This window comes from Embiotoca jacksoni, unplaced genomic scaffold, assembly GCF_022577435.1.
Source record: "Embiotoca jacksoni isolate LCO1_2020_lvr unplaced genomic scaffold, fEmbJac1.0.p SCAF_6, whole genome shotgun sequence".
Lineage (NCBI taxonomy): Eukaryota > Metazoa > Chordata > Actinopteri > Embiotocidae > Embiotoca > Embiotoca jacksoni.
Window position 1 is genome coordinate 10,113,761 of NW_027185414.1, and position 72,089 is coordinate 10,185,849.

The window sequence follows — 72,089 nt, forward strand, 5'->3', positions numbered from 1 at the left end:
CGCTGGTGACATGGCTAATAACACAACCACAAAATTAGCATGAACAGAGAGGGCTTTCCCATATCTGCATTTGAAATTAGTCATTGTTGGTGCATTTAGCTGGTGCAAAAGCTACAAATTCTTCGTAGTATTTCATCGTACGATAAACGGTCCGGTATTGGCTGTACGAAACTTTCCAAATTCAAGAAGTTTAGTTTACTCATGAGACTTAGCCTGTCGTACACTTCTCTTCGCCATTCAATATGGTATAAAACAACTAAAGGATGATGTAGAAAATGACTGATTGAACACTCGTAGTTTGAGCTACAGAGAACTCTAGTGTCAACCTTTCACTGGACTGGTCCCTGGAGCCTATAATACCAAAAACAAAGTTTTCCTGTGTTTTGATACATGTATTTGATGATCTCTACTCAACCTGTGTTCACCATGTTTCAATATGTCTGATCCATTACCCGGATAATGTCTGGTTGTGAGTGTTGTCCATTCTGTAGCTGAATTTTCATGTCCTACAATTGCTCTTTTGTGGGCTTAAACTGCATGGGCTGGCCTTCGCTTAGTGTCCGCATCAGTTTGGTTTCCTGTTGCCAGTTCATGGGTTGTGCTTTCTTGCTCTGATCCAGGGATCTAGCCATCACAGATTGGCTTTTGTCAAAGTTGCTTAGATCTTCATGTTTGCTCACTTTTCCTGATTCCAACATGTCAACTTCAACAGCTGAGTGTTTACTTGCTGCTAATACATCCCACTTCTTGACAAATGCAATTCTAACAGAGTAGTCAGAGTTATTCACTCCACTCATCATGGGTTTTAAGGTTATGACTGATCAGTGTATGAAGTTAATCTTAAACGGGGAACGTGGGCAGTGAGGGTGAGGGCACATATGAGCCAGAAAAGGGGCAACCTTTACACAGCACCTGATGGCCTAAGACAGGGCACTAAGATCCTGGAGAGGTGAGGACTGGCATCTATGCGATTATGTGTGGATGTGTGTGTGTCCTGATAGGCTGGACCACATTTACACTGACAGACTTTCTCACTGTGACCCAGATGGCTAAGGTAAATAAAGGTCCAGGGGTCAAGGGCTATTTCTAGTGCTTGGTTTGGACTGGGGACGCTGTGCACATACTGCCAAGAGCTGTGATGGTCAAGCCAAAGAGCCAGGGTCTGGAAATAGAAAAAAAAACTGGGCCATGTTAATGATGAGGCTTCAGGCTGTGTAGAGAAGATGAAACAAGGCTTAGTGTGATGATTACGAGCAGGGCTAGGTAATGTGGCAGAGGCTGGGTGAGAGGGCTATGGCTAGGGTTTGAAAATAATTAGAAGCATGGCTGGATAACATAGCAAGATGATGTGGCTGGGGGGAGGCCGGCTCGGCACGGTATGAAGATGATGAGTACCAGGGTTGAGCTGTCCACTCCACTGGCCCTGTGAGCTGTGACAAGAAGCTCTGCTGGCTGCTGCTGTAGCTGGGGGTGATGCCAATGATAGGACTAATGCACTAATTACCACAGAGTGAGAGGAGAGAGAGAGAGAGCGAGAGAGAGAGACAGTAAACAGAGGTAGAGACATACAGACAGATGGAAGTTGAGATAGAGAGACAGAAGGGGGGGAAATCTGAGGTCTGATGAACTCTGAGTGACAGCAGTATGACAGGACAGGGCTGAAGACAGGCACCACTTTCTTTATCATTTTCTTAAACAACATCTAACAGCAGCCTTATAGTAAACGGAGGAAACGTTTAGGATTCCATCAGAAATGCAGTTAGATGATAAGGAATAGCTATATGTGCACACACACACACACACACACACACACACACACACACACACACACACACACACACACACAGACACACACTTATTTACGTACCTGCATCTAATTTAGCACAGCACTCTTCTATTGTGATGCACTTTTTGACCACTAGTGGTCATATAAAGGAATATTTTGATAAGCAGATGGCAATACTATTTTTATTGTATGCACCAACAACAACAACATGCACAACACGAGCGTGATGTGATGACATAAAACATTATGTAAATATCGGCACACAAATTTCGATCATCTCAAAATGTAATTATCCCTTTATAATGTCCAATGATTGCATACCTGATTTGTTGTTGCAAATTAGGTTAAATGACGGATACTTTTTGGACTTGTATGACGCACCCAAGGGATCACAATGCAAATTGTTTTTGTTCCCTTGCAATACGTTTGCTGTCTCTTGCGCCGAGTAATTATTTTGCATTTGCATTGATGTGTTGGTCCAGTTCAGTAATAATACACTATCATTTCATGAAAATGCTTTGGATCTACTTCAGAAAAAAGACATAATGTGATATTTTAAGTGATTCATTTTTTTTTTTTTTGCTCATTATTGCTTTCCAAAGGCCCAACTTTGACACGATATAACTATGTCTTCTACATGTCTGTACAGGTTGAGGCTGTGGCTGTGGATATAGTTACTGCTTGGACTATAGCTGCATTTGTCATCGAATCTATGACCTTCTATGGTCATGGATATTGTACTTGTGCTGTACTGTGGCTATTCTTTACTGCTAATAACATTAGCCAAAAACGCATCATTAAGACATGAAGGATTAGACTCAGAAGTGCTTCAAGTATGACAGATGTTCTAGCAATACACTAAAAAGGTTCAGGAACGCAGAAGCTTCAAGACAAGCATTATTATGTCAATCCACCGACACACAACCACAAAATGATTATTTACCACACATGCAGATCTCCAACCTTGCTACAAATACTGTATTTTACAAACACTGCCTGATACAAAGTTTGTAAAATGTAACGAGCAAATCTGATCTTAGTCCGCCAGTCTCTGTTGTCAGCTGGAGGAGACCCCATTCACCCGCCCACTCACTCCCCATACTTATTTATCTCCACTTCCTGAGGCCGTGTTAGTTCATTCCCCTGTCGCTGCTCTCTCCGTCTTCCCTTGCTCCTCTCTCTCTTGTTTCACTCCTCGTTTCCGGGCAATTGGGTCTGGGTGCTGGTGGTGGGGAGTAAGGGGCTTGGGTGGAGCTGCTGGGAACTTTGTGTGTGTGTGTGTGTATGTGTGTGTGTGTGTGTGTGTGTGTGTGTGTGTGTGTGTGTGTGTGTGTGTGTGTGTGGTGTGTGTGTGTGTGTGTGTGTGTGTGTGTGTGTGTGTGTGTGTGTGTGTGTGTGTGTGGTGTGTGTGTGTGTGTGCTGGGAAGTGAGCTAATAAAGGACGGTGATCCATGAAAGGCCTTGAGCAAAGACACAGTCAATTACCTAATGCCTGGACCAGACTGCAGGGCCCACGCACACACGTTCTCTCACTGACACACACACACACACACACACACACACACACACACACACACACACACACACACACACACACACACACACACACACACACACGCACCTCATTTACGTATACATGGAGAGGGGCCAGTGGAGGGCATAGCTGGAAATTGTGTGTGTATGTGTGTGGGTGGGTGTACATATGCGTGTGATGGAGAGCGGCGATTTATTAAATTGCTGTCACTTTTGACAAATTTGTGCAACACAAGTTGAAAAGGTTTAGACTGCACTGCTTCTTTGTTTTTCATCTTTTCTTTTCTTTCAGGGGAGAATTATACTGTAGCTTTCAAATCGAACCCAGACAACGCTGTAAACTCAGGACTGCTATCAGTCTATACAGGCTGAAAGCTGGTGTCTGAGCTGAGTTTAATGTCTGACGCTGACTGACTTTGTTATGATGAAGTGAAATGACTCTAAATCTACGGCACACACTAAAGCCAAGTTTCTTCCCTTTCAACCAAGCACTTTGCTCTTTTCAGTTTTATGTTGGTAAGTGAGAATACCTTGAAATAAATAGATTATATACAGGTTTTTACATCTTCATTATCCAATGTAACACACCAGGCTTGTGTGGTTTATACCGTGAAGGATTCTGTGTGTGACGGCAGGGCAGAAAAGAAAGCATTCATCAGCTCTGTATGTCTGCAAAGTGTTTGATATCTTAATGCAGAGTAGTTATAGAAGATAACATATGCTTAAATGTTGTTTTTACTTGCATGTTTATGTCTTATTTCAATCTTTCATTTATGCTTTTGCATGGATGTCCAGAAAAATAGGTTTACTACTATGACTACTTTATTAATAATAATATTATTATTATTATTATTATTATTATTATTATTATTATTATTATCATTAATAATAATAAACACAACACAACAATTATTATTGGTATTATTATTATCATTAATAATAATAATAATACCAATAATAATTGTTGTGTTTGTCGATTTCATCCTACCTCCTCTCAAAGTCAGTGTTTGATCTATTATCTGAAGGCTGGTTAAGTGAATGAATTGCTGCTGTGGCTCAGATGGTGGAGCACACTTCCTGTTCCCCTGGTTATCATACAGCAACAACAGCAAAAAAAAAAAATGTTACACAGGTTGCAATAACAATATAACATATGAAACCGTAATTGTATGGGCATGTATCTGTAACAGTAAGAAGAGGAAAAATGGAAAAATGAAAGATCTTTGTATGTTGTCTATTTAGTCATTTAACTGCAGTGGGACAAAAGCCTGAAGAAAGACAGAGTGACAAGAAACTGTGTGGTCTTTAATAATGTAGTCAGGGAAATTATTGTGTGAGACAGATCAAATACAGGGTTAATAGCAGTACTTCACACTCACACGCATACGGCTGAGTAGATTAGCCTGAGTGGTAATGAGTTTACAGTCAAGTGTTTTAGCAAAGATACTCTCTCACACACACACATGCACTTTTCTTAATTAAAACGCATACAGGGTTTGAACTAAAGCAGGAAGAGACTTGAACACTGTTTACAACAAATCCAGTTTGAATCCATCTTTAAGAAATCCCCTGGCGTACACCTATGAGTTTTAAGAAGTCATAATAAGGATATGTACATTTAGTTAATGTTGCTTGAATTTGCTCTTGACTGTCTTGATTTCAAACAATATACATGTGTCCAGTTTCGTATGTCTTGTCAGGACACATGCTAGGGTGTATGAAAAAAAGAAAAATCATATGAGAGGAAAAATATTTAAAGAAACACATTTATGTTTATGTATCTGTGATTGTATATGAGAAGCCAAATTTTTAGCCAAATTTTTAGCCAAATTTTATGTGTGTTTTTTTGTGTGTCACAGTGGGGAGTCTCACTGTTGCTGTAGCTGATTTGTAGCCTCCTCCAGGTGTGTGTACGAAGTCTGCAGACACAACATCAAGTCAGGGCAATGCACGCGCTGCTCCCACACTTCTCCTGGCTCTCTGAGCAGACCCTGCAAGAACCACCAACACACAGGGACATTTATTACAGAATAAAATGAAAAGAAATAAACAAATTGTTGAAGCATTAAGTAAAATACATAATGCTTCAAACATAAAGACATTCAACACAAGACTATGCGAAAATGAAGTAAAATGTAACCCGCTACAACAGTATGTTAACTGTTTTTAAAGACATTGACGTTCTATAGAATAAAGGCATACATTACATCAGACAGGCAGTATCTCTAAGTGGTTAAATTCACTGTTTTTTAAATCTTTTCTCGTAATTTGTTTATTGAATATATGCAAACATGAAGGAACACTGTAATTATCTTTAATTCTTTCTTCCAGTGCTTAAAACGCAAATAGTTCAATTATATTGCTGCTTTTTGCTCTGACCTAATTCATCTAAGTGCAGTCCAACTTAACACAGATTTTTTTAGGACCAAATCTCACAAACAAGTCAGTTAAACTTGAAACAGCTGTCTGTCATTTCAGTCTTTGTACATCTTCTTGACATTGTTGCTCCTTCCCTTGAGTGATTGGTTTCTTATGTCAACTGATATATCAGATTTGCAAAGACAAGAAAAGTCATTTTTAGTAACAAGATTTTATGCCTCTCGCTGTCTAACCTCACTTCGCCCTTACACCCCTTAAGACTTCATGACGCTTGTCACACTATCACTATTTACAGTACAACTAAGGACACTGAATACATGTGAAACATATTCAATAGAATAGTTACGGTCTTAACAAGTCAATTCAAAAGTAACCTCACTGAAAATAACTCATAATTTGTTTTAATTGTTTTTTAAATAAATGAAAGTAAGTTGAGGCCATTTTTTGTTTTTTTTGTTTTTTTTTTGCCATTTTTGAAAGGCAGACAATCCTACATGCAAAGATATTCTTCAGTTACAACTACTAAACATATATTTAAACCTATATGTGAAGTGAAAAAGGATCCCCCAGCAGATCCTCAAAAAAATGCATTCTTGTGAACAACTTGTGAACGTGCATATGCTCATTTCTGAGAATTATGTGTAAACTTTGCGCACTGCAGATTATCTTAAATGTTTTTTCTTTGTTTAAGGTGACCTTCAGTTGTTGTTTGGTGTTAAAAAAGGAGGGAGCATGAGGGGGAGCGATAGAGGGAGGGACAGGGACCCTGTCCTTGCTCCTATCGCCACGGGATCAGTGGCCTGGCCTGACCACTTCCACAGCCAGCACCTCAACCTTATCCATCACCACCAGATAGTTATCACACCAGGGATGGAGGGGGTGTGGGGTGTAGGGGTGAGTGCAAAAGAAAGAAAGGGGGACTTCCTGCACTAATGACACACCCAAGCACACACAAAAAGAGAGACGTACAGGGAGGACAGAGAAAGACAGACATGTATAAACAGAGACTTTCCTGACACCATCAATAGACTCACCCCCACTACAGCCAGCTGGAGATGTGTGTGTGTCAAGTGTATGTATGTGTGTCAAGTACAGCTAATAAAATAAGGCACATCCACGCCTCATTTCTGCTCACTTATGTTTTACATTACTAGAAACTAATAATAGGGAAAGCACTTTGCTATAAAGAGCTACAGAGCGTAAATAACACAAATAGTGAAATGGCTCCTCATCAAATCATCAACACACACATGCACACATACGAACATAGAAACATGCACAACCTATAAATTCACTAATGCGCCAATGATCATGATATAATGTGCTAAAACAAACTCTCATTCGAAAACAACCGCTCAGTTAGCTGCACTTCGGCTGTTGCACTGCTTAAGGCATCATTCAAAAATACTTTCAATATTAACATGGACTAATATTCAGAATTCACTAATATTAACCAGTTTTAAAGAGAACTCATGGGATGTCCATATTTGAATGATCTAAGACCACAGTCTAACGTGCATGGCCCAAATGCATGTAGGTATGTCCAAATTCACTTTTGCTAGTTTAAGGGCAGATAATCTGAGCTCAGATTTAGGCACATGGTGAAAGGGGTTCTGTCACAAGATAAAAAATAAACCAATCAGAGTAATTTCCTTTAAAAGCCAGGTGCACTTGAACCTTGGCAGATTGCTATTACAACAGTGGATTTGCCAAGTTGTAGAAAAGAACAGCTCTGTGCAGCAGAAACAGACCTGCTCATGTGCAAATTGATGTAAACAGTCTTCTATTTTTTTTCCTAAATTTTTTGCATGTTTGTGCACTGCCCATTTTGTGTAACAAGCAGAGTGTATGCATGTTGTGTACACGTCTATGTATAGTAGTAACTTAATAATGCAGCCTTAAATTGACAGCAAAATACTACACAGTTAACTTAAGACAAGGTTTTTTTTGGTTAATCACACAATCACTTCCAGCTGCCCCCAGATAGCAATGAACTCACATTTCGCTTGATCACATCAAGCTTATGGATGCTTGTTATTTAACCAATGTGAGTGTTGGATGAGAAAATGACAACTGTTTGGGTCTGAAAGTAGCTAAAACACTTGCGTTACGCTTGGCGCTGCTTTGTGCTGGGTGTACGTTAGGGCTTTATAACCTCAAATGCTATCAAACGTTGGTTAATGCAGCTTCATGTTTTTAAAGATACAAAAGGCTCTTAAGCAAATTCAAATGAGATATTATGTTCCAATGATCCAAAAATATAGGAAAAATACGATAAACTTTCTGAAACAGAAATTCAAGTAAAATATGTCAATTCCTCATTTTAGGGATAGTACAATTAAATCCATATGTGCCTGTCATGGCACAGATCATGCTGGTGTAGAACATTAATTGGAGCTGTGCTTGGGACCTACTTTTGATATGCACTTAAACTGTCATACACAAACATCTGATCGTAACACTCTGCCACACAGTCACACATAGCTCTCACTGAAATACGGTACAGGCATTAAACGACTCTGCGGAGTGGCCCCCAAGAGAGCTGTCTGCCCTGCTTTAATGATATCATTCTTCTTTAAAAAGAGTTTTAAAGGATCTCTGCTTTCATCAAGAACCATCCCCCATGGGGCAAGAAGGAGATGTTGGGGGGCTCTCGTAATTAGTATGACACTTTGTTAAACTAATACTCTGTTTCACCTCCTGCGCATGCTCTAATCCCCTGTTTGCCTCAGAGTCAGCATCTCTTGTATATATGCTCTTGCATACTGTTGTGCTGTGTTTCTCTGTCTCCAACTGTTTATACCTGTCATAGTCCTAGTTTTGACCATCATCACCTGCTGTTTTTTGCTGGCAATGGGAGGCAGTTTGGGCTTAGAGTAGCAGGTTCTGCTGGTTTTGATCCATGGGGATCCAAAAGTCCCTGGGAAACTGGGGTCTGTTGGGCCAGGGATGCCCATGAGACAAGCTCTACCCCTGGAGGCCAGCCTGGGGGGGACCTGGTACTTGACCTGCCTGAGCAGTAGCTCCATCTCATGGGGGGCCGGCCTGAATGGAGAGTTGAAGACCCCTGGGCACTAAGGAAAGAAAGGGCAAGAGAGGGAGAGGTTAACCCTGTATTATATATATATAACAATATATAAAGTGAAACAGACAATTGTTGCTAGCAATCTGCAAGATTAAAAGCATACATGTATTTTGGACAGGCATTTGTGGGCGTACCTCTTGCTCAATGCTCATTATTGTTGTTTTTTTACATAACAGTGTACTGAAACTGAAAATATAATGAAAAACAGTGTTGAGTGGATGACATGATGACAAAGGTCCCCAGCCATATTCATACCAAGGATATTGCAGTTACTGTATGTTTCATGGATTTTGAGGCACAAGCCTGTCCATAAATTACTAAAAAGTAATTTTGTTTATCAGGGGGACCATCAAATTGTAGAACCTCCTGGGACAGCTTGAAATGAAACTAACAACTGTTAGTCATTTAAAGTATTACCGGCGATATTCTGAGGTAATTTAAAACATCAGTTGTGTTAACATTTTTACACAGTTTTCCCACCAAAGTTTAGTCTATCATTGTCCTTCATATTATCCCATTAAAGCTGGGGTAGGCAGTACTTTCTCTTTTTGGCATCACTGGATAAAAAAATCCACAATAACCTTTCAGCAAATTGTAATTCAAGTGGCCTGAGCGAAGCATAGACTGTATATAAAAGTGGAGGTAGCTTCTGGGTCTGTAAGATAAAGCTGATGTGGAAGTGTCTTAAACTGCAAAGCCACAGAGGACTGCTAGGGTTTGACTCCAAGAAGGCTCTGGCTCCATAGACTCATATTCAACTTCTTTCATGAAATACAAAGTCAATGTAGTTTTTTTCCATGAGTCATTTTGGTGTCATTTGGATTCACTCCTTCTTATTAGTTTTCTGGCAGTCCACCTGAAAATAATTGTGTCATTATTTAGAAATTATGCCTCAAAAGCAGTGTTTTTGGGGCATGTCTTTTTGATTGATAAGCCTTCGGTGCAATCAGGTTTTCGCTTTTGATGGGAGGGGCAAAGTTTCCTCGGGTTCCCAATCAGATCAAGTCATCCCCCCAGCTTGTCCAAACATGGTCATTTCTGGCTCCAAACCACTATAAACTAGCATGATAGCAACGGCCAAAATCCGAACTCGGAACTTAATAGCAGTTCACAAACCAATGGTTGACGTCACTGTTGGTTGCTGTTTGGTGCGAACTCTGGATTTCTGGACCTCCTCTCGACTCTACCCTATGAGAGTTTAGGCCAATCACAGGTAATTTCAGAGAGAGGACATTCCTATTGGCTGCAAGTGCCCATCCCCAGATATTAGGCCTGATTCAGTGACAAACCATTTTTGAGAAAAAGACAATATTTCATGAACTGGCAACAATTAAGAGACATTGACCCCTCTGATTCAACTTCTTTTCTTCCAGTGTGCACGGAGGGCAACCACTACAAGTTCGGTCAGCAGAGCAGGACGCCGGGAGTGCACACCAGGGAAAGTCTGCGGGTGCAGACAAGAGACCCAGTCAACAGCAAAAGTTTGGTGGGTTTTTTTCCTTTTCCAAAAAACTGCATATGCCAACTTTAAGTCAGACCTTGAAATGATAATAAAACTCACTATTCAGGATCCCCTCTGACAACAGGTGTTATTTTCATTGACATGAATGGATGGATGGATGGATGGATGGATGGATGGATGGATGGATGGATGGATGGATGGATGGATTGATTGATTGATTGATTGATGGATGGATGAATAAATGGATGAATAGATGGATGGATGGATGGATGGATGTAAACAAATGTACACACATAAAATAAAAAACTTTGCCTCACTGGTCCTTAAGTGGGGTAGAGATTTGCCACAGCTTCAGTAATAATTATTCAAATCACAGTGATCCTTTTGCCTGTGTGTTAATTACCAGACCAAAGCTTTGAGTTGGAGGACTCTGTATCTACTCTATATGCTAATAACAGGCTTGCTATTTAGGCCACTCTAAAAGAGTGGGACAACAGAGAGAGGAGAGAGAAAGGACATAAGTGGGAAATTGCTTCAACTATATCAACCGAAACCTCACTCTTTCTAAAATAACAAATTACAAACTAGTTAATTAGTAAATGTTTCATTATTAGACCATGAGTACTTTTTATCTAAATGTCAAGTGTTGTACAATGACAACAGAGAAATGAATTCAACTCTACTGACCCTGATTTCTTGTAGGCACAACTGGATAACAGCAATGTTTTTACTGATGGGTCCCCATCTCAACAAAGAATTAATGAATTATTTTTGTTGTTCTCAAGAACTGCCTGACACTCTAACTATGAGGAACACTTTGCATTAGGGATGAGTGTACACAGCTATTTTAAACAGGGAGAGACAGGAGGATGGCAACGTAGACACCACACAAATACATACCCAAACGTAAATCTTACCACTCGAAAAGACATACAAGCACACCCACGCACGCACGCACGCACGCACGCACGCACGCACACACACACACACACACACACACACACACACACACACACACACACACACACACACAAGTACCAACCTAGCTACGGGAAGAGCAATGATGTTGACCCCAGGAACATAGCATCTCTGTCTCTGTCAGAGGGACTTGGGGCCTTTTGGTAAGCTGTGTATGTGTGTGTGTGTGTGTGTGTGTGTGTGTGTGTGTGTGTGTGTGTGTGTGGGCTGGGGTCCGAGAAGTGAGGAAGGATGAACTGTGTGGGAGAGCCATCTATTCACTGCTGACAAGGTCAGAGCTACGAAGGGAAAGAGTCCCCTGCCATATGCAGAGAAAGAGAGAGAGAGAGAGAGAGAGAGAGAGAGAGAGAGAGAGAGAGAGATGGACAGAGGACAGGAAGAGCACATAAACTTTCCTTCTTGCATATTCATAAAATATTTTATGTATTTAGTCGAGAAAGACAGCTAAAATGATGCACTAATAGGGATACAGCCCTACAATACAAAGTACTCTGAGGGCCATGCCTGATGCAATCTTCACTGTACTGTAGTTTTCAACACCTCCATGATGAAATGTTTAAAAGTTGTGTATGTGATTATGTGTCTGAAGTGAACATGGGATACCTGCTGGAAGTGGGTAGTAAGCCAGATGATGACGATGCTGGTCGCACAGGCATGAAGGAGAGAGAGAGGAAGAACCAGATACAGAGAGAAAGGGATAGAGAGAGCGAGAGGAGTGGTGGTGCTGAATCAACAGTGACCAGTGTGCTTTGTCTTCATTATGATCCCAGTGGGGAGTCACTGGGATGCGTAGATGCCACACGCACACATACGCACACCTGTGCCAGGGGAAGCACTAAAATACTCCACTCAGCACATCAGAAGAGCCATGAGGACACATACTTACTCATGTGCGCGCGCGTGCGCGCACACACACACACACACACACACACACACACACACACACACACACACACACACACACACACACAACTAAACTCCACACAGCCCACTTGTGTTGACAAAAGGAAAGAACGAGGACTTTTTTCTCTCTGTAGACAGTTTCTGGAGGAACTCCCACTCAGTAATGTTTATCTCATTGCTCGTGTGAGTCCCTACATATTTACCCGTGCATGTGCATGCGTCTTTTCTCTAGAGCATACTGTACATTTCAGATTGACACAATGACACCTGATAATAATAATTTTGCAGTCTGTGCAGATGGGTTTGGTTAAAACAACATTGTCTGACGTGGCTTATCATCCATGCTTGCAACCTTTGTTAATGTCATTATTGCACTTTGGAATTATGAAGGGAACATGGGATTCTAGTGACAGCACTCTAATATCTACTGTATATTAATTTGAGAACTTCAGACCTAACCATTTTCATATAGCTCAGGTTATCAAGGAATCAAAATTTTAAATTGATCTCCAGTCAAATATTGGCCTCATCTGTTATTTCATTTAATATATGTGCATTAGGGAGTGTGTTTGTGTTTCTGTAGACAAACCTGCTTCGTACTGAGGAGGTGATGTAACCGGTGAGCTTGGTAGACTTTGGCTGTCTGCTCTCTTACCATCTCCAGACAGTCTCTCTCTCTCTTCTTTAGTTCCTCGAGCTCGTCCAGCTCTCTCCTACAGGGCACACAAAACATACACAAACATTTCTGCAATTCAAATTCTCACTTCCACTTAATTAATTTACACGATGTGTACCTGACAGGGATCAAAGTTTAATATTAATACATGTATAATAACAATACACTTATGCTCACACACCAAGGTACAGTAAGTCTGCTGAATGGTAATGATTGACCGGATACAACCCATACATTTTATTAAATATAATTCTACATCCTTTGCTTTAAATAGACTGTTTTGATAATACTCTTTTTCAGACCAAATTGATGTGTTATGTGACACATAATCTGGAGATTCAGCTGACCTCATATTTTAACACTATTTATATATGTATATATATATATATATATATATATATATATATATATATATATACATATATAAAAGACTTGAGCACAATGTCAACCTCCTGCAAGTACATCTGTGCATGTATTTGTGTGTATTTCTAACACAGTCGTCTGTTGTAAAGCTCACAATTCCCTTAAGTGTCCTTCAGATGAATAAAAAAACTGCCTAATCACACTGGGACAGCCGGGGAGAGACGGAGGAGTTGTTCGAGAAAAACAAGAGAATGAGTCTGAAAGGAAGGAAAATAGCAAAGTGAGAGCATGAGAGGCTCTAAGTGGGAGGATGATGGATATATTTCATCACCGCAGCCAGGACAGGTCTGTCTGTGACATCTGTTAAGCGAAGCTGGCTAAATGGGATGCATTAAAACCCCATACACAGCAATTTCATTCCGCAATCACACAGCCTTATTGTTGCAAGGGGGTGATAACTTAAAAGGGGAATTGGAAACAATTACTAAAACACACATGGCATGATAATGTGAAAACACGCACACAAAGCTACGAGGAAAACCAATCTAATTCCACAAGCGCAATACCAATAAGAGTTTAGCCATAGCTCATCAACAATCCTGCGTCTTTTTTTTCTTTCCTTATCCCTCCTTTTTTTCTTTAATTCTTCTCTACTGTTTCTTACCCTACCCAACTTCTGTTTTCAATTACAAGCCTCCACAGACGAATCAAGATATTCAAAGTGTGTCTGTAATGTGAGGTTAACACATTCGGCGGCTACTGACATTTAAAAAGAAATCCCAATGCGTTCCCATTGCCTTTGCATTTTCATTCCCTCCTCAGCACCAGATTAAATTACAAAATAAATGAAATATGCAGAGCACTGTGCAGGCGTGCATGTGGTAAATAGAAGAGAAAGTCTAAATGTGTTTACGTAATATTAAGCACAGTAATTTAATAGTGTGTAGATGTGTGTGTAAATAATAAGGTTGCTTGGCCTCTATTTGTCCACCTGGCTAACAGGGATATTACTTATTAATGTATAGTATAAAGTTTAGGTTTATTGTGGGACAGTCTGGTTCACAAACCAATTGGTTCTGGTGTGCATATCTGTGCATCTGTGTTAGCGCATGCATTAATAGCACTTTCAAAAATGACTGCCAATGTTTTTGGGGGTCAGGACCCGTTTTCATATGTCTGTATGTGTTTGAGCTGAGAGAGAGTGTAAGTGAGACTGTATTGGTGTGTGTATGTGTATCAGAAATATGTATGCGTGTATCAGTGTTCATACTACATGTTCATACACTTTGCTTGCATACGTGTCCATATGTGTGTATGTGCGTATGTGTGTGTGTGTGTATGTGTGTGTATGTGTGTAGGTCAGGCTGAATGGGTGACCTTTGCTTCCCAGCCCCCAGCCCCAGTGTTATTAATTGCTGTGTAGTGGACAAAAGCCAAACAGATTTGTAACGGCTGAAGGCACCTCGATCTGTGTCGACCCAACCAGCCGCCACAACATACAACCCTCATTAGCCCTGTTCGGCAAGCGGCACATGCCCTCTGTGCGTGTGCGCGTGTCTGCATCTGTGTGTGTTTGACTGAGTGAAAGTGAAAAGAAAGAAACATTTGCTTTAATTCCAACTTGTAACTTCTCTCAGTTATGTTTGTTATATTAATAAAAAATGATGCCTTAGAAGGAATCTTCTGAGTTGATCAACCATGACAAAAATGCAACAACACAAATGTGGAATATCTGTTTAGAGTACAAACAGTGAGCCACATTTAAGGCGATTACTTTTTCATTCACAATTTTACACACCCAGAATACAGACATTTTATTGATTGCCTTTATTGGGTAAAATCCAGATAAATTCATTATCATATCTTTAATGGGTGAAAAGATGGGGAAGCAGAATGTCTATGTTTACAGTTATTGAAAACATAACTTTAAAAATGCACATTTTTGCTACCAAGCGCACTCATTGAACTCATTGTACCAATGGTATTTTTTCCACACACAGAAAACAAATCTGAAACAAAATATGTTAATATAATAGGGCATTACTGCCCGTACTAACAGCATACATGATGCTTTAAATGGTGGGTACACATTTAGTGGTTGTGATTTCAATAGCAATGTTGTAGTGAAGAGGATCCTGTGGCATTAGAGGTTTTATTTTGTGTAGCCATCAGATGTGTTATAAATCAGTTCAGTTCAGTATATGTAAATATCAGACAGATTGAGCTTTAAAGTTTTTTTGAATATAGAAATTCTATATCATTACAACAGTAACCGCAACAGTAATTTGATGTAATTCTGTTGTAAAATTACATTATTATTCTACTCTACTACTACAACTGTTTGCAACAGCATCTCCGTAGATTACATTAGGCATTGATATGTTACTTAAAGTTTCAATATAAAATTGTAAATGGATGTATCCAGTAGATTATGGTTCACTAATGTTTACACATTAAAGTATTATTTTATTATAGCATGCACACTATAATTACTGGACACTTACAATGTGCTTAGCATGCCATATGATATGGTTCAGGCCCTCTGACAGCAGACTACTTTTGATGGCTGCTGAACTGTTGGACAAAGCTAATCAAGTATACTTGGACTACTTTCAAATGATTGAAACCCTTACTGACATTTTCACCCTGGACTTTTAACTTATTTAAATGGATAATATAGTACAGCTACATTTCTTACTTCTTCCTCAATAATTCACTCCCTGGTTCACAACAGGGCACCAAGGACTGATGGGATATCAGAGAGTGAGGCATTGTGGGACAGCAGGCCACACCTGCGGTCGTCCAGGCCAGCACCGGAGCAGCTAATTGGCCAGGTTCTAAATATTTAATGGAGGCTTGACCTGATTGGCTGTTTAATTGCTCCAATTGAATGATTCAATAGCTGGCAACGAGGGGTTAGTCAGCCAGTCAATTTAGACACTGACTAGCTCAATGTATTGAGCCTTCAACACCCTCATAACACTTCCTTTTCATTTAAGTGACTGACTGATTGATTAATTCACTAAAGTAGTAAACACCACGAAAAGGTATGGAAGCAACTGAGGAATCCAGTGTAGAGAATACTGCCAATCAATATACCTATGGTAAAAAAAATAAAATAAGAAAAACTGACAATTTCATACATCTTACATACTTTTCACTCTAAAAAGTAATTTTCTAAAGAGACAGGGAGAGCAGTGCACCCAAATTATACTACAACAGACACACACACGCACTCTGAACATCCAAATCCAATCAGACTGACGGAGTGAACTTGTCTGCACCCAAACTGGATCAGAAGGAAAGAGCAGGAAAAGAAAGACTGACGCATAGAAGCGGAGAGTGATCGCAGGGCAGGCCCGCACTCGCTCCACTGTAGCAGCTCTCCTTTCATGAATGTCCTTGAGAGGGACACAAGAGAGGGAGGAATGAAGACGGCTGGAGCAAAGAGAGACAGGGAAAAAAGTGGAGAGAGGAGGAGAGACAGTATAGCACCAGAAGAAAAGAAAAGAAAAAAACACACTGGTGCTGCTCAGCCTAGTGACAGTCCATAAATTCTCCCTGAGTCTCCTTTTTTGTACTCTTTAGGATAAGTTAAAAGACTTTGCCTCGTTGTTGCAACATCACAGGGAGAATTATTTATCTGATTATGGCAATAATAATTACCCAGCTGTTTATTGCAGATAGAGGAATAATTCATGCAGTCAACAGGCCGTGTTAGTGGCGGCAGCGATGACACCAGCACATTTAGTAAATATGCAAAGCGGGCTTGCCCCGCTTTCCTAATTGCCCCCATCGTCCCACTGCATGCCCTTATTAAAGCCCAGGAACTTTAAGTGTCTCCCTGACAAAGTGATAAATTGTTGGGGTATCATGGAAAACTATGGCAGAGTGGGGACTGCACTGGGGTCCTGACTTCATTAGGCTATGCAGAAGGAGAGGAAGGATGAATGAGGATGGACACTGAAGCACAGTGAACCTGTGGCAGAGAGAGAGGGAGAGAAAGATATAGCGCAAAATAGATTGAGAAAGAGAAGGAGAAAGAGAGCGGGAGGAGGCAGAGATTAAGGGAGGGAGGCAGAGAGAGGGCAGCGGATAGAAGAGGATGGTGTAGGTGGCATGGATTAGTTGGCTGCTGTACCTAATGAAATGACACAGATGCTTTTAAGCTGGGAAGATCTGTCATGAGAAAAAGAGATTGAAATAGAGACTCGGCGTGAGAAAGGACAGAGAGAGGTTTGGCAGTGTATGTATTCCTCCTGTATCATTACCATGCACAGCTGATCAGCCTTCACTAAACGGGGACCATTAGTCCAACTTTGAATAATTTATGCAGCGGTTCGGACAGACAGACAGACTTGGAGAGGGAGGGAGCGTTCTGGTGGATTAAAAAGCAGACCTTTGCGGGGTGACTGATCAGGCAGTGTGCGATCCGAGGGCTCAGCAGCAACACGGAAAGGATATTTTAAATAAATGCCGGCACGGCGTTAATTGATCGTGACCCCAGCAGCACTAAATAAACATGTGATTAACTGGCGAGAAAGTGACCTCAACACCCTAAACCACTGTGGAGGAGGGGCAGTGTATGTGTTTGTGTATTTGTGTGTGTATAAAGAGAGTAGGAATGTCATATGGTTGACAACAAAACAGCAAGACTAAACCTGCAAAATAAATCACATCTTGTGCCTTCAATTTATTTTATGGTTCTTTATTTCCAAATTTCTCTCATCATTTCAAATTTTATTTTGGTGTTTAATTTTCCATCAGAATGACAAAAAAAAAAAACATAAACTACAAAATACCGGCATACTGGTTTTCATATTACAAGATATCATAAGATGTGTAAACTTTGGTCTAATTATACATACTTTTTACTATAGATTTTCTAAATTCTGAAGTACTTTATAGTCAAATTTGATAAAAAAAAAAAATATTATAAGCACAATGATGCCAGCCACTGGTCATAAGTGTCAGAATACTTGAAGCAATTGTGTGTGTTTGTGTGTATCTGTTTTTGTGTACTATAAAAGAAAGAAGCTTCTTTGATGGACTTTAACAGTGTAGTACCTCCTACCTCTAAAAGGGGCAAGGAGTGTGGAGGAAAGGTGGAACGCTGGCGGGGAAGTGACGGGGGAAGTCAGTGATCCAAGGAGCACTTTAACAAATTTACATTTAATTTTAGCAGAAGCCTAAAGATATTTTCGGTTAAAATATATTAGCAACATTAAAAATGTGACTATTAGCTAAACATGATGGTTTTTTTTGTCAAAAATAAAAGATGGCATATCTCTAGCAGTAAGCCCTGGAGCGCAGAATGTTTTATTAATGCACGAGCTGCGGTTCAAATCAGAGGCTAATTTTTAATTTCTTCACATCGTTCACTTCTCTCTCTCTCTTAGCCTCGAGCACTTTAAAGGACTGCTCTCTCTCCCTCTTCTTTCTCCTCTATCTCTTTGTCTCTCAGTCTCTTTCATTCCCTCACTTTTCCTTTCCTCCTACCCCAGTCCCACCGTCATTTTAAAGTTGTGGGAACACAAGTACAGCTTTCAACCAACTGCCCTTACACTAATCAAAATTATTTCTGGTCAACACGTATATGAAGACTCCCTTCTCGGTCTTTTAGTAATCCCCCGGGCAAATATATGTCCTAACAAAATATATAGGGTGACAAATTCCTCTCACTGAGAAAGCTGTCACACTATGCCGTATGTCAGTTCTAATATATCCTGAAGAATACTGAAAACTGTATTTTAAGATGAAAAATATCCTAAAAACAATAGAGTTTGAAGTGAGTTACACAGGAAATTATAAATAGTATAAACTGGCCGCTCAAAAAAAAAAGGCAATAAAGGCAAATTGTCTGCTCTCTTAAGCCTCATATACAACACCATTTTTTTCTTACCTTACAAGCTCATTTTTCACAGCTAGTCCTTCCATATATCTTTTGCGTGCGTAGAAGTTATGAATATACTTCTTCACAAAGAATCCTCTCCATTGTCGTTGGATCTGAGGGATTAGAGGTTAGGTTATCAATATTGTGCTTGATTGTTGACAAAATGGAAGGGGTTTAAAATAGCAATTATTTTAATACCTAACACTAACTTGATGTGTCCTCTGCGAAGACAGTAAGGTCACTGCAGGAAAAGCAGTAACTAATTCAGTCCTGGGAGTGATACTGTTTTTTTAAATGTTTTGTTTGTGATGGTATTAACATAAAGGCAGGACACTTTTAAACCAAGTATAACCCTGTATGCATTTTTTTACCCTATGGTGACAGAGGGACACTCCAAGGTGGGACAGACAACTGTCACAGCTTCATATATTTAACTGTATCAGGCCACAATGATTGAGGAGGCTCCAGATTACCAAGCACACACACCCACACACACCCACACCAGTGGACCATTTTAAAGCAAGGGGGCGGATGTCCTTCAGACTAATTAGGAGATTAAAACAATGGCAGGTAAAAGAATAATCACACTATGAGGAGAAGAAGAAGAGGAGAAAAGAGGAGGAGTGGAGGATGGGGAAAACCAACAAAGAGCAAAATGAGAATTAGCATTGATCTGCCAGTCAATAGATAATTTTAAATAAAGTAATTGCCGCCTCTCGAGTTCTTGCTGACCTTTGTTGACTAGTGAAATCGATGCTGTTGAATCTAATACAAATCCGAGGTGCGGCATGTAAACACTGGTTTCTATTACGACCTTAATACATTATCCTCTGTTAGCTACCACATCGTGATAAAGACAACAGGAGGGGAGAGAAAAAAAGAATAGAGTCAAAATTGATTCAAAGGAAATATCACAAGGGGATTCTGAGATGATTGCTTCTCCCTTTGTGTCTCTCTTTCTGTCTATTTACACACTGAATACGTTGGTAAAAGAGTACAGATGTCCTTCACTCATCCATTTGTGGACGGTGAAGAAACATTATTGCTTTATTATATCCAGGAGGCGCATGTGTCAGAAGACATGAGATGGAGACAGAGATTGCAGTTCTGTACTTTGTGATAAAACTTTCAACAGGTGGCATCATAAAAAGGCCAGGTCCAGGTGCTAGATATATTTTCATAATATCAATTAATCATTTATCATTTTTAAATTTCTGAAGTTTTGGTAACATGTAATCGATCTGTTTGGAGAATTTCTATGTCTGCATTTGCCTCATGATGTCTCTTTGGGAGCTATGTTATCTCGTTGGGAGCTGTGGGCAGTGCACAGTGCAGCGCCCTGGGACCAACTCCACTTCTGGGGCCAAAGCCTTGGTCAAGGTTAGTGGGAGAAAAATTGGAGCACCTGCAAAAATCCCAGACAAACACAGAGAAAACACTCTGCACAGAAAAGCCTCCTCTGGACCTTGTGGGGTTATTAACCACTGAGCCAGCAGCCCTTTTCACATAATTTCCCATTAAAATGCCTATTGTTTCCCATAGGAAACTGTGGTTATTTTAAATGGGCCATAAAGGCCTCATTTCTTTAACTTCAGAAGCTTCTGCTTTGCTCTACGTGGTGACATCACCTCTAACCTTTCATCCTGTGACCTAAACAGCTGGGTCAAACACTTCCCCTATACCCATGTCTCTCCTATAATGTGACATTTATTGAAATGGCAGGGTGGTCGGCTTTATTTGTTTGGGTTTCTATTAAGTATAAAACTTGAACCGCTCAATTTCCAGGCTTTTCCACCAATATGAAAATCTTATAACCATCTCTGTCTGGCTGGACAGCGACACACCCGCTTCAATAAACACCAGTGGATTTTTTTGTTGGTCTATAAAACCCTTTAATGGTTTAGGCAGAATGAGGCTGTTAGCCTGAAGAGAGGGCTATATGGAATTGTAAAAACATAAGGTTTCTGTGAAATATTCTTGTGTAAAAGTGCCAAAGCATCAGTCACAGCCACAGTGTTATAATTTATGAGTTTAACAGTAGTAGCTGCTAAGGGGATAAAGAGAACATTTGATGGGCATGAGCACTGAGAAGAAATAAAAATAAAATAAATACTGCTAAAAATGAGATACAAGACATTGATATAAAGTATAGCCTTCTGATGGTAAGGGCCTTTTACCAGGCACTATGTATAAATAAAAGCAGGTTTAATGATACATATTTGAAGTGGAAAGTGTTTCTTAATTTTTGTTTACTTAATTCTGATAATAAATTATGTATAAAATGAAACTGTACAGAAATGTCAAAATGGTGCCACATTATCAAAAGTAAGAAAAAAAAGGGCTGCATATAAGATGAAAGAATTTTCTATGATGGACAGTGTTTGCAATGAAGTAGTATGATGAAGTGCTTTTGGGCTGCTATTCACGGGGCCTCCTATTCACAGTACACAGAGCAACAGCGTGTCCCCCAACCACGACACTCCATTTGCTAAAACAAGACACCGTGGTGATATTTACCCTGACCGCCATCTCATTGTAGAAATTCATCTTCATGATAAAATATGCCTCCTGTGAACACAAAGGAAAAGATGGCGTTACATCTTGTCTCCCGGCCCTCTGATCTGTCCACAGCAGGCGTCAAAGATAAAGAGCTCTTTATACATAATACATTGCACAGAGGCAGCGCAGAGAGGGCCACTGTAGAGGGGAGCGGGGGAGGGAGCGGGGCAGAAAGAGGAGAGAGGGGAAGCAAGAGAGACAGGAGGAATGAGAAAAAGTCAGAGGGATGGAGAGAGAAAGAGGAAGAGAGAGACAGCGAGAGAGAGAGAGAGAGAGAGAGAGCGGTTAGTGGGACTTTGTATCAAGGGGAGGACGGTACTCTCTTAATACACCAACGCAGACAAGGGCCAAGAAAATCTATGGTAGTCAAGCAGCGCGCTAATGGAGATGTATGACGGCCAAACGCTCTCCTCTGGATTTCATAATCAATGACAGCACTGCCACAGAAGAGACTAACAAAAGGCCAGAGAATATTCAGCAACACGCTCAACGAGCCGTCGCAACACCAAACGTGCCAGCCGACCACTGGGGGCACATTTCAGGAGCAAACTGGAGTGTCGGCCATAAAAGGGATTCATATCTCAACACGTCTTTTTTAATAACGACAGGGAAGAGAGGGAAGAGAGGAAGGGGAAGGAAGACAAAGACTTGAAAGGAGGTTGTAAATTCAGCTTGATGTTTTGGGAAGAGGCTTTGTGCACGTCACATTACACATGATAAGGTCCGCGGGAGAGAAAAAGACAGACAGAGAGAGATAGAGGAAGTGAAGAATGGAATCTCTCAGGGATAATTCAAAATACTACACCGTGGCAATTTTGAGTGATTCAAATTAGTGCTCGTCTGTTTTCAAATGAGACCAAACAGCCTCTTTTTTAGCCCATATGTGTGGTGTGACACATCCTTCATTGTTTATTTCAACCCCCCAACCCCCAGCCCCCCCCTTCCATTTCTTGAACGCCTCCCAAACGACGGCTGGCAGTTATGCTTTAGCAAACAGTCAATTTACAGGCATGATAAATAGCTTGTTGTGATACGTTTACAAAACTCAATCCAGGGGAAAATTATACGTGAGAGCGCTGGGTATTGGATCCGGTATCAACAATCTGTTCAATTAAGAAGCAGTTGGAGGCAATATGCTGAAAATGGGGCCTTGTTTTACCAAAGCACACACATAACACACCCACACAACTCTTTCCTTTTTTTCTATATGCATCCCAGGAATTGCAATATAGATGGAATTCCTTATCATATTGCATCATTTTTCCTAAGTGCTAATTTCCCAATGTGTAATGACTGAATTAAATTTCTTAAGGTCAGACGCAGGGACTTAGGAATATAGCAATTGAATTCTAATGCATGCTATCATAACATAATCAATATATCTATAGCCGTTCCAGGCACTGGCTTACCTTCACCATTTGTCTGACACGTGCCCTTGCTGTGAAGCCCCGCCATATCTTCTGTATAATGATTGCCTTCTTGTGCAGATGGCTGTAATAAAATCGTATTGGGGAGAGGATTGGATGGGTATTTTTTCGAAGTTGAAATGAAGGAATCCCTGAAAAAAGTTATTCAGATAAACACAGAGGGAAATTAAATGGTGGATTTCTCTCTTTGATCATTAGCTGGGTTGTTTATCCTCAGAAATCATCCAGTTCAGTACATAAAGGCTAAAACCTAAAAGGTTTCTGTAACTATGAGGGAACTGTAGATGAAACAAAATACCAAGCTAAGAGCAAAGATGTTTTGAGAACTGTATTCCTGCATGCAATGTAATTAATTAAACCACAAAATCCCATAAAATCACCAGTCGGAATAAACTGTGATCTCTTTTTGGGAGAAAACAAAAAAAGAGAAGAGTGACTTACTGCATACAAATGTTAGGCTGTAAAATGATTTAAATTAAAAGAAGGTCAGGGAAACATTATGCTTACAAATACAAGCTCTCACAAAGACACACACACACACACACACACACACACACACACACACACACACACACACACACAGAACATTTCTGCTCTTCCAAGCTTTTCCATCATGTCCGATGAGCCTTTCACCCCCTTTAGTCAGCCGCACACATTTGTATTCATCTTCAAACATACTCTAAATGCAAGTCCACTGCGATTCTCTGCCTCCAATGAGGCCATCAATTTCCAAAAGGCCATTTATATGCCCAGAAAATCAATGCTTATAGTGGGGATAGCACAACCCCGGAGTTGCACTTAGGCAGCTAAAATTGTTGCTAATTATCCACTTAACGCATTGATCAATTAACTAAAGTAATCTGAATTAACCTACTGTCTGGAAGTTTGTCTGCTGACCCTGCAGAATGGTGCTGGGGTCACAGTATAGGAACAAGCACAGGGATAGAGACATTCATTTCTCTGTGGAAGGAGCACAGAGTGCAAGCGACATTTATTCCTCGAGGCCATTTGCAAAGCTCTAGAAGTGGGATAATTATGGCAGTGAGCTAATATCAGGGTTTCCCTTGAAATTAACTCTTAAAGGCCTGTCTGAATGTTGTACAAGGACAACCAAACCTCGAAATGGTACATAACATATTTAGGCCTGTGTTGTAGGTTGTTTTTTTTTTTTGTTGGTCTATGGCATATGAAGGAGCACTAAAAAAAAAAGTCTCTTTTTTTTATGGTTTACAGGCTCAAAATGGATCAACACACTCATCACGCATAAACACAATATAAAAAAAACTTCCCCTTGGGGATTAATAAACTAACTATCTATCTATCTAATACCTGAGGTAAGCCCGCACCTTGCAGGCTCTGAACCAGCTCTGAATCTGGGTGGCAGCATGGTTCTCCTTCTGTCTGGTCTCCTCAGCTTGGCTGCAGGACATAAAAACAATGACAGTCATCTGCAGCTCCATTAGCTCATCTTGCTGTAGCGTACCAACGTTCATGAATACGCTCCGCAGATAGTATCACAGCCACACGTCGATGTGTTTGCATGTGCTGCTATATGCTTTGGAGGGGCTGGCTTGTCGTGCCGATTCATAAAACGTACATTCTTCTTATTATTTTTTAAGGCTAAAAGCTGAAGCACCGTCTTTTGGTAAACACAACTCAAATCTAACGCAACCGTTGTTTGTGGCATACAAACGCTGTTTGCTGGTGACGCCAAGAATACCGTCACACACAAAACAAAACAAACACAAGATGCTTTTACCACAAGCCTGACACGATAATTAACCAGTTTGCCGAACGGAAATATGATGTTGGCGTTAATTAACATTTCAGGTAACGTAAAATAATTGGTGACTGCCAAGACGCTCGACAACTGCCAAAACGATCCTGCTTACATGAATAAAACGTACTCGTATGTGTATGAACATTCATGTATATATACGTGTATATATATATATATATATAAACACACCTGTTTCTGTAGAAGTATTCCTTTTTAAACTCTTCAACTTCACTTTGTATTTTCAGCAGCTGCGCCATGTCTACTCGGGCATGAGTTTACTTGTTGTCCTGACAACACAAACGTCTCCCAGGTAACTGGAGATGCGTTCAGAGCTTTTAGGAAAAAAATAACTTTTTGTCCTGATATTGAGTACTTCACTGAAACACCTAAAAGAGTTTGACTTATGATACCACTTACCCTACAGTGTATAAAGTATACAAATATAGTATTCATATAAGGACGGATTATGAAAGAATAGGTCCCTGGACTCAGAAGTGTAAAAGGCCAACAAAGGAGCCAGAAATTGAAAGCCATACTGACGTGAAATGCAGACATTTTGTGTTTCCTACTCTGCATCTTGCAGATGTTTGGCATTATTTTGCATCTGTTTATGTTAATATTGCATCTCTTTCTTTTCTTTCCTATTTTTGTCTTTTTATGGTCTTTTGTGTCACATTTTGGTCATTCTGTGTCTCATGTTGATCATTTTGCATCTGTTTGTAGTCATTATGTCTCTCTTTGTTGTCCTTTTATACCTCTTTGTGGTTGTGTTGTCACATTTTGTTAATTTTTTGTCTTTCTTTGGTAATTTTATGTTACATTTTGGTAATTTTGCTTCTCTTCACTATTGTTTTGTGTCTCATCGGTCATTTTTTTTTTATCTCATTGTGGTCGTTTGCATTTATTTCTGGGTTGTTGTTTTTTTTTTTGGGGGGGGGGGGGTCATATGTTTTGCATCTCTTTGTTGCCATTTTGTCTGTTTCATTTTTTGTCTCTTTATTTGCACCTCTTTTGCAACTCATTTTGTTGTGTCACTGTCTTGGATATAGTTCATATTTCTGGCATCAGACCAGGGCCTGGCACCTTGGGCCCTTAGGCCTGTGGCCAGTAGACCCATTCAGTAATCTGTCCAGATCTGTGTCCATTATGGTTGATAACATTTATCGACATTATTTGTGAAGTTAAATGCACCTCATAGCTTAAGTAGTCAGGATGGAGGGCCAAATGAGAAAGTCAGCCCTTTTGTTTGTTTGTTTGTTTGTTTGTTTTATCTTATCCCAAAAAACAAATGACCAGAATTTAAATTCTGACACATGCTGACTATTTAGTCCCTGATTGGCATAAATTCCTCTTCAGACTTGACTTTCTATGTCCGATACGCCTATGAGATTTCTAAAAGGAAAAAATAAGTTAAACAGAACCTATAAATAAACAAAATAAAACCAATTACAAGTGAACAATTTCCAAAGGACAGTTGTGAAATAAAAGACAATTTAAAAAAAAGATACATTAAATTCATGAAACAATGATTTACTATTTAAACTATTTAAATATTAGTTTACAGACATATTTCAAAACAATTTATTTTGATTGACCTACAAGTTTTAATATGCAGGGACTTCTCTAATAGACTAAAAATAATTGTAGAAAAGGCCCTGTTGATCAACTCCATCATAAATTATTAACACCAAAACTAATACATAACAGAAATTAAGAGTTTCTCAAAAGACCTTGTCTTAAGATGGACTTAATTAAATGCAACACATGCCATTTTCTTTATTTAGTCCCCCCAGCCTCCATCCCATCACAACCACTACTCTACTACTGAAGCAAATATGCAATTAAAATAACATAAGAATAGGAAAGAAATTCCAGTAAAGACATTTTTAAAATGACTGCTCTGTGGATGCAGATTGTGGATCTATGTATTGATCTGCCAGCTGCCTCACTTCTTCCATCCATGCCTTCATCTATTTCCCTCCTTTTCTGACGTTATCACCCTTCATCATACAGTTATCAGTTTATTTCTCCCTGCTCTTCCTTCTCCAGTTCCCCTCATCTTCTCTCCACTCCTCTTCAGTCACATCCTCCTGTCAGAATGATCACTGCAGCAGGGCGTATGTGTGTGTGTGTGTGTGTGTGTGTGTGTGTGTGTGTGTGTGTGTGTGTGTGTGTGTGTGTGTGTGTGTGTGTGTGTGTGTGTTTGTGTGTGCATTTTTTTTTTTTTATCTGTGCAAGGAAAGATATCTGTCTGGCCAGTGGTCAGAGGAAAAGACTGTCTGTGTTATAGATTACTCCTTAGAGACAGGGAAACGACAAATAGTGAAAGTGAATGAGTGCGTGTCCATCTCCATGCTCTTTCATGTGTGTGTACCGGCATGCCTGCTTCTCTGTGAGCGAGGCAGTGCACTTGTTTGAGTATCTTTTTCTGTCTCTCTGTCTTTCTCCGAGGCCAATTTGCTGTCTGAGGGCCACCACAGTGGCGAAGAGCAGTAGGCAGACGTCCTAGGTAGAGTTATGGCTGGAGGGTCGAACCCATGGTGGTTCAGCTCATCCATCGAAGGGCGGTGGGAGGGCGGCCACCCTGGTAATTACTGGAGAAATGTTGTTGTGACAAGAGGGTATGAACAGCGTATGTTGGTGAGAGAGAGAGCGAGAGGGAGAGATTTTTAGGGAAGTGTTGTTTTTGACATGACTGTAAGGACAGCTGGAAGCTATTCGTCCTGCCACAACACTGATTAGGTGTCACCAGGTGCGTATCTCTGAGAGAGCGGCACAAACAGGAGAGTGAGAGCATAAAAAGACATGCTGTTTACACTCTGTCTAATGACCCACTTCTAGACCCAGCCTGACTCACATCTTCTCCATGTCCCTCTGTGTGCAACACACTCTTCCATCAAGGCAGTTCTTCCCCCTTTATCTTTTCAGATATCCTTCTCTACGTCTGTCTGCCGATGTATCTCCACTTTTCTGTTTTCTTTCCTCATCCTCGGTCAGTTCTCAGTCAAAACATTTTCCTTGCTCAGTGAGGCAATAAGTCCTTCTCCACGATTACCCATGGATCCCCTCTCTCTTCTTTTCTCTCCCTCTCTCTCCCTCTCTCCCTCTCTCTCCCTCTCTCGCTCCATCTCTCCATACGGGGCATGTCATTTAACATGCCTCCAGTCACCTCTCACAGTCAGGAAGCTCATCCAGCCAGTCATTCTCCATGCCCATTGTTCCTAAATGAGGGCCATATGCGCTGTGGCCAGCACTGGTCATAAAGACACACACACCAGTGGAAATACCAGTGTCTATCGGTGAATGGGTGTGCGTGAGAGTGTCACACAAGGTTCTGCACTTTGCGTGCGTATGAATCATTATTGTACGTGTCGGCGTATGAGTGATTATACGTAAGTCTCTGTATGTGGGCCTGTCTGTGTGTTTTTCAGTGTGTCTGTCGACGCATGTGTGTTCCTACAGCCACAGTGGGGTGCGGCGGATGGAATGTGTGTTTCTCGGCAGGGCCAGTTCGGCCATTATTATTAAACATCTGTCCGCAGCACATTAATTCCCCCACTCTGACGCATCCCTCTCTGCCCAGGGATCACTTAATTGAAATCCATAATGACTCTTTCTTCTCTTCTTTCCCACACTGAGCAAAGTGAAGCCGGGAAATATATTTTAGATGAAAAGGATATTTTATACCAGCTATTATCTAATTATTCTTTCACCCACTGGTGTGCTTTAACACAATGGTACAATATTAAGGTTGCACATGATATCTTGATTTTGTGAAAAAACTAAAGAAATTTTGGTGACTGTATTTCCTGACATATTCCAGGACTGGAACAAGTTATTTGTGTTTTGTTGGCCTATTAGTTTTACAGAAAGTACAAAAATAAGAAAACAACAACAACAAAATTGTCATTAAAAATAGATGACAGATGGCTAAAGTTTCTATTAGAACCGATCAAATTGAAGCTTAGAATTTTTTTTTTTTTTTTTTTTTTTTTTTTTTATAATCTCAAATGCATCATGGATGGTGAGAAGTTATTTTGGCTGAGACTGGCTCAGAGCATTGGCAAAGTGGAAACCAAGTAAATCGTTGTTGTTTCCCCTGCACAAAGCTTATTTTTGAGTCAAACTCCACATATTTGCAAAAAATTGGTCGCAGATCAATTTATATCTAAACTGGATTTTTATGGGCTATAGATATCATATTTTTTGTTATCTGTCCATCCACTGACTGCTCTCCGTGGTTTTCAATTTATTGACAATATTTTTGAGTTTTACAATATACAATTTTAAAAATTCAAGTAGAAATAATCACATTTACATGGAAGATAGGTCAATAAATCTAAAATAATAAACTGAAAATCATTTTTAAAAAAACAAATTATGCTGCTTTTTAAGACCACAGTTTGCTGCTAAAAGCAAGATTTAATAAGACTATATGGAAAAAATGTTCAGAGTAAACCTAAATGCTCATATTGACATGAAGGATGGCTCAGTGTGTGCTACTTTAAAAGAAGCTTAGTGTCCAATAAACCACTGATGCTGTTTTACATCTAGGTTTTTTGGGGCCTTCTCAGGGATTATTTGGGTTATTTCATCCATCTTTATATTCCCATTTTCCTCCCTTAAAAAAAATTAAATTCCCCACGACACTCGAATGCCTTCCAGTTTGAGCTGGTGATAAAATGATGGAAGGTGGCCCTGGTCTTGTTGTCAAAACTATGCAAATTGTTCCTTCATGTTTCCCTACCTGGGGCTGCTGTTACTTTTTACAGTGGAAATGTTTTTAAACCAATTTAAAACCATTTTCCCTCTTCATCCCATTCCCTTCCCTCCACCTCTTTCCTCATTCCTAATATCCTACTAATGGATAAAAACTATGATTCTGCCAGTAAAGGGGAAATATCATACCGTTATTAGCTCACCTATACCCAGAGAGAGAGAGAGAGAGAGAGAGAGAGAGAGAGAGAGAGAGAGAGAGAGAGAGAGAGAGAGAGAGAGAGAGAGAGAGCGAGAGAGAGAGCGAGAGAGAGAGAGAGCGAGAGAGCGAGAGCGCTAGAGAGAAGTAATGAATTGAGCATTGTGTAAAATAGTTTAATGCAGGGGTGGTTCATCATTATTTGTGGCGGATTGCATGCAGACAGGGGTGATCCATTAGTGTGGTCGTTTCCATCTGTGTATGCGTGTTTCAGTGTGTGTGTGTGTGTGTGTGTGTGTGTGTGTGTGTGTGTGTGTGTGTGTGTCTGTGTGTGTGTGTGTGTCCCACCCAGAAGGACATTCGCTGCTGCCGGCCCCACTGTCACAATGAGAGATTCATCACCACACACACACCCGCACACACATACACACACAGGCTACAGTACACATGTGGCATTATTGTTCCATCATTACTCCTCTCATTCTTCTTTTCACCAATTTGTCATTTTGCTGTCTGTGTTGACACACACACACGCAGAGCTTCATCTGGCAGCACGTTTTCTGTGTAGACAGTCAAGACCCAAATTATGGACAACAAACTAGAATTGAAAAAAAATCTAAATGTATTGATGCCAAAATAGAAACAATGATTAAATGAAATGAAAACATTACAAAACTTGTAACTTTGTAACTGAGTGAGAAAATCATTAAAAGTCTGATTAAAACTAGTTACAGTGACATAGACAAGTTTAATTAGAAATAAAGTTACATGTCCCTTTCTATTGATGTTATAAACTCCAATATTCTCTCTCTGACCACAACTTTGTTTTTGACAAAAGTCTTGAAATCTTCAATCCTGTCCAAACAAACTGTGCGACCTTTATCGAACATTACCCACAATAGGTCTCACTCATCTTCTCTCGTTTTTTTGCACAATTTTCCCTCAGAAATTTAGAAAAAGTGCACTTCAGTCTTAAATTAAGAGTGCATTTTAGATGTAAGACACACTTTATGTGCAAGTTTCAACATAACACATACAACTCCAGGTTTAGTACCCCTCATAAACAAAGATATATTACTGAATGTGGTAATGTATACTACGTAATTTAAAGAGTTATTTTAAAAGCATCTTCTTCTTTTTTTTGTATTCGCTATAATTTAGAATAAAGGGAAAACACACCACCAATCAAAGAATAATAGTGTAAGATAAGGGGAGACATTTTTTGTTGCATGATTGCCACATCTGATGACCATTCCTTTACTCCCACACATTCACACCCACAATCTCCTTCCAAAATAAAATCCTTAGTAGTTTAATGGAATGTAGATTTTTTTTTCTTCCAGGCACCCAATATTGGAGAGGGAAAATAAATCATCCAGTCCATACTCTGATCATGGCAGGGTGTAGCCTTGCATCTCAGAATTCTCCCTCTCTGTAGCACTTCACCACTTACACTTCACTTGTTCTTTTCATCTGCCCCTACCCATCCGCTGTTACGTTCATCTCCACTTCTGGTTTATGGCTGTCTTTTGCTTCCTCTGTCTGATTGGCATTGCTTCCCAGCGTTATCTTTGTCTGCCTGCCCTTTTTTCATTTGTTTCATATGATGGCCTTCCTCTGTCTCTCTCTTAATGTGTTTTTCTTTGACATCAACCTCTTTCTCTGTCTCTTTGTTTCTCTGTTTTTCTACCCTCTTGCAGACAGTTACATTTTTTTTTAAATAGACTTGGCTCCTACATCCAAGCACAAAGGACATGTCACATATCATTTTAAGTGAGAGTGACGGCAACAACCTCTGTAACTATAGGCTAACTAGAGCCTCAAATACAGACCGAATTTTTTTTGTTTTTTTTACAATCACGAGATCTCTGTAGAACTTAGAAATTCCAATACGAAATGTATCACTCAGCTCTCTAAGTAAATACCAATGAATTTTTCAAGCCTCTGGAATCAGTCTTTGCAATTACTTGTTCTGCCCCTCCTGGATCATAACTTTGCACACATTTCTAAAACATCCTGTCTCTTTTGGCTGCTGACAGTTATGACATTCTGAACACACAGACACACTACTGCTTCTGTGAAAAATATAACAAACCTTTTGCATGCCTCTGTGTGTGCATGCGTGCGTGGGTGTGCGCGCCCCATCACCACAGGAGCTAGTCTATTTCTCTTTGCTCCCAGCTAATTGGTTGGACCGTGAGAGAGGCAGGCTGGAGAGGTGGCCAGACCTGACAGTGAGTGTGTGAGCGTGTGTGTCAGATGTCCTCTGGCATGCCTCAGAGAGCTAATCATAACCACACTGCAGAGATTAATGAAGTCAAGAGCAATCAGCCCTGACACACAAACAGGGACACACACACGTGCACACACACTAACATATATGCACACGCACAGGAACATATAGTGGTTCTGGCTCAGATATGGTGGACCTTGTTTAGTTGAGGCAGTGACATGTGGAGTGACTTAATGATTAATTGAATCTCTTCTTGTGCGAACATCTGTACCTGCATATGTTGCTATTATCAAAGTTCCTTTTTGCATGCTTGCTTAACTTGCACTTAGCCCCTCTGGAAAAGTTTTTTGATCTTCTTTTTTTTTTTTTTAAATCACTGCACATTATACTGTAGCGGAAAAAGCAAAGGGTTTGTAATTGTCTAGAGGAAAAGGCAGATGCTGGGTTGGGGAATTTCTGATGAAATATAAAAGCAGGATAGATTTATTTCAGTTTTTCCCATTATTATTGTAATATATCTAATGCTTTGGATGCATGATAGGCAGAGAATACACCACTTATACATACCTGAGAACAGATGAGATATTGACGTAGTAGTGACATCTCTTTAATGAGGTGACAAGCATCGCTCTTTTGGAAGTAAGTGTGAGTAAGAAATGAGCGGTTCATTTGTCAATAATTTGTGGTGTCAAAAACAAGTCAAAAAGCAGCAGCGGGGGTGCCAGCATGGATGTAAAGAGGTAAAGAAGAGATACAACCTCAAGATAGAATTGAGAGCTGATCACAATTTATTACTATTTTCTATATCTGCAACTACTGCCCTCTGCCCCTGAAAATAACTCAGCTGCCATGACAACCTGCTTTGCTTGGAACATGAGGGAGCTTGTACTTCACATATGAATATACCTAACACCTCCATGTCTGGGAGTAAAAGCCTTCCATCCTTCTGTCTATAACATGTCCAGAGACAAACAGAAAATAAAACTCGGCATTGGTTCACCAGTGGGACACTTTAACCTTCCAGTAGTGCTGATCTGTCTACTGGGCTGGATCTCCATTCCAAGCAAGATCAGCCAGGGGACTGGTCAACACAAAAAGGTTGAGATTGTAGCTCAAACAGCCAGCCATGTTAACCACCTCACACAATTTTTAAGTCTGGGCCTCAAGCAGGCAGTAATGGCAATAGACTAGCTCGGGGCGCACCTGCCTTTGGGCCAGGATAATCCCTTGACACTGAATCTCCCCCCGCCCAATTACACACTTTTTAGGGATTGGCCATGACTCCTGCCTTGGGGACTCCAGGACCACAGCCACCATCTGCAGATCCTCCCTCCAGTTGTCACCCACAATGATGACATCTTCCACATGGGCTGACCACTTTTGGGTAAATTTTATATCCTGGGACTTCCTCTGTTTGCCACAGTGAAGACCATGCAGACCATGCAGATATTTCCATCCATGTCTGGGCTTGGAGTTTTCCCCAGCAACATGAGCTTGCCACCGAGGAGTCTACTCCCACGACTTTCAGAATGCAGCATGGCCTCTACTATAACTTTGCTTTTTTTTATGGGTTTCTGGTTCCTTAAGGTGTATATTGATAACTCGTGATCAGAAAGAAGCAGAGTTTCAAGCATGATATGAGGCAGATGAATAGACATGAGCCCCTATTATTAACTGACAGCTGCTTTAAATGTTGTACCATACCTGCTACCCTTTTCTGTCAACCCAAGATAATAGCAAAACCAAAACAACCTTCCACCCCTTTCCTCCTAAATTGTTTTCTAACTGTTTTTGTTCTTACCCAAGGAAAATCGCAAATGAGAAAATCAGGGGGCAAAAAGTACATTATATCGCTTTGTTTCAGAGCATAGGGTTTTCAGCTACTCATAAAGACCTTGACCTTTGGCCCTTAAGGGCCTCTGTGCATGATTCACGGACTACAGGGGCCCCTGATGCCATTTATCTGTTTTGTGGTTGTGGTGAATGCATGTGTAAGAATGTACATTATATGTGTGCATGCTCAGATGCAGCCAAATTCAGTTGTACAATGTGTTGCTGTAGTGTATCACATGGCCTAACAAAGAAACCTCAGTGAGTGTCCCGCACACAAAGCTTACAGTTGCTAACTTTTCATGTCCGATAGAAATATCCAAAACAGTGAGAAGGGTTCGTCTGAAGAAATAATTGTATCACTCGCAGTAAAGGAGCAAATAAAAAAGATTGCAATCCCACACCATTGGATTTGTCAGATGAATTACACAAAGTAAGCACTTAGTAAATTGATCACTCAGTTTTTTTCAGTGTATTCATCGTGTGAGATGGTTTATTGTGAACCTTGGTAGTCACATAATGCTTGCTTTTAAACAGTTTGCCATTTTGAATGTGAAGTTGTTGCTGGTTGCCAGTGACCAGCCTATAACATGCATCAACACACCTGTGTTTGTGGTTCATTGAGTGTGTCCGAACTATGACTGGATTTGGCCTTTTGGCCATTATCCCCACTGATGGATTTGTTTTCCCACTCTCATTCCCTGCTAACTGACTTCCACAATTGGACTAGCACTTTGAAGTCTATCAGATTTTTCAAAATAAAATGACACAATCACTTATATTGCCCTTTCAGTTCACTTTGCAAGTACTTCAACTTTTAAGTTGAATTCCTTATCTTGGACTACAGTAAATTCTCATAATGACCATAGTGTAATCAGATTACTGTTACAGATTTATAGTCCATTACTCCCCCACCCTGCCCACTCACATACAGAAGCCTCATTCATCACAGAACCAATCTAACTTTCAAATCAAGAGAAATCAGGCCTGGCCACAGGTGACTGGCCTGGCCAAATAGCCCTTTCATTATGTGTGCGGTTGTGTGTGTGTGTGTGCTTTGCTGAGTGTAAAGACTGAGAAAGAGATCAGGGGTGCCCAAAACTGAAGGTCTGCACTTTGCAAATTAGCTTTCACATATTATTTTCCGATCAATCAAATATCTTAATATTTGTTCTAAATGTAGTTATTGTTTTTATTTTCAGTATGTTGTTGTTTCTTTGTTTTTTGTATGTTTTCATTTAGAAAAAGGACCCAAAACCAAAATTCTGTATACCGTGGTAGTCAATGAAAACTTAGTATTTTCTGTTTTTGTTTAGTTTTTCCTGAGCAGCAATATGGTTACTTAGTGGATTACCTGGTGAAAAAAATAAAGAAAATGAGTATTAAACTGTACATTTGTCAACTCAAACAAACAATGCACCAAACAGCAGCATTACACCATGAAAAGCATGAAAACAGATGTGTAAACTCAATTGAGAGACCGGTGTAAAGCAACCTATGGCAATAAACAGACACAAAGAAATGTGATGATTTATAGAGAGACAAAAACAGCAAAAACTGAAACACCTCAAGAGACCAAGACAAAGGCAGCTAAACTATGAGCTAGACAGAGCAGAAACCAGGCAGCTGGCACAAAGGCAAACAGTACATCATTTACCAACTGATAGTGGAGTGAATGCATAAACCCGATGATGATGAGCTTGTCTCTTCACATGTCAGAGGCAGCAGCAAAGGTCACTGAGCACTGAGGAAGCATAAAGCTTTTGGGAAGGAGGAAAACACTAAATACTCCTAATCCCCAGTTTATTTGCCGCATGGATGGTTAAAAGCTACTCTCAGCCTCATAAAATTAAAACCAAGTGTGCACCAAACTGTGGAGAAGAGGCATGGATATAGAAAGACAGCAGGAGAGGAAGGGAAGAGAAAAGGGCTTAAGATGATGAGGCGAGGAAGATAGTAAGATGGAGAGAGAAAGAAAGAGGGAGGTGGAAAAGAGTGTGAAGAAGAAAGGGGAATTGAGAAGCGCTGATGTGCAGCTCCAAAACATTCTTTAGCAGAATGAGCTGTCACCTGTACCTCTTTTGCTTGGCGATCTATGGTTCACACCGGCTGCCTTTGATTAATACATCCCACCTAAATCATTGAAAGTTCCCCTTTCCTTCTTACCCATAAAATGCAATACACAACACAAATCAGCCCCTTAAACAGTGAAGCCAGATAACAATCGGAAAATAATGCATCTTACCTGGGCCATCCCGATAAATTGTTCCTTATAACACCCTCCCTTAAACCAAAATCAATTCATCCGCCTCCAATTTTTATTAAAATCTCCAGTAATAAATCTTCCCACAATGTTTGTTCATCTGTTTTTTGATACATTTATATCTCTTTCAGTTCTGCTCCAGTGTTTCCCCTGCCTCTACAGCGTAAAATGGGAAAATCTATTTGGGGCCAATAGAATAGTTAAAGGGGTGTTATGGGCTCCTGTTCTTCTGGTGAAAATGGGTGTCAGTTTGTGTGTGTGTGTGTGTGTGTGTGTGTGTGTGTGTGTGTGTGTGTGTGTGTGTGTGTGTGTGTGTGTGTGTGTGTGTGTGTATGTGTGTGTGTGTGTGTGTGTGTGTGTGAGAGCAGGTATGTGTGTATGTGCAAATGGAATCGATAAATGTGGCAGTGTGGTGAGTAGATAGCACCCTTCCCCTTGCTTTTCTGATTAACCCAAGCCGCTGAAAACCTGACAGCGATATAACAATATTAGAGGTGTGCGTGTGCGTATGTGAAAGTGTCTGTGGGTATGTGTGTGCATGTGTCTCAAACCCATTTGAAACTGCCTTTGTCTTTTTATAAAACCTTCAGGATACATACACAGCCATGTTTACAGGTGTGAGAGCGGTTTCTGTTTGTTTGTGTGCAGTGTTGACTTTACAGTGTACATACTTGTGCATTTTAGTTGTCGACTCCAGCTTTTAAGTAGCCGCACTCATCTTTTTTCTGCCAAGTTAATTAATGCAGCCAGCCATCATCAGAAAATGACAGCACAGGTTGATTGTTACCGACCAATTTTTAAACGAGGGACCTATCGTGGCCGCAGAGATTATAACAAGAGCAAAGAGGTTCAGGTGACGTTTTATTAAGAGTGAGAAGTGAGACGTCTGTGTAGGTGATGAGGTTAGGGTTCATACGTGCGTAATATAACTTATATAACAATTTATTTAAACCCAAATCACGATCTTTTCCTTAACGTAACCGAGTAGTTGCGGTGCTTAAATCTAACCAAGCTGTGACCATTTGATGATAACCACATGTTTATTATTGTTGCTATGAGGATTTAATTATGTTTTCTCCATAAAATGCGAGCTGTACATTTTGCACACGAGGAACTTTTCCTGTATTTATTGCTTGCTAATCGTACTGTTCTGTCTTGTTTTCCATTGATCAAAATGAAAAAAAAAAAAGAAAAGAAAATATGCCCTTTCTGCAGCAGTTTATGTCCAAACTTAAAAAAAAAAAAATTCACTAGTTGATCAACATGATAATATCAATGCACCAGCGGTACAATAATACATTCTAACGAAATTGCTGAATGCACACTAACACATAACATAGCATTAATATCACCTCTACGTTGTGTACCCTATGGCAGTGAACTCAACACTGATTTAACGGTAGTTTCTATTAAATTAGACCAACAGCAGTTGATTAGTGAATTACTTAAAATACACTAAAGAACAATTGTGTTGATTCAGGCACAAATAAAAAAAAGACTGTCCTCCTTTAAACAATGACCCCAAAGGTTGCTTGGGGTTGGTGCTAAATTGGATCAGCAGGAGGGACGCTCTGCCTGTTAATGGTTGTTACATTGTGGGAGAGTTAAGGTTAGGTTAAGGTTAGGGATAGTTTTAGGCACCACTTCAGTGACAGTGAAACAACCAATCACAGCACTGTAGGATTTTGAGTGTGTGTCCCTCTTACTGATCCAATCAAGCACCAGCGTTGCTTTGGCAAGTAGTTGATTACACCTATAGTTTCTCTGGGGGCCATGGTAACTACGACAGGAGCAAAAGATGCTGCTAGGCAACACAGTAGGAGGGGAGGAGCGCACAGTGGATGGATGAGTCAACAAAACATGGACTGTAACATGGGAGACTACTGTTTATTTCCCTTTTCTAAAGTAAAGGTTTATCTTAACCACTTATTGCACACATGACAACAAAAGTTCTTGGTTTTAACCAAAACCCTGATCTTTCCTTAAACTTGTCCAAACAGATGCGATAATATCTGTTCAACTTTACGCTGGGTAGTACTGATACGGACAGCGTTCTGCTGTATATAGTTATTCAGGCTGGAGGGCGTGTTAAAGAAAAAGGAAGGTGAAGGAAGACCGTCTAGGATAGTTTTAAATGATGATGCATTGCTCATTTAACTGGACATTGGCCTCAATTGAAGCTTCTTTGTTTTTTTTACATTCATGAGAGCATTATCAGCTACAACAATAAAGTAGCCTAATGGTTACTCACTATTTGGTTTAGGAGTCCAGCTTTAGCCAAAGGGGGCAACCGAGACGGTTTTTGAGCACGGCTTGGGTCGCTCTCAGGGCAGTGTGATAGAAATGCAATGCAAAGGGCTTCATTGCTTTGCAAGAGCATAACCGAAGGCTAAAGGCTATTTTCCACCGGTTCCATCAGCGGTGCATTCCGTCTCCGACACAGCTGCCGGAGTGAATTGGCGTCATTAAAGTCAATGCTTCATATCCCACCGGCTGCGCCGCGGTCCGTCTCAGCAGCGTCCCTTTAGCTGCGCTAAAGATAGGCAATGAGTCTATTTCTGACGGAAGCCACTCAGAGACCGTGGCAATCTCACCAGAGCAGATCGGCAGGGCAGGAAGTTTGTGGAGAAAATAAAATAAAATTCCGGGAACATTTTCAAATTAAAACACCCATGTGCAAACTCACGGTTTCAAAAAAACGTCACTACATCACTGTCTACCCCCGCGGTCTTTCAATTTTGACAAGAAATGCATTCTCCTCCTGCTACAGACACAGAACGTGAAATAGTTACGCAATAAATAGGAGGATTCATGTTTTTAATGACTAAAACACAGCAGGCTGTATTAACTTTGTCTACAAGCTGCAGCACAAAGTAGGAAAATGTCAACAATAACCACAAAACGGACCAAAAAAAAGCCGTTTAACAACGCCTACCTGCCAGAAGCACAGAAATCAAGGAAACATGACCAAATCAGGAAGTAAGATAAAAAAAGCCAGACAAAACGTTCCGTGTCTGACATGCCGCCGGGGAATATGAGGCTGCACAGAGGACGGAACAAAATTGTGGTGCACCTGACGGACACTTCCTCAGTGGAATATGGGGGTAGTAACTTGATCTCAGCTCATGTGATTGTGGCTCGATAACTGTCAAAGAATGCAGAAGAGAGAAGTTAGTTTGTAAGTCATATGGTAGCCTACCTTTGATTGTTCTGAAGTTGCTGTAGCTGGTCCTAAGTGCTGGAATGCAGCAGATTTCATAGATAATTTGATGTCACGCTGTTAGCATCAATGCAAAGCAGACTCTTAACACTGTTTGACTAACTTTCTTATTTGTGGTATTATTATTTTTATTATTTGTTTCATGATTTTGATGTTCTTTGCCTTTCTCTGAAGCACACTTCATTGAACTGGAATTGAAAAAGCTAAAAATGCTGAAGTTTTGCCTTTGTGTGTTCACGTTCTAACCACAACCTCTGTGTTTGCGGCCGGGCAATGATGGACGATGCAAGAATTCAGACAGCGGAATACAATAGGAATACAATACAATAAGCCTCATCGCCCAGCTTTGTCTCATTTGTTGGGTGATCAATGAATGCTTTGCAGAGTGGTGGATCAGTCAGTGCTGAGGAATGGAGAGATGTGATGTGATTTATTCTCGGTGTTAAAAAAATAATTTGTTTGGATTGATTAACGTTAATTAATTATGCTAATTGAGCAGGATGAAAACAGATGTCGAAAGTGCCCTCCTACTCATCCCTTGGTAAACCTGGCCCTTTAATTACAGATGCTATTGGTTTTCCTAAAAATAACTCATAAGCGATGCAAATGTTTGCAGTACATGTGGGCAAAGACACATGTATCCTCACCATCAAGTATACTTGCATGTTCACACTGACACAAACAGACACAGGACACATGGCAAGTTTAGAGTTGAGTTGATAATCTATACTATCTATACTCTTATTTTGAAATTTAAACCAAAATTGATCAACAATTGAGACCAAATATTTGTAATCCCTCTAACTGTAGCATTGGGCCAAGTCTATCCGTCCGTCCATCCATCCATCCACCCACCCACCCATCCATCTATCCATCCATCCATCCATCCACCCCTACATCCATCCACCCATCTGTCCGTCCATCCGCCCCTCCGTCCATCCGTCCATCCGTCCACCCATCCATCTATGCTCAATTGTAACAAATACATTGTTGAAATCTACACCACATCAGATGCTCTGTCAGTGCCACTACCTTCAGTGTAGTTTTTTCAGATGGACATGATTATCATTGCTTCATCCATCCATTCTCTTCCGCTTATCCGGGATCAGGTCACGGTGGCAGCAGACCAAACAAGCTGACCCAGACTTCCCTCTCTCCCGCAACATTTTCCAGCTCATGCTGGGGGATCCCGAGGCGTTCCCAGGCCAGCTGGGATATTTAATCCCTCCAGTGTTCTGGGTTTTCACCGGGGTCTCCTGCCAGTTGGGGGGCGCCCAGGAGGCATCCTGATCAGATGCCCAAACTACCTCAGCTGACTCCTTTCGACGCGAAGGAGTAGCGGCTCTACTTCGAGTTCCCTCCTGATGTCCGAACTCCTTACCCTATCTCTAAGGCTGAGCCTACGGAAGAAACTCATTTCAGCCGCTTGTAGCCGTGATCTCGGTCTTTCGGTCACGACCCAGAGCTCGTGACTATTGGTGAGGGTCGGAATGTAGAACGACCGGGAAATCGAAAGCTTCGCCTTACAGCTCAGCTCCCTTTTCACCAACACGGTCCAGTGCAGCGCCTGTTGTGCTGCTGCAGCCGCACCGATCCGCCTGTCGATCTCCCGCTCCATCCTCCCCTCACTTGTGAACAAGACCCAGAAATACTTAAACTCCTCTGCTTGGGGCAGGCACTCCGTCCCCACCTGGAGGGAGCAATCCACCGGTTTCCGGCAGAGCACCATGGCCTCTGATTTGGAGGTGCTAACTCTTTTACAGCTTTTACACAGTGTCCTTGAATTTAAACATGTCTCTTTTGAGTTTTTATGATTGAGTTGAGATCAGAGAGGAGTTGAAGAAATTACCATGATGTGTTTGTGTGTGTGCATACGGGTATTCCTGACGTTGTGTGGCCACAAATCTTTTTTCACAGTCATTTTGTGGGGATGTACTTCCTTTTCAGGACAGAAAGCGAATCCCTATAACGTGAATCATTAAATTTTAGTGCTGGTTAGGTACATAATGGCAATGGTTAGGGGTAAGTCTCCAGGAAATTAATGTAAGTCAATGTAATGTACTCTTAAGCGATGGAAACACAAGCACGTGTGTGCGTGTGTCTGTTTGTGCTGTAATCAAGCAGACTGATGTTGCTATCTTTCCCAACCAAAGCCGTGTGTGTGTGTGTGTGTGTGTGTGTGTGTGTGTGTTTGTAAGCATCTGTGTGTTGTGTTCGGATGGGGCAGGAGGCTGCGCTGAGCCGCATGGATTTGCTGCTAAAGTTTGAACAGTTTTAAATTAAAATGTATTGCCCATTCTCAATGTATTGATCTCAGACCCAGCTGTGTCAATACGCCGCCCCGGCTATTTTTCCAATAACTTATAAAGATCTGCCAGCCACGCATAAATTCATTACAAAGCTCTGAGTTTATATGCTCTCTCTTTCCCTCCCATACTCTTTACTGTTTCTCTCTTCACCATTTCTTTCTTTCTCCTTTTACATTGTCTTCTTTTTCTTGTTATCACAGTCCTCATTCCTCTGTTTAAAGGGTAACCCAGGAGGTGTTTTTACAGTTGTTTTAGCTGTAATGGTTAGCTGCTACCAGCGCGCCCTTCTGGCATTACCGTATGTTGTTGAAAAAAAACAGCCAAAAAAGATTGTGCCAAGTATAAAACTTTAACTGCTGTTTAAAACTGTTTTTTTAATTTATTTTTTTTATCATAAGTATCTCAAACTCACCCTGATTTGCTGCTTGATATTGAGACATTATTTTTTCAGTAACTTTCTGTTAAAATTCTGTTAATTTTTCTATTGTTTTATTATTTTTTCTCCATGAACAATATTAAGAAATTCACCAAGAGCTTTTGTCACTTCATGAATAAGCTGACCCAAATAATCCTCCCAAAGAATTTACCTCAATATCTTTCCCCGTACAAACATAAAAAATATCATTTGAATCATCAAACTTTTTTCAGACCCTAATTCAGCTCATGATTAGGTTTCCACTCGTCTCAGTTCTTCCTTTCCTTCAGTCATTACCTCTTCTGCTGCATTTTTTTCTCCCATTTCTCTCTCTTTCTTGTCATTCTTTTACTCCCCTCCTCTCTTCTAATTTCTTTCCAGCGTCTCTCTTCTCTTCTCTTCCCTTCGCCTGCTTCCTCCTTGCTCGACTCTTTCCATCTCTCCCTCTAATCTCCCTCCACCTCCTCTCATTGTCAATACCTATCTAATTCCACTTTAGCACCAGTAATTGGCTGATGGATAGAAGCTATGGATTGGCCTCTTCCTGATGACTGCATGACATTTTCCCCCTCCCCTACAGCTGGTAATACTAATAGAATTCCAAATCCGCGGCACTGGGATCCTGTCATGAGTAGGTCAACCGCTGTGTCAAGGTCCTATTGGAAAGCCGGCATCCAACATCTTAATTTAGACTTAGCTTTTTTTTTTCTCTTTCTATGCCCTGCTGAATGATCAGTGTGTCTTGCTGTGTCTCTGTATCTATAGTTGTTTCTTGCTATCCATCTGTGTTAGTTTATCCTTTAACTTGACGTGTACATATTTTTGTGTATTGCACATTTTTTTTTACGCTTCACATTTACAAAGTTTTCAGGAAGTTTCCTTGACAGTTGGCTTGTCGGCTAATTGATGAACCCACTTCTTCATTTGTGCTCTGAACTGAGGTGGTTTGAATTCAGTCATTTCAGTCACAGAATAAAGTCCCCTACTGTGATATAAATAGCACACTTATCATGAGCTCATCCACATCCACATCCTCATCCGCATGTGCTAGATGTAAATATCAATCAAAATTTAAAAAAAGAAAAAGAAAATAGAAACTTATTTTGGACTAAAAACTCAAAATGAGATGAGCAGCTAGGCAATACAGACATATTAGAATAGGTTCTGATCTTTATCTCGGTACCATACTCACATACAACATGTTATAATCAACGATTTAAATGTAAAATGCCTAAGAAATATACAGTTTGAGTTGCATTAACTGTTGAGGTTTGAAAATGAAAGTAAAAAGGGGGATTTTCACGCATTTCCGATAGATCGATATGCAAATATTCTACACAAGAAAATACACCAAACATTAGGGGGAACCAAAAAGAGGTTCCTGCATAGTTAGAGTTTTATTTTAAGTAAATTATATTTTTTCTGAAAAGCCAAAAGTACAGAAAGTCATAGTATGCTGCACTTACAGGTATGGAGATGTTGATATCTCTACCTTTTGTAGAGCTGAGTCTGTTGAATGGATTGTGTGTGTTTGGTCCTTCAGGCATGACTTGTGCTTTTTATTTGATGTTTTCTTGTCTCTACTGTGTCATACCTTGCTGGTCTTTTCCTTCACTCATGTACAAGACAATTTTTTTTTTTTTCGCAAATGTGTGCTTCTGTGTGTTTCCGTGTACATGCAAGCAAGGCAAACACACTCCTGGCAGGAGCTCACGTCTATTTGTCTGTTGACATTAAGTTGAATTTCTAATCAATGGGGAGGATATCTCGTTCCCCTTCTGTCTCTTACTCCGTCTCTCTCTTGTTTCAGTGGACAATAAACTTCTGCATCGTCCAACAAACGCAGAATGTACATTTAATTTAATCTATCTACCTATCTAGAGCCACATACATACTGCATTTGTGCAGTAAAGAAGCCTATGTGCTTGTGTGCATGTGTTATAGTGATGAATTGGGGGAAAGAGGTTGGCTAAATCGGGTTGTCATGCTAATTCAGTCAGCTGACTGCATAATGTAATGCAGTGGGGAGATGGACTGAACTTGACCCTGTTAAACCTGACCTTGGCCTCCCTCTTTTCCTCCCTCTTTTCACTCACATATGTGGGTGCAGGGGTCAACAAATTAAGCCAGTAAATCTGTTTTGTGTATTTGGTGCTTCTAGGCTAACGTTGAGAGTTTGTGTTAAGGGTATTAAAAAGTATCCACTTTACAGCTTCCACACATACATAAACATTTTGATACACTGTCATTTATATTATACATGATTAATTAATGAAAAGTTGGATATTGGTTTGTTCCTCATTACATTTTATAGTACACAGTGTTTTAGTTCACTTTAGTTCTGCTCCTCTTCAAATTATGTGATTTAGGTGAACTACACTGTAAGATAGTCTTAACAGCTATTAATGTCCTTGTTTTAGAAGCATTAATGAAGAACATTTTCCATATACATTAAGTAAGTTCAGTTTCATAAATGGTCGACTCATTTTATTGACTTTGCATTTTGTTTTGAAAGTCCTCAGCTTCCTTTTTGTCTGACATGTTAAATGAAGCACGTCAGTGACTGCCATTTAGACAGCAGCACTGTTGGTATACTGTATGTGCCAGAACGCATTCTGTTAACTCACCAAAACAACACCCCAATGGTGGAAGGTAACTAAGTACATTTAATCAAGTGTTGTGCAATTAGAAGTACTTGTACTTTACTTGAGTATTTCGATTTGATGCTACTTTATACCTCCACTCCACAAAATTTCAGAAGGAAATATTGTACCTTTCACTCCATATATGTATCTGACAGCTGTAGTTAATAGTTACTTTCAGATCAATATTTTATGCCTAAAATAAATGATCAGTTTGCATTAATATTCATAGATTGGACACTTCAACATTATCACGTTGAAATTATACAATGACAACATTAAAAAGTTGTCAGATGTACATGTCAATGAAACAAGATTCCAATAATGTATATGATGCTCATGTACTTTTATTTAAGTACTATTTTGAATACAGGACTTCTACTGTGATTAAGTATTTGTTTTCATTGTGGTATTGCTACTTTAAGTAAAAGAGTTAATCATTGCAACAAACACAATTTGGAGTTCTCGTCATGATCTTTACTGCACATTTAAATGGGCCAGAGGTATCTGCTGAGATTTCTCTGTTCATATTCTGTAAAATGCAAAGAAGAAGAAAGTGTTTCTTCAAGTTTTCCTGTATTACATTTTCATATAATTTCTTGAATTTTCAGACGCATGAACATAAGATTCTATTTTTTATCAAGAAACACAAACATACAAATCTGTCTGCCTGTGACCTTCAGGTAGGCAATAAGATTGTGATTAGAAAAACAAATTACTCTGTTGAATATGTTATAGATTCAGATACAAAAAAAATCCATCATGTATGAAACAACAGATGAAATAATAAATAACTTAGAATATAATAAAACTTGAAAAATATACAAGCAACAAATGGTTTGAATCAGCCATTCACCTGAAGTCAAGAGTAACATTTGTTTATTTTAGCTCAGCGTTAGAAGGTGGGGTTACAAGCCTGTGTGGAATGTCCCTTTAAATTATTCAAAGCCCAATCAGGTGTCTTTTTCTGCTCTGATCTAAAGATGGGTATCAGAGGTCATTCATTCTTCCTTCCAGGGTCACCTTTCCCTCTTTTCCTTTTAGCACTGACACTCACAAACTTTCGCTCGCTATCTCTTTCACTAATGTTATATAGGTCATTGTCATGGTCACATGCCACTACATATGTTCATGCACGCGGATATAAGAAACAAAGCAGCTGTGTGCATATATGTGCACATATAGACAGTCTCACACCGTGAGGCACGCACACACACAGAGACACACACACACAATGACTAGGCCGTCCTTCCTCCCCTGCAGTGAGCTCTATTGTGTGTGTCAGGACATTGTTCATTCTCCTTCTGTGTTTCCATGTATCTGAATACCTCCTGACCTTCTCATACACTGCAAGGATATGAAGCATTATTGCTCTTCATGCAACTTGCTTTGGTGGGGCAACAACAATAGGTGACAAAGGTGGTTGGGAGATTGTGGAGGCAGAGGGGAGACAGGGAGGAGGTCAGGATACTGTTAAGATTTAGCTTTAGTCTTTTGACTTTGCATCTTTCTCTCCTTATATAATAATGTAATGTAACTTTTTGGTGCATATTTCACAACATTGTGTAATTCTGGGTGTTAGTGGAGCAAGTACTGTCTCAATAAAATGGAGGACAGAATAAAGTAACTTGTAAATATGAAGCAAACAGTGTTTGAAGATTTCTCCTGCTACACAGCACAGAAATAACTTTCTGTATGCATTGATGTTTGTGCATACGTTCACAACTGAGTGCTCATTATATGCATAAGTATGTACAATTTCTTGCAGTTATGTGTGAACACTTTTTGCATAACACAAGTGACTGCTGCTTGTGTGAGAGCTTCCACGTACAGCATGTGTGTCTGCGTATGCATGCTCACCGCTGGGGGCTTGTTGTCAGAGCTTCTCTCGACTGGCCAATTAATTATGATGGCCTACTTATGATGTGTAATGGGATGATTTATTAGTAAACACACAAACAGAGCAGGGACACAGACAGTCAGGTAGCAGCACTGCGTTCTGTGGTCGGGGATCATATACTGGGGCAAGATCACAAGCCACCTCTGGCGTTGTCTTACTGGATCAGAGTCGAGATTACAGCACACCGGGAGAGCCGTGCATCTTCAAAAAGACTAGTTTACTGGATGGAGCTGATGTACTGACTGTTGTATTATGATTACTAACTTTTTACAGGATTTACCATTTTCCTCTACCATTTGGGAAAAACCCTGTCGCTCTTATCAAGCAGTACCCTGCTTCTGATACAATTAAATGCACACATGAGACCAGGTTATTCAGAGGAATCGGGTGACACGAGTAAATGGAGAACACAACTTACATGATGAAGTAATTTGTTTACTGTACAATATGACGATAAAACAGTGGGCCAGTAAAGACATTAACCTGTTCAGTGACTTGGTGTTTGACTGACTAACTGGGCGTATAGCTGCTTAACATTAGCTTCCAGTCTGATTCAAAAGTCTGCTTCTGTATCTTCAATTCCACTTTTTTTATTTTTTTTATTTTTTTTACTTTTTGTTATCTTTATGCACACCTAGAATTAATATTGCCCTATTTTGCCTCTGTCTTCATCACCCTCCCTCACCCACTCTCTTCTTTATGCTTTTCATTATTGTTCTGACTTAAAATATGCATGTCTGTACTTATATGTACATTCCATCTTCTCTCTGTCTTTTACATTTCAGTCTTTCTTCAGTTGTTATTTGAAATCTAAAATGACCACCTTGGACTGTATATTTGCTGGAGTGGGAGCGTGTGAAAGCTGTAGCAAGCACATACATCTGTTTAAGAGTGTGTGTAGGAGGCTCGCACGCGCGTGTGGCAGGTATAGGTGCAGCAGGTCTGTCCTGGTAGCAAGGAGAGCTATTTGTTTCCTTGGCTAGCTGTCTGACTAGCTGGGTGGGTGTCCTATTTCTGGATGGCACGCACATACATATACACACCAAACCCTGAGCCCCATCTACCATGCGTTGTGGGACATAATTTATGATGGCTCTGTAACATATGGACTTTTCATCACTCAGTGGCAACAAACTCTCTGCACTCAATGTTACAACATATTGTCTCTCTCTCCCTCCTTTCTCTCATTTTCTTTCAAAACACTCTTTCTGTTCCCTGTTTCTGGGTTCTCGGTCTCATTTCACAACTTCTTCTCTGTCTGCCAATTTCTTTTCCTCCTTTCAGTCTTTATTACACCTGCAATTTAAGTGAAATTGGCAATGTGCTGCTTCCACTGCCTTAATTAAGGTCATGTAATATTTTTCACCTGCTATGTTTTTAAATGATAAGTAATAATTGATATAACCACATGGATAGATGTTAGAAATAGAAAAAAAAAACTAATTTTCATTTGTAAAGTGGAACTACTTGAAAACTAATCCCTTCAACAAGAACCTCGCATCATTAAATCAAGATTTTCTTTTCAACCCTTCGTACTTTAATTTGCTCCTTTCTTTCTCTCACTTTCTCTCTTTTTATTCTTTACTTGTCTCTTTTATAACACTGATTTTCTGCATGAGGCTATTTATTTTATTTATGTACTTTAGTCCTGAATCTCAGATGTATTTGTTGGTTGCCCTTTTTTATTGTGATGCTCTAGGAATCCCACAATGTATAGGAATGTAATTTTAAACTTTAAAAAGTAAAATGAATTATAAATTGTGTGTGTGTGTGTGTGTGTGTGTGTGTGTGTGTGTGTGTGTGTGTGTGTGTGTGTGTGTGTGTGTGTGTGTGTGTGTGTGCGCGTCTTTGATATGTTACTGACTGCGTATAATTTGAGGTGTGTTTTTGTTTGTCGGTGGGGTACCATGTTGAGGCCTCATCGTCATGGAATGACCATGTCGCCATGGCTATTATAATAAAACACTTGCTAAGTGCACAAAGGCTGGGATCGTTACAGTTTTATTAGCAGACACGCACACGACCATATTATGAGATGTATGTTACACACATTGTATATCAACCCATCACACACAAAAGCAGACACACACACAGAGCGCAAATGTCCCCATTTTAGATTTATCATGCAGTCCTTTAGAATTTCTATAAAGAGCAAAGGTGGTGATTACAATGTTGACCAATGTTGATTTTTGCAGAATAAGTCCATTCATCACTGAGCCAGCTCTGCTGTTGGTATGTCACTAAGTGACTAAGAGTGGGTGGAGTCTGTGTGCTTGTGTTATCGGGCTGAGGGTGAGGGAGATGCAACAACAATACAATGTTTCAGAATATGTTTACTTTACAAATTTGACAAATATAAGAAAAGACACATGAAGAAAATTTGAGGTTATAAATCGACATTCTCAAAGGGCCACCCTACTCTGATGAATTTTCTGACCATCTACCCCCAAAACAAAAAAATCATTGAATTCATAAATTTTACTGTACACTACGTGTTTTTTGTTGTTGTTGTTGTTGTTTTTTTTTTTTTTATCCCTTTCTTAAAGCCTTCTCCACACTGGAACATATATGGAAGAATGCTGAATTAATTTACTAATTGTAAATTCATTTATTATATTTTCATTCATGACTTTTCTTTTTTAAAACACAATTTTAAGATCTTTTCACTTGCACACTCATAAATGTCAGAATCAGCATTTTCTATGCGTAATAGAAGAATGTAAACTCTTCTTAAGGATGGTAAAAATCCCCAAATCCGACACACAATGCTGAAAACATTTGCTTGGGTTCTTCAAATGAGCTCCGACCCTGTGTGATCAACAGCATTGTCAGTTGAGTGACCAGCAAAAGTAGAAACCCAGGTGTCAGCATTTTAATCAATTCTTTTTGAGAAGCTCATTATATATAATTTATCAGAGAGGTGTCTATTAAACTCTCTGGATAATATTTGTAACGCTGTGTTCTCTTATATTATCTATAGCTCTCTAAATTAGCAAAGAACAATGAAAATGAATTTAATCACACAATTTTCTCAAAATAAAAATATAGTTTGTTTTCTTTGATATTCACGAAACATGTTCCCTACCTAGTTTCCCCCTCAAGTCTATTCTAGCCTGCTCTTAACCAGTGTCCCAGCACTCTCTGTGTAACTATTGATGCTACTTTGTCCTCGTGATGAAGCAAGCAGGCCGTTGTTGGGTCGATGTGTGTCATTGTTATATTGATGTGAGGACAGACCCCTGAGGCCTGCAGCCTTCTACTCCCCTGAAAGCAATAAATCTATGGCCTACTGTTCCCTGTATACTGTACCACACTTAGCTTTTCTCTCGCTCTCTCAGACACACACATACACATACACTATCAGTACACTGTACATACGTACACAACTTTATGGCTGTCTGTTCTAACTGCAAGCAACATAATCTCCCATGCAATCAGGGTATTTCTAATTGAAATTGTAATCTTTATGTTTTTGCCTTTTTTGTCTTTCTCTATGTGTGTGTGTATGTGTGAATGCATGAGTGTTAGTGGTTAAGCACTCCTGTGTTCGGTTTCGATGAATCATTTTAATTCCCTTCAGTCAGCCAGTAGAGGCCACTCACAGCATTCAGTACAGACAGACAGCACACACACTCACACATGAACTCACACACAGACGACAGCTGTCCATTACAAAGCAAAGGGACAAGTGAGAGCTCCGGGAGGTGGCAGTAGGTAGAGCAGAGGAGAGATGTGTGTGATGCGAGGAAAGAAAAAGGAGGTAACATATAAGAAAGAAAAAAAGGAGACAAGGCTAGAGAAGGGTGAATAGAAACGAGAGGGGATGACAGACATAAAGAAAGAAAGGAGAAGACAGCTCTGATGATGTGTCTTATTTTGTTTGCTCCTGTTTATTCCTATCAGCTCTGCTCACAATTGCTGCTTTTGACTGAGGCTGAGAGAGAAATTGATGAGAAATTGGAACGACACCCATTTAGTTTTCCCTGTGAGAAGTGAACAGCGGAGTTTAGTTTCCTGTCGTCACTGTAATAATACGCAACACTGATGTTATTTTGCATTAACACTGCTGTAACATATCTTTTTTTTTTTTCTCTCTTTTTCTTTATGTCCGTTTCTGTGTTTGTTATCGGCAGCAGGTGAAGGAAAGAGGCAGAGGGATCACAGAGGAGGGAAACAAAATGGAAAGAAAGAAGAGAGTAAAAGAAAAGCAGGTGAATATGAAGCAGGAAGAGAACTGAATGAAAAAAGGAAAAAAGTCTGTAGGTACATTAGATTTTTCATCCTTTCAGAAATATGAGCTACAGCTGACCTTATGCTGAACAATGAGGAAACGCTGTGTGGGCGTGTGGGCGTGTGCGTGCGCGCGTGTGTGCGTGCGTGTGTGTGTGTGTGTGTGTGTGTGTGTGTGTGTGTGTGTGTGTGTGTGTGTGTGCGTGCGTGCGTGCGTGCGTGCGTGTGTGTGTGTGTGTGTGTGTGTGTGTGTGTGTGTGTGTGTGTGTGTGACCTGCCCCGTCCTGTATTACGCCTTTTTTTTATTATTATTGTTTTAACACATTATTGAGACTGTTTAAATCAATGTCAGTCAGCACAAGACAAAATCATAAAATATTAAAATGTAGATATTTTTTTGAATTACAAATGTCATCACAAACAAAATAATACTTTGACATTGTGTAATATAAAATCACTGCAAGAACCATGACAATGTAAAACAAATTAAATTTGAAAAATGAATATACAGTACACATTCATTAATGTCTCTATAATAATTGTTCTAACTTAAGAAATAATAATTTGTGAAATGTCTTACTTTTTTGATAGAAGGCAAACTTGTTTTCCCTCAGTGTATCAACACATGCAACTGATGAAGAAGTGTATGTATGTGTGTGGTGTGTGTGTGATTTGGATTTTGGAGGTTTAAGGGGGAAAAAGTGTCAGAGAACAGTTAAAGAAGAATCTTTCTTCTGTTTTTTTTTTTGTCATCCTCTCATCCCTTTCTTTCCTCTACATTCACTAATTATTTCATTTTGAGCATTGAAAGAAGACGCCAAATCAATAAGTCTCCTCTGTGGAAGCTGAAGGAATAAAGGATGGGGGGAGAAGTAGGAGGAGTTTTGCCAAAAGGAGCAAAGTATTTTGTTGTTGTTGTTGTTGTTGTTGTTGTTTTTTACTTCTTTATTGCTGAGATATGTTCATTATGGAAGAATCCCTCTGGTACTTAATATACTTTACAACCCTCTTTTGTACTGTATTCTTTGAAGCTTTGGATAGCTCAGGAAAAAAAAATACTTTAATAAATAATTTAATTGTTTGTCAAGGTAAATGCACATTAATAGTAAATTATACCCACATTTACACTTTCGCATTCAATTAATATTTCTTGGTATCTCCTTTTTTCAAACACCAGTAAAGCGTGCAGTTTTCTTGCTGTGGTGATTTTCCAGGACACTAGACTCAGGCCGAGCTTAATGAACTACAAAAGACAATTAAATGACATAATTTGTAATGTGAGACTTCTCAACAGAAGGAATCCTCCAAATATTCCAATATGTTTTTTATGTTCCGTTTGTTTCATCTGTGGTAATATGATAGTTAGGCTGGTTTCGTGCATGATACAGTTGTAATCAACATTTTAGGACTCTAAAATTAATTTGTGAATCAGTAGCCTGGCAGTAAAGACATGAAAAGAATACAATGGGAAGAAGTGCAAGGCTCACAGGAATGTTTTAAACTGTAAGTTGACCTTCACGAGGCAGAAAGGACAGAGAAGTTTGGAGGATTACTGCTTCAATATTCTCTTGGTTATATTTCTTTGTAGGTGGGAGAGTGAGTGGAGATTCCTCGCTGTGACTAATGTGATGTTTGTCGAATCCAAACTTTGTGCTGCTGCACCCCACCTGCTCGCAGGCCTCACACGGACAAGTTCTTTCTGTTTTTCAGTTGTTGTCTTCTTTTTTTTTCATTCACTCACCCTTTTTTTTATTGTTTGTTTCGTTTGGCTGTTTTCTCCTGACCGGCCCACCTGCAGGTAAACAGGCAATTGTATTCTTGTGACCAGCCTCTGTTTATAGTGTGTGTGTGCTTGAGTGTGTGTTTGCATGTCTCCAGTTCATTGCTCCTCCCGGTCCAAATGTGGTTTGTGATATTATATTGTGTGTGTGTGTGTGTGTGTGTGTGTGTGTGTGTGTGTGTGTGTGTGTGTGGGTGGGTGGGTGGGTGTTTGTGTGTGTGTGTGTGCCTGTGGAGGTTCTATCTGTGCTCAGATAAGACTGTAAACCAGATTAATCTGGCGTGGAAGAGCTTGTCAGCAGGACCACTGTGCGTGCATGTTTGTGTGTTTGTTTGTGTGCGTGTGTGTGTGTGTGTGTATGTGTGTGTGTGTGTGTGTGTGTGTGAGGGCTGCTCTCCTCCCTCCATCTCATCCAGCCCATCAGGTGAGCCATTGGTTCCTATATTGTTTGTGTGTGTACATGTGTGTGTGAGAGAAGGAAATCTACAGAGAATGCTATATAAGTGAATGAGTGTGTAGGGTCCAGCGCTAGATAATGTGATCACGACTCCATGTAACACAGCATGACAACAGCTTGTGTATTTGAGTGTGACTCTGCGTTTGTGTGTGTGTGAAACACGGCATGACAACAGTGTCTCTCCATACCACTGTGGAGAGAATGGATTACTCTGCTCTCTGACTCGAAACACCAACACACACTCACACACAAACACACATCTCATCTTACGACCGACTACTTATGCACACACACCAACATATACCTCGATATATGCTGTACTGTTCTACCCAGGACATTTATAAAGCGAGATGGATGCAGGTACACGTTGTAAAAAATTTAAAAAGTGTAACTTAATGAAGGTTTCATGAATCATCCCATAAAGAAATATAGTTCTTGATGGGCAGAGGGCCCATACTCCTAAAATATGATGCACTCTTATTTGCAAATCAAATCTAAACATCTTTAAACTTAAAACCAGATTTGGCAGAACAGCTCTGATTTCTGGATCCATGTTGATATTCGATGTCCCAAATTCCTAATTTTCACAGATAATTCTCCAAAGTTGTCACGCTATGGCATTCATTTCACAAGCTCGGCAACAGTAAAGGTGAATATCCAAAACTTTCAACGTGAGAAATATCTGTTTTATCAGAAATATATTCCTTTTCAGGGGCATAATTTGAGCTGTTGCAGTCATATGCAGAGAAATAGTTTCATTGTCTGTGGTTTGAAAAGACAAGTTTTGAGAGACGGTGCTTTTTTGCAAAATGAAAATAGTGACATTCTTGCCGTCCCTTTTGCTCCCTCCACCTACACATAAAGTACAGCACATAGCTGGATGCATCAAGCTGAGGTGAGTTCACCAGATGTGGAAACACAAACTGAAGCTGACAAGATATATTTATAATGATAAAGCCATTTTTCAATCTGGAACCTCACCACTGCAACAAATGGAAAATTCTTTGTGTCAAGATCTAATGCATGTCGACGTTTATGCTACAAAACATGATTTAAATTAAGAACCAACAGAATCAGTCATTTAATCCAAAACAACATACATTTAGGCCTTCAAATTAAGGCCTTCAAATTAAACAACAAAACATGTCATTTGTCTATGCGTTACAGAACAAGACATTTTACCATAGTGTGATCTGACACTCACATCAGCAGGACAACATCATTTGTCAAAGTTTAGAGGACCTTTATTGTCATGGCAACGACATAATTATATGTGTTTAAGATTAAGATAAGATTTAATCATAGCAAAAAACAAACAACAAAAACATTAACTATCCAATGTTAAATTGTATTAATTTGTTTGACCCTGTCACCCAGCTCCCACTTTGTCACATTATCATGAAGTCATCCTACTTCCTCTTTTGCTCTTCTCTGAGAAGGGCAGTCTCAAATTTTGTTTAGAAATGTTGACCCCTGTTTCATACAAAAAGTCAATGTTCACTTATTTTAACCACAACCACAAACGCTCCCTCAACTCAATCCAAAAAGATCTTGCACCTTTTGTATCTAAACCTAACCAAATTTTAACCACAGCAGTTTCACCTGACAAATGATGCTGTCTCCCAATCATTTATGAAGGGCAATTACAAACACTGCATTTTGTCCTTTAATTTGGAGCACTCGCAAGCAGCAGAAAGTTAAATAAAGTCATGTGGATCAAAAAATGTCTTGGCCAATTACCATGACTTTGTAATAATGACTCTCCAGTCATATGGGCACAATTTCAGAAGTTAGAAGTCCACATCACTCATTTACTGTAAAGCAGGTAACAGAAATAGGTCTTTCTGCATCCCCAGTCCTATCACATGCAGCCCTCTATACATTTGCATTTCATCAGAGATGCTCGAAGCCACCTGCAGTGCACATGGGACTCCGTGTCTTAGTCAAGGGCGTTGCTGGTGAGAACTTTAGAAGTAATACCAGTATCCTCCAGCTGGCAGCTCACAGCCAGAAAACACCCCTGTCTGTGGCGGGGATCAACCCAACAACCTTTAGGTTATTAGTCAGCCTCTACATCCAGGCTAACCTAGGGAGAGGTGGTGGATGGGTGGGTGTGGGATGAAAGCCAAATGTGTGTGTGTGGTTGAGTGGGTGGGGGTGTTGCTTCCCCAGTGTAAGGAGCACACTGTATCTTCCCCGACTACTCTCTGACAGGCCTACATACATCACCACCCCCAACACCTCTGTTTCTCTCCCCTCTCCCTCTTCATCATCCCTATTCCCTCTCTCCCTCCCTCCATCCATCCACCTCTCCTCCCCACCCTCCCTCTCACCTGCTCCCATCTCTCATGAGTGCTGGTGTCTCCACATCTCTCTCTTTTTCTCTCTTTCACCTGCTCACAGCCCCCCCTTCACAGTCGCGCCAGGCCTCCCTGAGTATCATTTACATCGATGATGCCTCATCATTACCCCTGCCCTACTTTATCTATCACCCAGCAGCTCTGCCATAGAGCCTATCCCTGCACCAGAGGCCTGATTCCTATAGTCTGTCACGGTAGATCTAAACCCATGAAGCAAGGTGCAAAAAATAACTGAGTTAGTGTCAAGTAAAAACTGTGAAGCTTTAACCCAAGAAAAAGATGTTCAGTATAATATTATCTCTTCTTATATGGCTTCATGTGATGGGATATTACAGGCAAGCAATGTAATTGGTCAAAGGGATTTTACACTTTTCAGTTTCTTAATTTGCACAATTTTTATAGCATGATTTGACTGATTGAGTGACGGCCTGTAAATATTTAATGTCGTGTTTAGACACTGCTGTGCACATCGTATGCTATAGTATATACTCTTAAGATGCTATAATGGAGAGATGTATCCATGAATAGCCAATATAGCCTGATCAGACAGTCCTATTGTAATTTTAATTTATAAACTGTTTAAACATGTGTAAGTGTTTTATTACTCTTCTACATATCAGTCTGTTGTAAAGTAAAAAGTCTAAAGTGATAGATGCGTTTGGTTGATTACCGCAGTGGGACATGTGGCAGGCAGAGCCTGTCAAACTCTTTGGCCTGAACCTCAGATGCTCCATCGCACATATTCCTTCTGTACCAATTGCTTTTATGAGGCTGGAAAGAGCAGAGCAGACTTGAGGTCATTTCAAGTTGGCAACATTTCCTCAGTGATGAGTAAATCCTTTAGATTAATCTATAATGAATGAATTTAAGACTGTGATGATGAGAAAGTAATGCTGCACGGCCAATGTATACAGTACTTGGACTTAATCCTCAGAGTATATATTCCATACAGTGACAGGTTTAAAGTATGCTGTGCATTTAACAAGGCTAAATCTGAAATATGTGCTGGCAACAAAGAGAAATACAAACGTAATCACCTCCAAACAGTATACAAAAACTGAACAGCATCTATTATCTATAATTGTGCGCTAAATACTGTTAAGTGTAGTGTGTAAGTATATGTATGCATACTTTCTTTCAGTACAACTATTAAGGTGTGTAAGAAGCATACAGCATGTACATAAACATGCATGTTGGTTGGAATCGATCATAGTAAAGCTGTGTTTTTAGCAGAATTTAAAATGTATAACAACTGCACACTTCAGACAGACAGAATATTTTTCCTTTCTTAATTAAGTTAAGTAACTTTTGCATGGAGTTTATTACACAAACAGGCAAAGCTTTGACAAGGTCTGACAATTTCCCAATAATTTCCTCGTACTATCCTAAGAAGTTTCCTGCAAAGAAAAATACAATTCGGCACATTTTCTTTGTCGTAACTGAAAATAATACTCCAGTGAGGGAAGACACGTCACACCTTGAGCTACTTAAACAACTGCAAGCTCTCACTGACTTATATTGACATACAAATTTCTCCTGGTGAGATTAGTAACATTACTTTGACCTTGGTATATTGATTTTTACATCTTCTACTCTTATTGAAAGAGAAATGGAACCTCGAGCCTGTATTACTCAAAAGTAGAGTGTACTGAAGAAACACTTCAGTACAGGGCCGGATGGGACCTCACCACTATACTTGTTACAGCTTATGTGTCTGGCTTATGACCTGTGCAAGATGTCATTTATTCAAGTTTCTGTTACATCCAGCTGTCTATTATTGCATTGAATAAGCATCCTCCTGGTGCAAGCTACTGTACATACAGTACTGTACCTACAGGTACAGCAGTGTGTTGAATTTCAGCCGACATGAATTTTGTGTCAGGTTGTATTTTGCACATTTCTCATATTTCCTATTATTCTCCACAGTATATGTCAAAAATAAAAATGCCTGAAATTATAGTATGATCAAAACAAAATATAAATCAGGTGAAAACTATGTGAAACCTTTAACTAGACTAAACAGATCTTTAGACATTAACAGCAAATTGTATTGAGGAAATGACAAATATGAGGAAATCAGGACTAAAATTGGATTTGTGTGACTGGAAAAGTTTTTTGAGAATTATCTCTTCTCTTCTCTTCTCTTCTCTTCTCTTCTCTTCTCTTCTCTTCTCTTCTCTTCTCTTCTCTTCTCTTCTCTTCTCTTCTCTTCTCTTCTCTTCTCTTCTCTTCTCTTCTCTTCTCTTCTCTTCTCTCCGATTCATTTTCTCTTCTTACCTTCGCTTTTATATCTGCTTAAGCCATGAGAGATATCAGATCAGTGTGTGTGGATGAAGTGTGCAGGGCTCTTAGGGTTAAGTCCCTCACTGTTGCTTTGCAGCGCTAAACCAAAGGAATCACGCATGCAAGTGCAGTAGAGGAGGACTTAATAATATGAAAGAAAATTGATTTTCTGGAACGAGATTTCTCCTTTGATAAGGTATTAGCTGGGAGGGGAAAATGTTGTGAATCTTCATTAAGGGCCTCTGATATGCACTGGGATAATCGCAGGAAGAGGAGTACGAATGAAAAATGAACACAAAGGGAAAAAGAAGAGAGTCATACATTAGGGGTAGACAAAGAGAAAGAAAGACACCAAGAGTGAGAGAAAGAGCAGAGAGAGAATAACCCCCTCATCCACCCACGCGCATGCACATACTCGAATCAGAGACTTAAGCAGGAGTAGGCCTCCCTTAATAACAGTAAAAATTGATTTCTTTCCACTTCCATAAGATGAGATCTAAAGATGATGAAGGTGAGGATTGGGCTGCAGTTCATTATGGAAAATTAGGCTACGTTCAAGGTAGCGGTATATCCCGAATATATCTACCCTGGCTTTATCCAACACTTCTTCACACACTGAACAAACAGAGGGAGAAGTTAAGTGGGGGGAGCAGACAGAAGAGGAGTGATGTGGAAAAGGAGGAGAAGATCAGATGTACTGTATAGCTGAGTAAATATCAGATAATGAGAGAGGAAGACAGAAAAAGCGACAGACATGCGGAAGACAGAGATTGTAGAAAGCAGGCAGAGGAAGACAAACGGTCAGTGAAAGTAAAGAAGCAAGTAAAAGTGAGAGAGACGAGAGCAGGAGAGGAGAACAGTTTGCCAACAGGCTCTCTCCCACAGCTGTGAGTATTAGGCAGAGCTGAGGTGAGGATGAGGACAGAGTTAGAGAGGATAACAGGCAGATGGACTGACTGTGGAGAGCAGAATTGAATAGAGCCTAACCTCAGCTAATACCACAGACAGAAATTTATGACAGACCAGCAGAAAACTATAGATCAACGGGAGTAAGGGATCCTTTTGTTGAGTCAGAAAAATTGCACCCAGAAGACCAGACACAGAGCCAGACTGACAGAACAGAAGGTAATAGTTTGGAGCTGAAATTGAAGTTATTTTTTTACTTGAAGTTCGGTTCAAAACACCAAAAGCAAAGAGCCACTGATCCAGGAAATGAAAACTAACCCTAATTAACTCCAACAAGGGAGCACATATTTGTAGTTTTCCCAGTGATTGCGCTTCATTTTTCAGAGTGTGTCTGCCTGAACACATCTGTGTGGCCGTGTGTGTACATGCCTGTCATCATTATGAAATTTCTGAATGCAGTGTTCAGACCGTGATGTCTTTGCTCCCCTCTGTGTGCATCTCTCCCTACCTCTCTGTTTCAGCCTGGCCTGCGGGCTGTCTGTTAATGTGTGAAAGCAGAAAGTGGAAAAGATCAAACCCAACTGACCTGAGAATAGTACTGACACCTTCTCACTCTCTACCACACACGTCTGTCTGCATGTGTGTGTGTGATCATTCATGTGTGTGTGCTGAACGAGTGAGAAAGTGAGAGAGGAAGAGAGAGCAAAAAACAGAGAAACCTAAGAGAAAATGTCACAAAAAAAATAAATTAAATCAAGAACTAGAAACGTTGGGGTAAAAACAGACAGCAAAAAAAAAGACAGAATGACAAAGAGCATGAGAGGGAAAGACAGACAGAGAAATAGTGTGTGAGAGTTGGAATAAGAGAGTACGAAAGAGATGGGGGAAGGTGAGAGGTAGGGAACATTTATTATGCCAGTGCTTCATCTACAGATACAAATCACAGGCTGTTATCACACTGAAGCAAACCCTGCTAGGACCCTACACTTGGATCCATCTCCAGCGCGACACACAGACACACACACATTGCTGCACACACAGCTGTGCGAGTGTGTGTGTGTGTGTGTGTGTGTGTGTGTGTGTGTGTGTGTGTGTGTGTGTGTGTGTGTGTGTGTGTGTGTGTGTGCGTGCGTGCGTGCGTGCTCTTAGTGATAGGATTATAAATAGAGCCATGGACAGAGTCTGTGAAAGGTGAGAACATCCGGTGGGCATTATCAGGGACAGACCAGCAGCTTTCTCGGCGTGTTTGTGTGTATGTATTTGTGTACGTGTGTGTGTGTGTGTGTGTGTGTGTGTGTGTGTGTGTGTGTGTGTGTGTATTTGTTTCACTCTGTATTTTTTTTTTTTTACACATCTCTGTGTGTACCAGAGTCTGTGTCGTTGTTGAGTAAGTTGTTATTGTTGTTACTGTGAAGGTGAAACACCTGCGTGAATTGCTGATGCTGCACTACTCCCCTCATTGCTTGATTTAAGTCCGCTTAATTTGTTATATTGAGTTCAAAGCCTGCTTTACAAACGCACAAATTGTACAAAAGACAACAAGTTCCCTCTTTTACTTCCTTCCATCGTGACAAAATCCTTCTGGTGTGTTATTTCTTTTATGTAAACTTACAATTTACTGTAAATCGTTAACTGTTTCAGCACCATGGACAGCGGAACACTTCTTTCACATGCTCTCACACTTCAGATTCTGATAGACTTAACTTTGTTATCTCTCAGACAGTCTTTCATAAACAGGCAGGACTGGTTCAAGTCAAATGTCAGCATGAACAGTTAGCAAGAGCTCATTACCACCACCTTAGGACCTCAAGTCCTCACTGCTCTCTGAATACTATAGTGAATGAGAATGTTTAAAGGTTTGGTAAATGGACACTGAATTCACAATATACATTCGGAAACGAGTGTCTAAAAAACACAATGTTAATTTACAGGGGCTATATTTTTTTCAGACATTTTATGGGAAACTATGGGACAAATATTACGCAATGACAGCAAAAAAAATATACAAAATAAATTTCATTTAAAATTAATTATACCAACAGAAAAACTAACTCGTGAAATTAGCAGTTATTACTGACGTATTTAGTTCATGCAAATAAAAAACAGTAAAACAAATTTTTAAGAATGATAATAAATACATAGAGGAAGCAGAACTATTAATGACACAATTGTAAATTAGAGTACATTTTAATAATATTTAAACTGAAATTAACTTCAACCAAAGTTGTAATACAACACTTTCAATCACACCAGTGAATTTCAGGCAGAGATCAGCAGGACTCTGGTGTTCCTGTAATTGTTGGTGTAATAATCACTGTTCACAGAAAGGTGCGGAAGTGAAAGTCGACCCAGTAGTAGACAGTAGAGCTGTCTGAGTTACAGTCAAATGAATTATACATTGACTGTTTAAAATGACTGCTGCTAAACCACCCACATGCTCGCCTCCCATTGCTAATGCCCTCATTTGTACAGCATATTGTATGTCCTGTGTTAAAATACTGTGACTTTGAAAATGCATTTAAAAGCTAAGGCACAGGCTCAAGGTGATTCATCTAATCACTTACCTTGTTCTTGGGCGGGTGTTACCACTCTCACACACACACGTACACACACACACACACACACACACACACACACACACACACACACACACACACACACACACACACGCACAAAGGCATGCGAGCATAGGAGACACACATGCATGCATACACCCAAGACCACTGACACTCACACATTTAGCACAAGCTCTCACTCTCTGGAGCACCTGGTGGCAAAATAAAGGACCTTTGCCCGCCTCTTTTATGTATTCTGTGTAAAAAAAAAATAGACCCTTGGTTTTGAAAACCAAAACAGCTTGACCTCTTCTTTCCGCCCACCTCCTTACCTTCCCTCCCTCTTAACTAACTAACTACCTACAGTACAGTATACCATTCTCCTCCTCATCCCCAGCACTGCGGGCCCTCACTCTCTCTGAGAACGTATAATTCAGTGTCTAATAAGGGTGGATATGCGACGGCTCACTTTGGGGAGAGAGCATAAAGAGAGTGGAGAAGGGTGAGGAGCGGGGCAGGACTTCATCCTGTCTGCATTTAAAGAGGTGATGCACACCAACTCTACCCCCCCCCCCCCCCCCCACACACACACACACACACACACACCGCTATTTTACTCTCATGCTTCCCCTCCCTCTTTTTCTTTCACTCCCTCGCTGCAGTCGTTAAAAGGCCGCCCGCCACCCGTTCCTGCTCTCGACCCTGGGCAAGTGTAAGGTTAAACACCTGAAACGAACTCTCTAAAGCAGTGTGGGGGATGGGGAGAGGTTTTATTCTTCCAGGGTCTTTGGGATATTAATATCATTTTTACATTTTGTTCTTGAAATTTGCTGAAAGACAAAAGGCAAACATCTTCAAAGGGAAAAAGGAAGAAAAAAAAGTTGAGAAACAGAAAAACAGCTGAATAATGACAAACATGGTGAAAAATATAAAATGGATAAAAAAAATAAAAAAGTGAGATGAAAAGAATTAAAATCAATGAATGATATAAACGACAAATGTGTAAAAAGTCAGTTTTATTCCGTTTCCAAAAGATGTTCGGATGTTTCTGCTGTTGTTTAGCACCCACGTTGTTAAGAGTGTGGATAACTGTTTTTTTTTTTATATTTCATTTGGAGTCAAAGAGGTCAGCAGTACATTAGCTGAAATATATCTACTGTCAGAAAGAGAGAGAAAGAGAGAGATAGAAGGAAAGAGAGAGAGACCCTCGCTGGCAGCAGTGCTGTCTTTTCACCCCTAATTCTTTCCACCTTGTTAGGCACTCTGCCGTGGGCCGGGCAAATATAAACACCCTGGCAGGAGAGACAGGGATGGAGGGAGAGGAGGAGAGGCAGTCAAAAGTGTGTAGCAGAAATGGTAGAAGAAAAGAAGGGAGGAGAGAGGTGGAGAAACAAAATGATGCAAATAAAGTTGTAGAGGGAAGGTCATAAAATAAAGAGAAGAGAGGAAACTAATTTTATACGTAAGATATAAGTAGAAAAGCAAGAATGAGAGGGGGGGGGAATCAGATAGGAGGATACTATGGACAGAGGAATTGGGAGACTCAGAAACAGTTTTGTTTTTTTGCTTAGTGTAAGAAGAGGTCCAAAAAGAATCATAAGAACATGTTCACTATAGTTTTGCATCTTTCATGAGCTTTGTTTTTTTTTTACACCCGCAGGAAATATCCTGGCGTTATTCAATTTTGAAGCTGCATGACTAAGTGTCACTTTTCGTAAATGGTCCCCAGTTGTAACACTACACATGTTTTTGATGGCATTAAAACATACCGTGTATGCAGTGTGCTTACTCTGCTCTATGTTAAATAGAGGTGTTTTTTACATGTAGTCAAACTAACCTTGGTTTCTGTGCAGCATCCAGACAAACCAAATGGACCTATATAGGAGACCTATAAATGAACTCTAAGCTTGTGAAAATGTTTTATTTGTAACCGACTCTCTCTCTCTCTCTCTCTCTCTCCCTCTCTCTCTCTCGCTCTCTCTCTCTCTCTCTCTCTCATTTTCTTTCTGTGCCACCCGTTGTTGCCCCCTGGTCGTGTGCTGGTTGTCGAGCAGACTTCGGCAGTATTGCCGTGGCGACAGAGACAGGAGCAGATGTGACTCTGGTTGCCGGGCGTTTGGCAGGAGCACTCATCGTCACAGTGACGGAAATGCAGCTGGACGGCACATCATCTGTAGCTCCGCAAAGAGATGGGTGTGTGCATGTTTGAGTGTGTGTGTGTGTGTGTGTGTGTGTGTGTGTGTGTGTGTGTGTGTGTGTGTGTGTGTGTGTGTGTGTGTGTGTGTGGTTTGTAGAGGGAGGGTAAGAGGGAGGGTGGGGTTGGCATTGGGTGAACTCCCCTCACCCACCAGCGCACACACAGACATACACACACAGTATGACCCCACACACCCTAGAGGGACTGCAAGTGCACAGCCAGTAACCAGACAAGACGGGGGGTGGTGTGTGTGTGTGTGTGTGTGTGTGTGTGTGTGTGTGTGTGTGTGTGTGTGTGTGTGTGTGTGTGTGTGTGTGTGTGTGTGTGTGTGTGCGTGCGTGCGTGCGTGCGTGCTCTAACCAGGCAGCAAAAAGTGCTGTCAAACATACAAGATGTTAATTTTTCTCTCTCCCTCTGTCTGTTCTTTATTTCTTGAGGTATTTTCTTCTATTTTGGTCTGTCTGTCTGGTAAGTTGGAGACAAATGGCTGTTTGGGGGCTAAATGTTTGAACTTGAGCAAGGAGACCCAAATTGACACACTTAAGGAAAACTGAGTCCTGGGGACATCAGAGAGAGACAGAGAGAGAGAGAGAGAGAGAGAGATTACAGATGGAGGCATTACTCAAGACATCTGTAATGTGTACACACGACCAAAGAAAACAAACATAAGAACTGGCCAGCGGACATGAACTGCTGCTGTGCTCATCCCTCCACATCATCTCTCCATTTCCCCCACAAACCTCTTTTTCTTTCTCTGGCTGTGTTTTCACTGTCATACTTTTAACCTTTTACCACAACTGCCAACACATATACGAAAATTATGATGTTACTCTTTCAGAAAAACACTTGTGTCAGAATTATAAGGATTTAGGTTGACAACATTTTTAATGTGAAGCCAGAATGCAGTTTTGCAAAAACACGACCGTTTGCTCTCTTGTGTCTGCATGAGTGTTTCATGGAAATTATGAATGTTTCCTTTTGACATCGTGTGCTCTGTGTGTGCATGTGAAAGTCTCTGTGTTATCGTTTTGCATGTGTGTGTGTGTGTGTGTGTGTGTGTGTGTGTGTGTGTGTGCGTGCGTGTGTGCGTGTGTCTGCGTCTGCGCGCGTGCGTTAGTGTGTGTCTGTGTGCGTGTGTGTGTGAGTGCCTGTCAGTGGTGTGCACAACAACGGTTTGGCAGTGGTCTGACATTTCCTGCTCTGACATCTTGTCTCAGTTCATCTCCCCTGCCAGTGAATGGACGGAAGCCCTGGAGGGACATACTCGCACCAGCGACGCAAACTTGTCTTTTTGTCAGCATCAGTGAAGAGCTCTCCAGTACATTAGTCAGAGACACACATACACACAAATGCACGCATACATACGTTTTTTTTTTTTTTTTTCCCTCCTATACCCCTCCTTTTTGATGTGAAATGACACAGTGACTGTGAAGTGCAGACTGTCAGCTTTCATTTGCAACAATTTAATGATAAATTTGATGAACAGCCAAAAAACTGAAGCAATTTCTTCCCACACAGTATGCTTACCGAATATCTAAAGTGTTCATGTTTTACTGTGCTCCCCTTAGTTAAACATACAAATATTATGTCCAGCAACCGGAGCCTCAAAAATGACCATCGAGCCCAATAACACTTCCCCATAGCTGCAGCTAAAACTGAATGTTACAAACTTCTCTAACAGGCATAGACATAAACATTTATTATTTACAAGTGAAACATTTACTATTGAGATATTGTTGATTTCATTACACTGTAGAGTTTGATTTGGTTCCCCACATGTTGCACAGTATAATGTCCTGCGGAGGGCATTGTGGTTTAAACACCATGTACACCGATTTCTGTTTATGTTCTTGTGCCCACCAAATTTAGGAATCAGTTTTCCTTATACCTTATACCTTTCCCTTTTCCTTACATATCTTTGTGTTGCGTGTTGGCATGCTGCTAAACACAAGGTACATGAGGGTGATGGGAATGTCATTAGCTTTGAAAGTATTTCACCATAAAAAAAAAGGTTGCACTTTGAATGGCAACATGAATAGTAACAGGATCACCACAGTTATTACAATTTATTATGAGGGGTACATGCATTTTAACTGCAAGTCATTCAATAGTTGTCGAGACATTTTGCTCAAATGTCAGCCTCATGGTGGTATTAGGTGTAAAGGAAGCGGATCCAAAATCCCATGAATGTCTCAAATTTTCATTATTTTATGGCAGTCCATGAAATAGTGGTTGAGATCCTACAGTATAACCCAGAGATATGGACCGACTGAAAAACCAACACTGCCAGCCCAACAGCCTCACTGCTAGTGTAGCTGATGACTTCTGCAAAACTTTAAAAACAAAGACACACCAGCACATGTTGGCTCATTGACCTCAATCACTAACAAAAGGCTGCAAATTAAGAAGCAGCCATACATTTCTTTCTCAATCCCAAGTCGCTTTTCTTCCCTGCCTCGTCAAATAATTACCCTTTTTTTCAAACTCATTCCCATTGAATTCATTGTGCACGGTAAAATGATTGAAGACAGATATAAGTCACAACAAATTTAAAAGCAAAATCTAAAACGTGTTTTACGCCCATGTTAACAAAGTTGATTCAGGTGTCTGACTCGCAGACTCCTGCCATCTCACCAGGCCTGCCATCTTCAGTTATCTCGCTCATCTCCCACGCTCCGCCATCCTTACCTCTGTTTCCCCATCTCCCGAGTCTCCTCCAATCTTTACGAGGCTCAGGAGAGCTTTGACATTCCTAAATGAAAAGGCTCTCTTTCCAGCACTGCAACAGCTGACGATTTATGACAACAAGGCCTCGCTGGAATCTTAGCTGCTGTCAGCCAGCATAATGATGTTTTGATATAAAGATGATTGGTGGGGCTGCATGCGCCGCACTGTGCATCAGGCCTGCGTGTGTATGTATGCGAATGTGTGATTGGGTGATTTAAGGTGGACACTCGAGTCGTTTACTTGTTGTTGTCTATTGTTTTGCTGTTTACTCCTTTGGCTGCTTTTTTTTTCCTATTATTTAAATTTTTATTTCAACTTGACATTTAAAGTCCCCTTCAACCGGGCTCCCCTCTCTGTCTGTTTTCCCGCCTTTGGTTCTCTGACTCTCCATCTTTCCTGCCTCTGCTTCCCCTCTGTGTTTTTCTGTCCATTACTCTGTAGCTCTGTTTTGCTTCGGATCATCCTCTTTCTGTCTCTGCTCTCTTGCTCTTCTCTTTTTGTCATTTCACAACAGGTAATTTTTTTTTGAACTTCCTCTTCTCATTCCCTCTTTCCTATTTCTACTGCTCTCAACACACATGCTCACACACAACTCCCCCAACCCCGTCATCGGTGACAGGCATATAGTTTGCTATAGTTTCTATTAGAGGATCATTGCATGCTTGAGGGCCCCCACAGATTGGTTACATTTTGTTCGGCAGGGCATTAGTGGGCCCCGTCGAAGGGCCCCATCATCATCAGTGTGTCTGCCATCTTCCGGCGGTGATCTATGATTCGGCCATCAGACGTACATAAATCAGAGCGCTAAAAGGATTTCTACTCTACCCCACAACCCCCCTCCTGTTAAATTTATGCTGCCGTAAAAGAAAGGAAAATTAGTCATTGAGGGCCCCCCCCCAACCCATCCCCTAGTCTTTCTCTATCTCTTTGTCGCTCTCTCCATGCGATGTGTAGCAGTAAAAAGAGGGAAGACAGGGTGAACAACCGCATGCGGTGCCCATCATCCTCTCCTCTCCTTCTTCCTCCCCCTCCTCTTCTCTCTAATATCATCATTATCAGAATCGTAAAGCGAAAAATAACATGCCAGAGGAAAAAAAGAGGTGAGGAGAGAGGGTTTTGAGAGGGGTGAGTGTATTCCCTCCAACCTCTAATCCTTCTTCTTTCCTCTTCGTCTCACCAATCATCTCTTCTCTCTCTCTCTCTGAGACACACACACACACACACACACACACACACACACACACACACACACACACAGTCAGACTACTTGACTATGAGAGGGGTTAATAATTAGTCCACAATATCGAAGCTTGTGTGATCATACATGGGTGCATGTGTGCGCTTGCTTACAAACATTGTTTTTTTTCAATGTGCATGTGCTTCCAGACTGTATTTGCTGGTGTATGTGTTTGTGTGTCTCCACTGTTGAATGCAAATCAGCGAGTCGCCCAAGCAGAACGCCTTTCAAATCCCATCGCCGCTCCGCTCTGCCCTTCCACTCCCAGAATGCAGTGCAGCAAGGCGGGCAGGTATGGAGTACGGGCAGTGCGTTGTTGTGGGTGACTGGTTATGTTATTGGCCCACAATCTACTCATTAACTCCCTGCTTTCCTTTCTGTCTATCACCACTGTCTCTCGATGAGAGGTTTGTCTGTCTGTCACTGCGTACTCTAGTGTATGTAAATATGTCTGCCTGTCCATCAGTTCATCTTTGCAGTCTGCTCTTTTCAGAATCTCTATTCTCATCCCTGAGCTTCTTTTCTCCCCTGTCTTTCTGTCACTAATCTTAGAGTCTCAGCAGAGGCATGTTCATGTACTCAGTACTTCATTATTGTTGTCACAGCTACTCTGTCACTCTGTCACATTACTCACATTCAAAATGAAAAATGTATAGAAAATGAACTAGAAGAGAAGGCACTTTTATCACACATGCAGCTGTTTCAGAAACTTGAATATCTGAAAATAAAAACACTCCACTAACTTTTTTAGACTTTTTAGATCTCCGTTTGAAGAAAGTGAAACAGGTAATTCTAGTTAGGGGATGTAACTATGAGAGTAAAGAGAGAGAAATAGAGAAACAGAGAGTGTGTGTGTGTGTGTGTGTGTGTGTGTGTGTGTGTGTGTGTGTGTGTGTGTGTGTGTGTGTGTGTGTGTGTGTGTCCACCCAAACATCAAGAGGATCCAAATTGCTTAACAAGTTGCCAATTTCAGCTGGCTGGATCAACGCACAACACACACACACACACACACACACACACACACACACACACACACACACACACACACACACACACACACACACACACACACACACACACACACAGACACAAAAACACAAACACAAACACCAATTGTCATTTCTAGAGCCAATTATACAAGTGACTTGCTCTCTAAAATACTGTCTTTAAATCTATGTATTGTTTGTGTGTTTGTGCATGAAATTCTTTTTACAATAGAAAATAAAAACATGAGACTTTTACAAATTGCAAAAAAGCATCCAATAATTAGGAAACAGTTACTAAATACTGGTGCTTGCTAAAGAGCCTTACTGTGTCTGTTCTCAAGCTGCTGGCAATAGTTTTTTACCTGCACGTGGATAAAGTTGGATGATTTCAACCAAATGGGGTCTTTATCTTACAATAGATGCTAAAAATGAGGCAGGATAATATGTTAAGACAACCAAGTTTATTGCAATTATGTACTGTTGCCTGATTAAATGGCTGTGTGTCATTGCAGTGTTACGGAACAGCAATGACAGTGCAGGTAGCTGAGTCGTTGTTTTCGGTGGATGTCTTAAATGTTGAGTCACTCTTTTGTTCTTCTGTTTTTTTTGCATGAATAAGAAACTGTAATTCTCTTTTAAGCAACTGGCTTCACTACTGCTGAACCCATCCCTAAGCCCTGCCAACTTAAATAAGCTGAATACAATACTGTAAATCAATGGATAATATGTGAATAATGGGTCATGATAAGTGTTCTTAAGTGGCATTTTCATGCAGTCAATAATATTCTTTGCATCATTTTGGGTAATCAATGATAATTTAAGAGTGGCGAGGTGTCTTTTTGTGTTCGCAGAGCACTGAATGACAGTTTGTCCTCTTTTATTCACACTGAATAACATGAACTCAGATGGCCATGTACTAAAAGTCCCATTAAATAATCAATACTCATTCAAATTATTCATTTTGTTCTTAGATCATAATGTTTACAGATCACAGTGAAGGGTTTAGGTCCTGCAGAAACACAATGATTCATCTCTCACAACATTTACAGGTTGCCATTAACTTTCATGTTTGTATTCACCCATGTGTTATGCATGTGTAATAATTATTTTCCTATATGGCCTTTAATCAATCATCACAAAACAAAATACGTCATATGACAATATCTGTTTAATACAATATCTGGTACTGTTTAGACAGTATCATAATGTAACTGTTTTCCTACACTTTTTTTCAAACATATTAGACAGGGAGGAGAGAATGAAAATAGAAATCACTGATTTCTATTGAAAAACTTTCTCCATATCTGTTTAGCTTGAGCCATTTTACACCGTGCCCTTTTTTCGATTTATTGCTTTTGTCATTATTATCATGTCTGCGTCAGTACAGAGGTACAGTCTGTCAGCTTTTGTCACTGCAGCTGTACCTTTTTGGTAAGAGTGAGCAAGAGAGCAGTGTTAACTCATGTCAAGGCTCTTTGAATCAAGACAAGGAGAACGAGACGGGGAGAGGGAAAAGGCTGCTTCTTGACTACTTGTAGTAATCCTGTCTTTGTATGACGCTAATCATATGTAAATCCGCGTTGTAAAGTGATTTGGTTTTCCTCGTGTTTGAAATAATTATACAGGCTGTGCTTATGGAGGAAAACCTCTTCAGTTTCAATTGGTACATGGCTTTTCTGTTGTCACTGCAGAGTGTATACTGGCTGGTGTCTTAATCCACCAGACCTGCTTGTTTACCAACAACAAGAGAATAATATCATTGTCATTGTCAGACACACTTATTGTTCATTTGACTCAATCAGGTTTGGGAAGGTTACTTTGGAGATGTAGCTCATTGCAGAATACTGATTACCTACTTAATTCCAGCTTATTTTAACTCCACTTTCTGATTACTTTTCCACTTATTTTGAAGCTGCTCTTTCATCTGCACAATAAATGGATATTTATCTTAGAATATACCCCTGTATAAGAATAAATGAACCAAACTGTGCATGAATACTAATAGAGTTTACATAACACATATTTTCTGACCCAAAACCCTGATAGGATACATTTGAGTTCAACTTTTTTAAACCTCGTTTTCAAAATAGATCAGTATGATGGCAACGATATTAGAAACAAGAAGAAATTAAGAGAATTTGCTGTACCAGTCAAAATTTTGGACACTCCTCATCATTCAAGGGTTTCTCATATTATTACCATTGTCGAACAATGAAGTACAAACAAAGAAAAATATGGTTTTAATTATAAGATTCCTTAAAATAACCAAATTTTCACTCTATTCTCCAAACCAGCCTGATGAAGTTGTCACATGGAGCTTTTCCAATAGTCTTGAAGAAGTCCCCACATAAGCTGAGCACTTGTTTCTCCTTTTACTTCTCTCTGCAGTGCAAATCCTCCCGAATCATCTCAACTGCGCTTAGAGAAGGTGACTGGGTATGCAAAGTCATCGGATACAGAGCTTTTGTCATCACTGCCCTGTTGAAAAACAAATAGTCCAATTAAGTGCAAATAAAACTGTATGTCGTCGTAGCCATGCTGATTAAATATTTTCTGAAATTCTTATCCTGAGCTCTGGAGAGCATTTACGCACGCTCTAGTCTGAAGTATTAGTGATGTCTGAGTTGGGTGACTCGAATAAGCTTTACTTCTGCAGTAAAGGAAAGTCTTGGTCTTCCTTTCCTGCGATGGTCCTCACAAGGGACAGTTTCTTCCCAGCTTTTAATGTATTTCAAGAACAGTACTTCAAATTTACCCGACTGACTGACCTTCATGACTTACAGTAATGATGGACTGTTGCTTTCCTTTACTTAGCTGAACGGTTCTTACCACAATGTGAATTAATACTGTAGCTGTAGCTTATTTGCTATACTCTAACATTTCTGTACAGCACAACTGATGGTCTCAAACACATTAAGAAGGCAAGAAATTCCACAAATTAACTTTTGACAAAGCTCACCTGTTAACTCTAAACTAATCGCAGTGAGGACATCATGAAGTTGGTCAAGATTTTGCCAGTGTGCAAAGCTGTCATCAAGGCAAACAGTGGCTACTTTAAGGAATCTAAAATATAGAACCTATTTTTTTGTCGCTGTAAAATTCCCTTTGTGTTATTTCAGTTTTGATTTCTTCAGTTTGGTTGCATGCTGTGGATAGAATATTGCAAATAAATACATTCTCTAAAACAACCTGTTGGCCCAAAATGGGAGATCAACCCACAACAGTTGCAACAATTATACCAAATTCTTTTTGGATGATCATCCCTCAGCTTGTGTGCCATGCCCAACTGTCCCAAAATTGACAACATTGAGGATGGCAGACAGCTGAAAGGTTAACAGGTGGAGGTTCTCAAGTGGGTTTTGCTGACGTAGTTGGAGCCCAGCATGGGTTATTCCGCTTGATCCAAATCCACTGGCTGCTTCTTTCAGCCACCTCTGAGACTGCCCTGATGATCTGCTGCATAGCCTGACCGAGGCTTCCCAGCTCTTTCAGCAGTCTGATGGTCGAAGAAGCCACAAATCCTCTACATCCCACTTCAACCGGAAAGACTTTGGTGTTCCAGCCGCACTGCCTTGCTTCTGCTTCTAGCTCTGCGTAGCGCAGCTTCTTCATAGGCCTCTTCAAGAGCGTTCTCCCATGGGACTGTGAGCTCTATGATGTAAGCAGTCTTCAGTGAAGGGGACCAGAGTACCAGGTCTGGCCTGAGGTTGGTGGAAGCAATCTCCAGTGGAAAGATTAATTGCTGACCGATGTCGACCAGCATCTTCCAGTCAGCCATGATTAAGTGTCCCGTTTCCAGCTCGGTGGTAGGATGTTTGGG

General features: G+C 40.3%; 1 protein-coding gene across 2 annotated transcripts; it reads right to left on the reverse strand.

The window, feature by feature from the left end:
- Window positions 1–4,612: 4,612 nt before the first annotated feature.
- On the reverse strand, window positions 4,613–25,086 carry spata17 (spermatogenesis associated 17). Of its 2 annotated transcripts, none has more exons than XM_069174048.1 (8): window positions 25,014–25,086; window positions 24,374–24,463; window positions 23,027–23,108; window positions 21,576–21,626; window positions 19,068–19,171; window positions 12,716–12,839; window positions 8,711–8,772; window positions 4,613–5,310 (listed from the first exon to the last, which is right to left on the reverse strand). In XM_069174048.1, the coding sequence occupies exons 1-8, from the start codon at window positions 25,079–25,081 to the stop codon at window positions 5,253–5,255; spliced, it is 639 nt and encodes a 212-aa protein (XP_069030149.1). In that variant the 5' UTR covers window positions 25,082–25,086; the 3' UTR covers window positions 4,613–5,252. The 2 variants fall into 2 exon arrangements, with proteins under 2 accessions (XP_069030149.1, XP_069030148.1); XM_069174047.1 differs by having other exon boundaries at window positions 8,533–8,772.
- Window positions 25,087–72,089: the final 47,003 nt, after the last annotated feature.

Coding starts and splice junctions, on each gene's coding strand:
- spata17 (XM_069174047.1), bottom strand. CDS start 25,081: ATGGCGCAGCTGCTGAAAATACAAAGTGAAGTTGAAGAGTTTAAAAAG. Junction 21,627..23,026: donor GTGTCAGACAAATGGTGAAG/GTAAGCCAGTGC, acceptor TTGTGTTCACAG/GAGGCATATTTTATCATGAA. Junction 5,311..8,532: donor TTGCCAGCAAAAAACAGCAG/GTGATGATGGTC, acceptor TGGTTCTTGCAG/GGTCTGCTCAGAGAGCCAGG.